The sequence below is a fragment of the Megalobrama amblycephala genome, linkage group LG1 (genome assembly GCF_018812025.1).
Source record: "Megalobrama amblycephala isolate DHTTF-2021 linkage group LG1, ASM1881202v1, whole genome shotgun sequence".
Lineage (NCBI taxonomy): Eukaryota > Metazoa > Chordata > Actinopteri > Cypriniformes > Xenocyprididae > Megalobrama > Megalobrama amblycephala.
Genome location: NC_063044.1, coordinates 12,170,194 through 12,242,282, shown reverse-complemented (window position 1 = coordinate 12,242,282; position 72,089 = coordinate 12,170,194). Strand labels below are relative to the sequence as shown.

Sequence of the window (72,089 nt, the reverse complement as noted above, 5' to 3'; positions counted from 1 at the left end):
CACAACATGCTGATCGATGACATACCCGAGGAACTGGATCTTGCCATGATAGAATGAGCATTTTTTCTGCCTTGAGGAAGAGCTGGTATCTCCGCAGATGCTATAACACGAGGGCTATGTGTTGACGGCGGTCGGTCAGGTTCCGGGAGTATATCAGGATGTCATCAGTATAAATTAGTACAAACTGGTGGAGGTACTCCCAGGACACCTCGTTCATTAAGCATCATCCCCCTCTCAAGGTTGTAGGCGCTGCAGAGGTCCAGCTTGGTGAACACGGCAGCACCTCTGAGCATCTCCAGGGGAGCATCTCCAGGGAAGCAGGGACCTCTTGAAGTGGGCAACGATACTTGACGGTTACATTAATCAGGGCATGGTAATCTGTACAGGATGTCAGACCACCATCTTTCTTCTATACAAAAAAGAAACTGGAAGTGGCAGGAGAGGTAGATGGGCAAATGTTTCCTTGATCCAGAGCCTCCTTGATGTAGTTTTCCATGACCTTCTGTTCAGGGAGAGACAGGGGATACACTCGGGGTACTGACACACCCAGCAGCAGCTCTAAAGCACAATCCCATGGGCGGAAAGGGGGAAGTTGACCAGCTTTCTTGGGGCAGAATACATCTAGGTAGGAGTTATAGCAGGAGGGAATGTCAGTAGGCCCACCACTGGCTAGACTTTCCATGGAGGTGGTACATATGGTTACCTCAGATTTCTTGATTGTTTGCAGACAGGAATTAAAACATTGTGGACTCCATTGAAGGATCTCTCCAGACTGCCTGGACAGGACAGTAAATAAATCATTCTAACCATGGGTGTCATCATAAAGGGGTGAGTTGAAGACGCAGGCAAGGTTCCAATGTTGGATATCAGGGTAGGCTCATTCCATTCGCTGGCAGCCGTTAACGTGCGGAACCGAAGGGCGTAATTGGTAATCGATCGTCTGTCCTGGCGAATGCCAGGATGTGTCGCCAACAGGATGACCAAAAACCTCCTTGAAATGCTGTATAAAATTGTCAATGTTATCTGTTATCGATCCACCCTGATCCCATATCGTGTGGGCACACTGAAGTACTCAACCGATAATAATTTAATGCATTTAACGCAAAAAAAATACGCAAGCATGTGAAATTGCGTAATAACATAATTTACGTCACGCAGTTAGATGATTTTAAAAGTCCATGCTGATTATATCAGAGATGGCAGAGAGAATTATTCATTCCACAGTCTGTTTTGCTTTAAAACACAAATTCCCTGTCAAACTGTGTCATTGTATCTGAAGAGTGTGAGCCCTCCTGCATTGCACTGTTCCTGTCTGAAAGTTTTGATGGATGAGGATTGCAATCAAAGTAAAGATGATTGCGGTGACGTACATTAAGCACACGTGAGTCCGATATATTGATGGGCAAACAAATCATGTACTAGCGCTCTCGATACACTGATCGCACATTGAATTTATGCACAGACGCATTTAAGTACATTCACACTTTCAATACATTCACACTTCAATCTGATGGTTTACTTTGCTGGATATAGGTAATGATGGCAAAATGGAAACAAAATGGTGTTAAAAAGATAAATGGTATGCTTAATTTCACGATAAGTGTGCGATTAGTCACAATTAATCGCGATTAAAAAAATTGACAATAAAAAATTAATATTAGAGCTGTCAATCGATTGAAAAAAATTAACTCAATTAATCAAAAAAAATTTCTATGATTAATCACGATTAATCACAATTAAAAACGTTTTTATAAGTTTTTAATATATTTTGGAATGTAATAATTTCAGAGTTAATCTTCAAATTAAAACAACATAAAGAAATAACATGAAGACAGTATATTTAAATACTTGTTTAATGGCATCTTTTTATGAATGAAGGCCAGTATCTAACAGCCGGATACTAATAGCCTACAGCTACTGATGTCTTGATGAAATTGATTTTTTTCTCCAATTTTAAACATGAATTATAGCCATTCAACATTACAATGTAATTAAAAGCTATAATTTTTTATATTTATTAGGCTTCAAAAATATAACAACTTTTAATTTAAATGAACTTAGAACAATCCTCACATAAACCCATAATAAATGTCATATTTACCTGTGCCTTTCCTACCTGTCAACCTTTGTTCTTTCATTATCTTCAATGACAGACGGCATTAGTGGTTGCTGTCACTTTAAGAGCTGCCGCTGCTGCACATGACGCAGATTTCACACGCGTCCCACTTTCTCACAGCTCTTTACTTTCCTTTTAAGACTTTATTTAACTCATTCAAGGCTGCTCTTATGAGGATACTCGACAAAACGTGTTATTGTTCATTCAAGTGTGACAGAGAACTCGATTCTGGCGCGCGTGTCTTTCTGTGCGTTGTGTGTGTGACAGGACATTCACAGACAGTGTGTTCTCTTTTTCGGCGCATTTAAATGGTTTAAAGCATTTGCATGAATAAGAGCGTGATCATATATTGTAATGCTAGCCAAAGGATGAGAGAAAAAACGGATGCTGCTTTAATATTTTTAATGCTTTAAACTGGAAAAAAAATTAATTGCATCCATTAACATGTTAACGTTGACAGCACTTATATGTGTGTGTATATTATATATATACACCCACACACACGTATACTGTCACGAATCCAGTCAGTTCCGGACCACACTTCCCAGCATCCTCCTTGCCTATCACCTGCACTCACTCCACCAATCACCAATTGCCACATACAGCTGAAGCTCATTATCTGGACTATAAAGGACTCTCACTCACACACACACATTGCGAGGTGTTGTCTACTCTGTAGCATTTTTGAGTGTTATTTACCCGGTCTGTCTGCCTGTTTCTGATCCTGTCTGTTCCCCGTGTATGAATCTCTGCTGCCTGCCCTTTGGACCTTCTGGACTGTTTATTGTTTCCTGGTTTTGTGAATGATATCTGCCTGCCCTGATTCATTGCCTGTTCCTCAACTACGTTTCTGCCTGCTCTCTGCCATACCCGTTTGCCACTGTTTGACCATTGCCTGTCTTACTACGAACTCTGTTTAATAAAGCCTGCAGATGGATCTTACCTTGAGTCCTGCCTCGTTACATATACAATAGCACGTTATTATTTAGATAGATATTTAAATTATCATAATTAGATATCTTTGCAACAAACACAGAGGAGACAAGCATAATTTCTGGCATCTGTAAACCAAATATCATTGCATGTCCTTTGCTTTGTATAATAATAACGTATACAGCTACATATGAAAGAAGCAGCACTCTTTACATGTGCCTGCGCTCATAACCACTGAACATCTGAACACAAACAATTATCAAATGCACATTGTTCTCCAAAATGTGATCAAATGTATATTTCTGCAGGCGCGTGTAAACTGGTTAACTGTGTCTACACAAAGACATTAATTTTCAAGACGAACAGGTTGCCGGCGCCACCACTGCAAAATAGGTAGCTACCCACAAAGTACCGCAGGACAGCAGGTGTTCAGTTAAATTAAGATATACGTCCAAAAAAAAAAAAAAAAAAAAAACTGTAAAGAAATGCTACATACTTTGTGGCGTAATAATCTGTTTGGTTGTAAAATGTAGGCAATTGGGAATTGGCAATTGAAATCAGATGAAATTGATACCTGCGGAATTGTTCACAGGCAGCATACGCAGTTCACCTAATAAAGATCTTCATTGCTAAACAATAGGATGCGTTTGCAGATTTGCTTTTAATTTACTGTAGGTCCATTGCCACTTTATCCAACGCTCCGAGTGAGTAACCACTTCAGACTATTCAGTGCGTGCAGGGAACTGAACTATTCAAACTGATTCGTGAACCAATTTAACCAGTTTTGCCAACTTGTTTGATCACGTCTTTGAACAGAATCGATTCAAAAGAGTAATTCATATGTGAATGGGGCATTGTTCATGGAAAAAAAAGAGACAGTGCGCTTGGAATAAACTACGCATTTCTTAACATGTACAGTATTGCATTAAAATAAAGTAACAAGAAGAACGTCACCCAGCATAGCGAAGTAAAAGTACTGCTTTTTCATTAGAAATGTACTCAAGTTAAAGTAAAAGTATTCAAATTTAAATCTACTCTTAAAAGTACACATTTTCCAAAAAAAAAATACTCAAGTAAATATAACAAAGTAAATGTATTTCGTTACTACACACCTGCGTTGGTAAGCAAAGAGCTAACATGAGCAACTCAGTGGGAAACTGATGAGCCCGCATCTGATTGAGGTGGCATTTAAGTATGAACCCCCTACATTCCTCCGCTGCCCTGGAATACAGTGACAGATTACCCATGGGACTGCCTGGTAACCCAGACAGCAACATAGTGTTGTCCCAGATCCGGCCCACATCTGGTATATGTGGATTTCACATGGGCCAGATGTAGGCCGGATCTGGGACAACACTATGTTGCAGTCTGGGAATGGTGATGATTGGGCTTGCTGACCCTGAAGAATTGTTCACATCCTGCTGCACCAGTTCAGCAAACGTATGGGCCGTACTTGAAGCGTCAGCTCCTGCTGTCCATTGTAGACGGTTCTAGCCTTCTGTAATGAATGGAGAAAGACGAGAGATATCTGAACTCAGGTGCAGGATTTATTTCAACAAAGAAACTGAACACTTCAGTATGAGGCTAGACAAAGACTGAATGGTAAATAGGTCCTTAAAAGCATGAAATGAGTGATTAGATGATCGCTGTCAGGTGTGACAATCAGTTCTCTGGAAAGTGTGAGCGGATGAATGAGTGTGGAGGTAAGCAAGAGCCTGATGCACATGTGACACCCTGTTCATAATGAACTGCATGCTGCATGTTTTTCTTTTTGTCATGTATGACCTTTACCTGTAAATCCTATTTGTGAATCCAGAAATGTATGAAAAACACGTTAATGGAAAATATTCATTCAAATTTAGAAAAATTCTGATTTTTATATAAACAGAGAACAGCCAAATGTTTCTTGTTAAAGCGGTTATTCTCCAATTTGTTGAAACTACTAATTAAAAATTAGAAATTATGATATTAAATGTTAGAAAAATAATAATCAGAGTAAGATCACATTAACGGCACTAGTTAGACTATAAAATGAAGCATTCCACTTAACAGTCACCACTCTAGGACGCTGTAGAAATGTATTAATGCTGAAAAGTAATTAAAAAAAAAATTAAGGTTTGTTCATGCTTGATTTGAGCTGGCATTTGCAACTCAGTGCTAGCACACACAATCATCTCTAAGTCAGAGGGAAAACGAGGACATAAAATCTTAACACAGAGCTCTTATTATTTTTTGACCTATGGTTTTACTGCTCCTTAAACTGGCATAAACTCTTTCATAATTTGCAACAGCAAGAACGTTTTATTTTGACACTTTATTTTGATTAAAATTTAAACAGTTATACATGTCTTTGCATTATATGTCAAAATGGCATTTATTTTATAGGAACATAGCACAAGCACACTTTTTAATTTAAAAATTCACAAAAAGGAAGTTTATGTTTTAAAATATGAAGATGGAGACAAAACAGTTGTGGATTGTGGCAAGCAGGACAAGGCTGAGAGCCTTGAGAACGGTGCGAGGCCGGTAACGTGATTGACATTGAGCACTACCTGCATGCCGCACCGGTCTTGTATCTCACTGAGGAGCTCAGAAGCATAAAAGGAGGAGTGACAACAGTGAAGGACGAGAGAGGACCAGGCCTGGACTTTATGTAATGTTTTGTTTTGTGCTGCAGTCGTCCATAAGGGACATTTTTACTTTCGTTTTGTGTTGGTTTATTTTATATTAAACTTGTTGAACATTCACTGGTTCCCGCCTCCTTCTTTCCTGAACAACATACCTTGTTACAATAATGAACTACACCAAAAGATATTTTGATGGGACGCCTGTGTGAACTTGAAGAGAACTGACTTCATACATCCCTGAAAAATCAACCCGATACCAAGTGGTTAAATATAATTTAAAAAAAAATTGTGGTTCAGAAAAGTGATGGTGACATTAATATTATTTGTTTGCATACTCCATTAAAATTCTCATACAAAATTATTCCTGTGCACACAGAATTATAATATCACTTAATTCTGGGGGACCATACATGACCCCCCAAATAGATGTGACATTTTGAGTCATTTGGCTTACTTGGGGCAAGTTGAATTTTCCGGTTTGTATTTAGTCTTGTCATTATTTACTACTCATAGCAAGTTATATCAGCAAGCATTTCTGAGCACTTCTTTAGATATTAGTGGTTCTATATGAGATCATGAGCAGCCTGAAGGTGTGGTTGTCCTGAGCTTGAGCGAGAGGTGACGTCTCACATGAAAATTCCTCATGACCCAGCTTTTAGCCCCAAGGTGAACTGGCAAACAAGGCCAGCATTTCAGATATTCCCCCACCCACGATTACCCATTAACACCATTAAGTGATCATGTGGTGCCTTGAAAGGGAAAAATCTCAAAAACACAGCAGTCTCAAAGCACATCTTGCTTGTTTGTTTGGCTGTGTGGTTTTGGCCTGTTTGTAGACACTTACAGGCCATATGAGACATTATATATGATGGCTTTATTCTAAAGATAGTGCAATAAATTCATAGATAAATAGATGAGTGATAAAATGAAAATAAAACTAAAGACAATTTATGTTAGTGTTGTGATTTAGTGAAACATTTATTAACCTCAATCCCAAATCCTCTGTTCAGGTCATTTTGACCACTTTTCATGAGACTCAAACAAACAGAGTATAAAGGTTAATGTCACCTTGGGCAATTTGGATCGACAACAAACTTACTAAGGTGACCAAGTAAGTTAGAGAGAGCTGAGATGAAGGTCACTGCCCTAATTTCACTGCCAGAGCCACATAATGGAGCACAGCCCCTTGGTTATGAAGCTGACAGAAGATGATAATGATGTTGAAGCATATATATATATATACATATGAATGAGTTGTCAGCAGAGAGAAATCAAACACTACGTTAGTTCTGGCAGGTCAAATTTGTCAAGCTCACATCAGCTGACTCTCAGCTGATCCACGTCTACCTATAGAAATACGACACCTATCACATAATCCTTCAGTGGATGGCAATTGTGGTGGAGGCAGAGTAGCTGGTGGATGGTGGCTGCTGCAGGATCAATTATTGTGGTCTGTTATTTTGTCACATGTTGTTGCAGGCAAAAGAGAGATTTGAGGTGAGAATCTAAATATCTTCCCTTTTGAAAGGGAACTCATGCTGCGTCTGAATGCTAGGGGAACTTCCTGTGCGGGAACCGGTGTCTGAAACACATATCCAATCTCAGCAATATCATATTGACCGGCAATATCCCATGACGTCATAATGATGAGGCCCAATAGTATAAAAGGGGCGCCCAGATAACATGTCATTCTCTTTTCATCTTCAGGGACAGTCACTGTGATTTTGAAAAAGTAAGACATGTTCCTGGATCAACATATTTTGTTGATCCTGGAACAACATTCCAGTCTGAAAATTTTGTCTTAACCCTATTCCTACCCCTAAATCTAATCCTACCCATAACTTATCCCTAAAATCAGAGGGGAAAGATAGGTGAATAACATTGATGTAGAAGCACCTAACCCTGGTTGCAAGCCTAAACTTGACATAAACAGTAAACTTGTCCCTCAAATCTGATTGGTTGATTGGAATGTTGTTCCAGGATCAACAAAGATGTTGATCCAGGAACATGTCTTACTTCTGCAAAATCACAGTGACCCATTTTCAGCCCTGGAGTTTCATGCCTTAGACCAGCCCACTTTAATTCCAAACTGACTATATTAAATTAATGTAATTAATTAATGTAATTAAAACCTCAGTATATCACTGATATACGTCACTATCATTGAAGTTACGTGCAAATTTGAGCGGTAAAACCCCGATCACAACCCCGTTTTTTTTTCTTGCGCGGGTGCCCCGTGCCGCCCCCGGCAAGATGCCACCCTGGGCCATTGCCCATGACGCCCATCAGTCACTGGTTTTAAGGAAAATTTACTTAGCTTAGTACATTTGGCTGCCTCGACAGTTTCTAGAGAATCCATATTTCAACCCAGTGCCATGACAACACCAGTGCCATGACAAAAACAGACCGGCCCACCAGGAATTCTTCCAGCGCTCCCGATTAGCCAATTCTGGCCTGGAGAAATCTAGGAGATTTGTTAAGTGTGTGGATCTGTGTCCACGTTATCTGACACCCGATGACACACACAAGCTGTGCGTTTTTTGTCTGGGCGAAGAGCACGCACAGGAGGTTCTTGAGGGAGCTTCCTGTGCAAATTGTGAGCCTTTTTCTCTGAAAACACTCAGGTCTCGTCTGGCTCTCTTCTCGAGGGAAGAGAGTGCAGCATCTGTGCCTGGTGGCTCTGGTCCCACTCGTGCTGAGGCAGAGTGGAGACTCAAGTCATGGGGTTCTTAGATGGAGCTCGCCAAACAATTTCAGAGGGGAGTGGATTTAGTATGTGGAGTGGATTTGAGGCCGCTGCTCTGTTGCAGGCTGGCCCACTGCTGGTCTCCTCTCCTGCAAAGTTTGTGATAGGTCCCAGACTTAGGCCTGTTTATACAGTATATTTTTGCTACTAGACTTGCTATAGGGCAGTGGGCCTATAGCAGACCTCCCTTCAGTGTGAGTCCCCACCATGTTGGGCTCCTTGCAGCAAGCATATGCGCTGTCAGGTAGCTTAGCAACCTCCCTGTGTACAGCCCCCATTAAATGGGTTTCTGGTAGCTTTGGGGTATTTTTATCAGATAGTAGGCCTTAGCAGGCCTCTCTGTGGTGAGCCCTCATCAGTGTGGATGTGGTTGCAATAAGATATGCTCCGAATAGTTGGCCTTAGACAGGCCTTCATGTGAGTAGTCACCAGCACTTTGGGTTTTTGTGACAGCTAGCAGATGTTTTTGGCAGGCCCTGATAGGTCTTCCTGTTAGCTAGCCCTCAGTTTCTTGGGGTGTTTTAGCAGCTAGCTAGACTTGCTGTTAGACAAATAGGCCTTAGCAGGCCTCTTGCGAGCGAGTCCCCAATAGTGCGCTAGCAGCAAGACTTGCTGCTCGTCGTGGCCTTAGCAGGCCCCCTGCAGGCGAGTCCCCTCTGGGTATGTAATGCAACGTCTTGCTATCAGGTTGTTGACCTGGAGACGCGCCCCATCAGTGTAGTTGCTGCATTTAGCCGTGTAGAATGGGCTACCAGGTAGCTGGCCCTAGCGGGCCGCCCTGGGGGCTTATCCCCAGCGATATGGGTTCTCTGGTAGATAGTAACTGGCAGCTATTTATGCTTTGGTCAGCTAGCAAGTTTTGCTATTAGGTGGATGTGGATTGTGTCAAAGCAGTTTTACAGTGATAACCGGTATATAATTTTGGCTGCACAGCAGCTCTTAAAGAAAATGGTGTCATTGTCCATCTTAAGTAAATTCAGTATTGATTCATTCAGTTGTAAGAATAAGTGTTAAAATGGAGAAAAAAAAAACTTGGGAGAAACCAGGCTCAGTCAGGGGCCAGTTCTCCTCTGGCCAACAGTGAACAGTGCTTTATTATGATTAAGGCAGCTATCATAAGTCCAATTGGGATCGCAACAGTCAAAGTATTTATTCCAGTTCCATCCAGTTGGGGATTGTATTCATCACACCGGTATGGACAGTTTGTTGAGGAACTGTGCCACTGGCTGTTGTTTCGATGAGGCCTTCACAATGGATGATCTAGTTGACTCAATCTCTGCTGACACTTCAGGGCTGCGTTGTGGTCATGTCAAGGCGTAGGTCCTCGATCTCACCTGGATACGGCCCGGATCCGGCTGACTACGGTAAACCTCAGGATAAACAGAGAGACTAATATTAGCATAGATACCATTCTTCTTCTGATGTAACAAGTACATCTGGTGTTATAGGAAGTCTTCCCGGTTCAGGCTGACCTAATTTATGCAGCCTAACAATCCTTTAATGGATTTGAAAACATAAATTGATAATGTGTTATGTGTATGCAGCGTGGGTATATCGTTCCCCTAGCGTTCAGATGCAGCGCGAGTTCCCTTTCGAAAGGGAACGTCTCAGATTATGCATGTAACCATGGTTCCCTGAGAACAAGGAACGAGACGCTGCATCTCTTTGCCATGCCTCGGGGCCTGTTGACATGACATGTTATCTGGGAGCCCTTTTTATATTATCAGGCCTCACCATTATGACATCATGGGCTGTCACCGGTCAATATGATATTGCCGAGATTGGATATATGTTTCAGACACCGGTTCAGGGGCCGTATTCACAAAACATTTTATCTTACTACTAAGAGTTCTCCTCAATAGCAGTAAAAGTTCTTAGCTAAGAGTTTTCTCTTAAAACCTATTCACAAAGGTGCTGAGACCAACATTTACCAAGGAATAGAGAGAAATCTTAAGTTAAGAGTAAGGGCCGGGTTTGACCTCGTTACTATGGATGATGTCAACACACTTACTAACTATGTTCACAGTGGTTGGCTGATGGGGGAGGAGTCTCTGTCAGTGATTTAATCAAAGAAATATTGTAGAATGAGGTATCTGTCACAAACGTGGCCTCTGTGGCTCTCTCCGATCGCCACCAGAGGGCTCCCTCACCTGAGTACTAACTTTATCATGGACTACATTTCCCATAACCCCGTACCTGATCTGATTACACACACACCTGATCCCCATCACCTAGACTATTTAAGCTCACGCACACATTCACCCATTGTGAAGTCTTGTTTTGCCCCGGTTGACACTACTGAGTGGTTTTCCCTGTTATCTGTATTCTTGTGTATGACCTTGGACTGTTTATCATCGTCGTGTTTGTTTGCTGCCTCCCCTGTTGATTCCCTGCCTGTGATTTGGATTACTCTGCCTTGTCTGCTGCCTGCCCTGACCCTTTGCCTGTCCCCGTTTACAATTCATCTCTGCCTTGGACATTGTAACTGCTGGTGTTTGACCCTTGCCTGTACGACTATAATTGTTTTAATAAAGCTGCACATGGATCCCATCGAGTCTGCCGCCTTGTTACAGTATCATGTTTCCATATTCAAATAAAGATTTTTTTAATAAAAATGTTTCCATATTCAAATGATTTTAAAATGTAGGCTAAGCTTAATTAAATAAATAAAGCCTAATTAAACTAGTATATGTTCAGCTAAGTGCCAGCCTCTTACATGTCTGCGTCTCGAGAGAATGCAGAATTCAAGCGACAAATGATGCAAAGTTTGGGAAGAGTATGTTCAAACGGTCTATCTAATCAGCTCGAGTGGAGGTATACTGTATATACACAGGCGAGAGCCGACTCACCTATAGTTACCTCGACAGTTTTCTGCATCCCTCTACCACCCTGCTCCTCACACTCGGCTGATACGGCAATGGGGGAGAACTGGGCTAAATAAATTCCAAGCTCGGAGCCATCGATCCCCTTGGACAGCATGCCACATACACTTAATAACAGTTTTTTTTTTTTACTCTATTCGATCATTTGTAAGAACTGCGACAGGTTATCAGACATTATTAATTTATTTATTAAAGATTTATTTTTGGCGTCTTATCTTTGATTCAAATCTATAAATCAAAGTATGTATTGCATTTATAAAGAAAAGGTTCATTACCCAAGGCTCTATCACCATTGCCTCAATGATGTTCAGTGTCTTTGGGTGGATTGCTGAGGCGGATTGGCAGCAACATCCATTAGGATTCTTTGTGAGTTGGTCTTAGTGACTTAGGAGTCCTCTTGACTACTCCTAACGTTTCACAGATTTAGGAACTAGTTTTAACGCTAAAATGCTTTGTGAAATACTCTTAGAGCAAAAATGATAAAATCCTAAAATTAGGACTGACACACCCATTATTTTTAAGAGTTTCTCCTAAATCGGCAAGTTAGGACCTGCTTTTAGCCTTAAGATGTTTTGTGAATACGGCCCCTGATGCGGCGTCTTGTTCCCTATTCTCAGGCAACCATGATTACATGTGTAACCTGAGACGTTTTATTAAACAAAACTAAAAACTTGAACAATGCAAACTAGACAAGAAACCCCAAGCCTCCATTTCAAAACGCCTGGTTGAATACTTTCTTTTGGCAAATTAGCCATCTTTTGTTCCTTGGTTTTGCCTTTCAAGCGTCTTCATGTCACACACTTAGAAATTATTTTTCTTGCTGCAGTGTTGCCACTAATGATCCAATATGCCTTACACAATTGGGCAAGAATATAATTTCTTCCACAATGTCCATACCTTTCATGAATGTGGCGAAGTAACAGATAGGAGGTGTGAGATTGTTTTAGAAGAATGATAGTCGCCTTTGACAGTCGTCCTCCTACTTTCAGTAATCCATCTTTTATCACTGGGTCTAGTTTGTAGAGGGTACTCCTTTTTCTTACATTGTGTGGAGTAATTTTTAGCTTTTCAAATTCATTTGGGAAAGCTTGTCTTTGAGTATAGGATACAACTGCTTTCTCTGCTCTCCCAAGATCACCAGTCAGAACTACGATGGAGCAGAGCCGTTGAAAGAGTTTTTTAACGGCTCTCCAATGGAAGAATTTATGTTTGAATTTTGAGTATTCATAAATGTTGTTATTATTATACGAACGAAAGTATGAATGGTTATGGTGATGAGTGAATTTGCATATTTTATTGTATGAATAGGCATGACAAAGTAAAAGTGTTGAAAAGCTGCTGAGGCTCTGACATTTTTTTTTTTACTTTATTTACCTCAGAAGTGTTTACTATGTGGCTGCGCATGGAAAAGAAAGTGCACAAGATGAGACCCAGATGGTGGATTAAGAATACATTTATACAGATAACCAAAATGAGAATTTATTTTCATATGGCATGAGAGGCTACAGCTTCAAATCTGTTAAGAGTCCATTTTAAATTTGAAAGTAAATTATAATATCTATTTATTTGTTATATCATAATCTGCGCAACACCGTCGTTGACTTTCTTTGATGATATTTGTAGTGTGTTCCATATGAGTGATTATTGTCAGTGAAGTCCACTTCAACGGATATACCATGTTCAGGGAGTAGGGAGCAGTGAACACTGCGTAGGGACCCTGTTGAATGGAACGCAGCTTAAACCTGTCTGGAGTTTTCGCGTCGCTTTGCAAAGTACATCACCCCAAAATTATCCTGCCTACTCATTCATATAAAACAATAGAGAGATTTAAATTTTGTAAGACACTTTTTGTCAAGAAACACAGTATGCGTGGAGGCGTGAATCATCATGAGTAATGGGTCATTTACACCTGAGAAGACAAAAGAATCGCATAATGACCTGTAATGACTTGCATATTAATGAGGCCTTTCAGACAGGTAGGCTGTAAAAAAAACGTGGTTCAGCAAAGTCTGCACCGGGAGAGAGCGTCGGGAGATGCATGGTGAGTGAGTGGGTTAAATGCAAATCACGAACACCTGTTTCTCATTCCAATAATTGGCGCGGAGACAGGATAAAACGCCAGGAGAAGCAGGAGTGTGTGAGAGAGAGAGGGACTACTGACTGAGAAAGCTGCTGGACTGATCGGGAGATCTTACTGGAGTGAAGCCCTTCTACGGATGTGGATTATTTGTTGTGCGTTGCACAGACTTTTTGTTGGAACCTTGTTTTATATAATAAAAGCTCAGTCAGTAGTCAAAGCCGACCCTGTCCTCTTCCTTCCCTACGAACTTAAACTGAATCATATTACACTGGTGCCGAAACCCGGGAATGAAGACGGGCTGCCGCTGCCATGCAATCATCGTCCTCCACGCCGTTTGCAGACGTCATTGCATCCCTCGCGGCCCTACATCAGGAGCAACATCAGGCCCTGCTGGATCTGAGAACCGACCAAAAGCGCCGGTTCCAAGCTATCATCCAGACCCAGCAGGAGGACCACGAGAGGTTCAGGTTCGCACGGAGTCCATCGCGCAGCCAGCTGTGCCCACCCACCTGCCCATGAATAAAATGGGACCTCATGATGACCCCAAAGCATTCCTAGACCTTTTTGTGAAATCCATCGAGGCGTGCGGTTGGCCGCGGGACCAATGGTCCATGAGGTTGGTCCCGCTGTTGTCGGGGGAGGCGCAGGTGGCGGCACAGCAGCTGCCAGTGCAGAACCTCCTGGTGTTTGACGACCTTCAGCGGGCCATCATCCAGCGGGTTGGTCGGACCCCAGAGGGGCGTTACTGCTCCCTGGAATTGGGTGAGTCCGGCTGGCCCTTCGTGATGGGACTCGTGCTGCAATCGTGCTGCTCCAATGGCTATTGGCTGAGGGAAGCGACGTGGATCAGGCCGTCGATCGTGTGGTGCTGGAGCAGTTCATCACTCGGCTCCCGAAAAGAACAGCCGAGTGGGTCCAGTACTCCACGTTGCTGGACTCAGCTATCCATCTGGCTGAGGACCACATGGTGGCGTGCCAAGAGGTCGGCGAACCCCTACCATCTACCTCTCTCTCCCTCTCTTCCCCTCTCTCTCTCTAGACCTGTCCCTCTCCTCAGGTCTCGTCCGCCCGGCCCGCCTCAACTGAACAGGGACAGTTCTCTGGACCTAGAGCTCCACCCAGGGGGGTGGGACTGACTGCTGCCAGGCCGGACCCCACTCCTGTTTCTCCCCTTTCTCTGCGCCAATCATTTAACCCACTCTCTGTCACGAGAGCGGCGGGCAGGTCTGGGCCGGCCTGTTGGCGTTGCTGGGACCCGGAGCATTTCGTGGATAGGTGTCCTGTCATGGAGGTTGGGACGATGATCCGGGTCCCGGACGACCCGCAGGCTGCCCCTGGTCAAGCTGGCTGGTACCAAATACCTGTGAGTATCAAGGGGGGGTACCTATCAGGCTTTGGTGGACTCAGGATGTAACCAAACCTCTGTTCATCAAAGTCTGATTTCGTCCGGGGCATTGGATACAAGCCGCATGGTTAGGGTGCGGTGTGTGCACGGGGATGTGGTTAAATATCCTATAGTGCCAGTCATTATTCAATTCAGGGGTCAAAAGCATAGCGTTGAGGTGGCAGTTAATTCGCACCTCCGGCATCCGATAATTCTGGGAACGAATTGGCCAGCATTTAATAAATTATTCTGGAGCAGTCTCAGGACGAGACGTTGAAACATGCGTTTGAAAAGGTCAGTACCATCGACGGTCAGCCACTCCAGCCTGGACGTCCGCTTTCTTATCCATATTTTGCGATCATAAAAGATAGGTTGTATCGAGTGACCCAAGACACTCAGACAAAAGAAGATACAACCCAATTGTTAGTTCCAAAGAGCCGCAGGGAAATGCTTTTCCAAGCGGCTCATTCTAATCCAATGGCTGGGCATTTAGGACAAACAGCAACACTAAATCGCCTCATGACCCGATTCTTTTGGCCGGGCATTCACGAAAACGTGCGCAGGTGATGCGCGTCTTGTCGTGAATGTCAGTTGGTAAATCCACCAGCCACTCCAAAAGCGCCTTTGTGCCCCCTCCCATTAATGCAGGTCCCCTTCGAAAGAATTGGTATGGACCTCATCAGGCCATTAGAGCGATCAACGAGAGGGCATCGCTTTGCATTAGTCATTGTGGATTATGCAATGCGATACCCCGAAGCAGTGGCTCTCCGCAATATTTCCGCTAAGAGTGTTGCGGACGCACTGTTTAGTCTAATCTCCCGAGTGGGGATTCTGAAAGAAATTCTCACTGATCAAGGCATGGCGTTTATGTCACGCACGTTATGCAAACTTTACGAGTTATTGGGCGTTAAATCGATTCGTACCAGCGCCTTTCACCCACAAACGGACGGGCTGGTCGAACATTTTAACTGCACGCTTAAATCCATGATTCGTAAATTCGTTCAAGAGGACGCCAAAAATTGGGATAAGTGGTTAGAACCCCTGTTAATCGCGGTGCGAGAGGTCCCGCAAGCCTCCACTGGGTTTTCCCCCTTCGAGCTTCTCTTTGGACGCCACCCCCGCAGGGTACTGGATGTCCTAAGGGAGACTTGGGAGGACGGACCATCTCAGGCCAAAAACGAAATTCAGTATGTGCTGGACTTGAGAACAAAACTCCTCACTTTGGGGTGGCTATCCATGGAGACTTTGTTACAAGCCCAGCACAAACAGAGCCAGCTGTATGACAGGGAAACTAATTTATGCAAATTTTCACCGGGAGATAAAGTGCTTGTATTGCTCCCCACTTCAAGTTCAAAATTACTTGCAAAGTGGCAAGGACCATTTGAGGTTACACAGCAAATTGCCAAGCTCGATTATGAGGTAATACGTTCCGATAGGAGAGGAGCACGTCAAATTTACCACCTCAATCTCCTTAAAAAATGGAATGAGGCAGAATCAGTGATGTTGGTGATGGTGATTAGCAGAGAGGATGATCTCGGGCCAGAGGCGTATGTCAAAAAACAATCTCTCGCTCTGGCCCCGGGGGGAGATCACCTCTCACCCTCCCAGCTCACTGATTTGACTAAATTACAAGCAGAGTTTGCTGACATGTTTTCTCCCCTACCGTGCCGTACGGACCTCATTCAGCACCACATCGAGACAGAGCCGGGTGTGTTGATTCGCAGCCGGCCATATAGATTGCCTGAACACAAGAAAAAGGTAGTTCAGGCAGAATTAGGGGCAATGCTTAAAATGGGAGTAATAGAAGAAACTAGCAGTAACTGGGCAAGCCCGATAGTTTTGGTTCCCAAAACAGACGGCTCAGTGCGGTTCTGTGTGGATTACTGCAAGGTGAACGCAGTGTCGAAATTCGATGCGTATCCAATGCCACGGGTGGACGAATTGCTTGACCGGCTCGGTACAGCTCGATTTTATTCGACACTGGACTTAACAAAGGGATATTGGCAGATCCCCTTGTCACCACTATCCAAAAAAAAAAGACAGCTTTCACGATGCCATTCGGATTACACCAATTTGTTACACTTCTGTTCAGGCTGTTTGGGGCACCGGCCACCTTTCAGCGTCTCATGGATAAACTTTTGCGGCCCCATGGTGCATATACTGCTGCCTATCTGGATGATGATATTATTATCTTCAGTAATGACTGGCAGCGGCATATGCAGCATTTGAGGGCTGTCCTGAGATCGCTGAGGGGGGCCGGGCTCACGGCCAACCCGAAGAAGTGTGCGATTGGGCGCGTGGAAGTAAGGTATCTGGGCTTCCACTTGGGGCATGGACAGGTGAGTCCCCAAATTGATAAGACAGCAGTGATTGCGACCTGTCCGTGCCCCAGGACCAAAAAGGAGGTTAGACAGTTCCTCTGGCTGGCGGGATATTATAGAAGGTTTGTGCCTAATTATTCAGACCTCACCAGCCCGTTGACTGATCTAACTAAAAAGGAGGCACCAGATACGGTCCAGTGGACGGAGCTGTGCCAACAGGCCTTTACCCAGGTGAAGGCTGCTCTATGTGGCGGGCCATTGCTTCACTCTCCTGATTTTTCTCAGGAGATAGAGGGGGAGGAACGGCCGGTGCTGTACATTAGCCGTAAGCTTTCTAAGAGAGAAGCTAAGTACAGCACCGTGGAGAAAGAGTGTCTTGCTATCAGATGGGCCATCCTCACCCTCCGCTATTATCTCCTGGGACGGGAATTCATCCTCTGTTCGGACCACGCTCCCCTGCAGTGGCTCCACCGCATGAAGGCTTTACAGCCTTTTAAGTTCAAGGTGGTCCACAGACCGGGTGTTCAGATGGCTGTGGCCGATTTCCTCTCCAGAAATGGGGGGGTGGGGGGTGGGCTGCAGGCCGAATGGCTGCCCGGCCTGAGTCGGGCGGTGGGGGTATGTGGAGAGGGGGGGCATGGTTCAGTGAAGTCTGCACCGGGAGAGAGCGTTGGGAGACGCATGGTGAGTGAGTGGGTTAAATGCAAATCACAAACACCTGTTTCTCATTCCAGTAATTGGTGCGGAGACAGGGTAAAATGCCAGGAGAAGCAGAAGTGTGTGTGAGAGAGAGAGGGACTACTGACTAAGAAAGCTGCTGGACTGATCGGGAGATCTTACTGGAGTGAAGCCCTTCTACGGATGTGGATTATTTGTTGTGCGTTGCACAGAGTTTTTGTTGGAATCTTGTTTTATATAATAAAAGCTCAGTCAGTAGTCAAAGCCAACCCTGTCCTCTTTCTTCCCTACGAACTTAAACTGAATCATATTACAGTATTCGGTAACACTTTACTTGAAGGGGTGTGCATAAGACTGACATGACACATTCATAATCATGACATGACACATGTCATGAATATGAAGGAGATTTTATGCATGTTTATGACAACTGTCATTAAGTGTCATTCGCTCAGTTATGTCATTTTTAATGCAAAGTTGACATTATCTGAGATGTCTTTGTTATGACAACTTGACATAAACCGATACATCATAACCTGTCAGTGTCTCTGTTATGACAACTTGACATAAACCGATATATCACAACCTTTCAGTGTCTTTGTCATGACAACTTGATATTACCGGGACAAAGTAACCTGTCATAAATCTGTCATAAACATGACATAGCAGATTAATTATAAAACTACTTAGCTTTATGGGTTAACATTACATTAAACTGTCATATGGTTGGTTTTGACATTGGCTGTCATGAGGCCATTATAACTGTGTCATGAATATTTCTAGCCACTTTTTTTCAGTGGTACAAGTTGAGTTTGTCATTAAAATGTCATAAAGTGTTAATACTCTGTCAAATAATTTTATGACAGCGTCATGAAAATTTTTCATTTCATAATGTTTAAGTTTCCTCTAACAGAAGGTCAGATAATAGACAATCTCAAATGTCTTAAAAAAGATGCATAGGTGTTACAGAAATAAAATCAATCAATCCAATAATAATAATAATTAAAGTTGATACAATTATATTTTATTGCATTTGGAGAGCGATTCACCCAAAATTAAATGAAAACAGTACAATGGTGGGTTAAGCCATGCAGTGTTTGGTCCATATCACTGCAAAAAAAGCTAATTACAGCATCTCACATATTTATATTTTCTTGACATGCTTTTTTAAATCATGGATAAGTCTACCTAAGACACCATCACAATGGCGTACACCTAACCAGTGGTGCCACTCTATCATTTTTAGGTGAGTTTTCAATGACTCAGGAGTACGATTTCTTCTATGACGCCATATTTCCAACTTGTAATTCTGCCATGCACGCTCAATATGCTGAGTATGAGCACCAGTCCCTGGATCAACAAAGTTTTTTTATGGCAGACAGAATACTGACGATATCCATACTGGGAAAGCTGTCTCTTGTAGGCACGCCATTCATCCGAAAGGATTGACGTTCTGGGTCTGATATGTCGTTGAATTTGGCTTATAAGTGTTTGCCTTGTGCGGTCCTTGACAAGTCTCAGAATGGGTCTTTTGGAAATAACGTCTGCCTCTAACATCTCGAAAACCCACTGCCGTTCACGACGCCAAGTGTTGCCACATCGGCCACAATGGTACTAAAAAAAATAAATAAATAAAACAAGATAAATTCTATAATTTTTTTTTTCTTCAATCACTGGAATCCAGTCCTCTTGGAAAGTATATAGATTGATCCTTATCTTGATAATGCAAGTTCAAATGCATTTTTATTTCTTACATTTTTCCATTTTTATAATTTCATTTCCTTACAACAAAATATTGTTTCACTTTAATAATTTTCTGTATAAAAGCTGTCATATAGTACAACATAAAATATTTTGGATTGTATTGCTTTTAAATAGAACATAGATTAGCGGAATACCATCCTACACTGATTTTAATATATTTTGTTTACAGACTTGTCTTAGTATAAATGAATATATATATATATATATATCTTTTCTTTTCCCATTCATCCCATGTTTAAACAGTGCCATTAATTTTCTCCCAATATTTAAACTTCGCTATCTCTAATCATTCAATGTGCCTCATTTATACTAGTCTGTCATGCTTGTGAATTTAAGATCATACTGTTTGTGATGTTGTTGTGGCTCATTTAGTGAACAATACCACCTTTACAATACACATTTTTGCATTGCAATCTCAACAAGACTGATGAGTATGGCACTGCATTAACATGACAAACTGATACATGTGAAGTAAAGTTATAGTTGAGCTGCATACAAATAAACAGCCTACCTTTCGTTTGTGGGCAAACTTGCTCTCGTCAAAAACAACAAATCGATGTCGACCACCAATTCTCATTCCTCTGTTCCTCAGTCCCTTGAGGGCAGCAATGCACACCTTGAAATAAAGAAATAACACATCACAAGTTAACTTGTAACAATGTCTTAGTATGGAATTTGATAAAGTTGAGTGCACCAAATAAGTATGTAGCAATGCTGAATTCAGTTATCTACAGTGTGTTTTGACTTATTAAACACTGAAATCCTATTTTTTTTTTTTTTTTTTTTTTGCTTATTGATTACAGACAACTAATAAGTAATGCAACAACCTTTCTGAGTACATTTGTCATTCTTGTCAGGGTCTTTGAGCTTCCTGCTATGCCCTCAGTGATCATGGCAAGTTGCTTAAACTGCAAACCTTGTGCAAACCTGTAGGGAAGGAAAAATTATTAAAACACCTAATTAGAGTCACTTGAAATTGTAATGTTTGTTGCATTGAAGGCCTGTCCTGCATAATTTCCTGTCAATAAACAGGAAAAAAGCAAACAACCCTTTGCGAAACAAAACTAGCCACCTCTTTATTTTGATTCCAATAGTATAATATGACATTACTGTAAAAACTTTTCTACCTTTGTTGGCACATCAACAACAGGATAGTTTCTGGTGAATTCTAAAAGTGGAGTCTGTGTATTGCAATATGCAGGGCTGAGTTGATGTTGATAAATACACATGTATAATTCACACTACAAATCTGTAATGTATTTAACCAGTCAAATGATAATCATTTTATATTTTAAATGTTACATGAAAGATGAAAAATATTCTTGTTGGCTAATTCTGACACATTTACAGTATTTATTATTTTTGTACACTTTACACATCAAATAAACAAAATAAATAAATACTGTACCTGTACATAAACTCAAGCCATTTCACCAAAGGAATGTGAGAATTGGTGAATATTGAGCCATTGCGCACAGAAAGTGGGGAACTTTTGTGACGCTTACAGACCCTGCAGAAAAAGAAAAAATGCTGAAAAGTGTAACACATGAAAATATCAAATAATATCAAGTTGTGACTGTCCAAAACGTTTTACATAGTAATACTAATTTCAGACTTCCAGGCTTCATCCAGACAGGTCCACTTCAATTATATATATATATATATATATATATACATATATATATGTTATACACATACACACATATAATGTGTGTATATATATATATATATATATATATGTTATACACATACACACATATAATGTGTGTATATATATATATATATATATGATTTATATATATATATATATATATATATATATGATTTATATATGTGTGTATGTGTAGGCCCATGTATGATTCGTATGGTGTATTTGTCTAGTTTCAAATAAGATCTCAAATAGCGATTTCATTTCATTAAATTACAGACAGACAGACTGACTTACCATCAGGGCCGTGCACAGACCTTTTGAGGGGCATGTGCTGAAACTGAAAAAGGCCAATAAATAACACAAAACAAAAGTTTCAAAAAGCTTTATATTTATTCACTATTAACGACAGTTATATAGATAGTATATAGATATACAGGGTTTTGGGGCTTCTTTAAAACTAATTACAACAGCAATCTTCTGTGAGCCATGTGCTTGAAGATCTTTATGACTTCACTGTGATCCACTGGGATGTCCCTCTCAACAAACAGTAATACACACACATTACATTCTGCATGTTAAAATATAAAGAAGCACAGTGACCTGATGAGTCTGTAATGTTTTTTAGTTACTACAACATTACTGTAGTAAAACCATGTTTTACTATGTTTATACAAGTGAAGATGAGCGGGGAGTATACAATAGGCTACTAGATTAAAAAATTATCTAGCGAGCAGATAGATGCATATTAACATCGTAAACATGAAACATACTGTGTGACCATATAAGTTATAATATGATTACGTTAAATTATAATGAATTAAGTGTATCAGCAGATAGCCATCACAAATCAAATAAGAAATTTCTTAGAAATATATTTTACCTAGCTGACGAGGATCACTCAGTCGCTTTGTGTTAAAAGTCAAATGCAGTTACGCCGGGTTTTTGGAGAATTTACAGTTTGAGCGGAACCAAAACGATTTATTAGGTAAAATATATTTGTAAATCAGACAGACAGACGTAAAGGGTGACCGATAGCATTGATTTATTGAAGTAAATAAATAAATAAAATAAAACACCTCCAAAAAAAACTTTTCAGGATACGCCGCTTCTGCATCCATCGAACTATTCTTCTTTTTTTTTCGTGTTATCATAACTTCTAATATTTTTTAGGAGTTTTTGCAATAACCGGGCCATATGTAACTGCTTTCTAAGCCAACAACCCAACCAGTCTCTGTCCTGTAACGTTCCCACATTCAAGTGTCGTTTGGCGGCTTTACGTTTTGGCAGCTATGCGTGCTAAGTGTGTACCTGACTGTGCCGCGTTTATAACTGTCGTAAAACGGAACACACAGACAACATACAATACAACACCAAATGATTACATCAGCAAGACACTATCGACCGTTCTTACATATAATAGTAGCTTTTTAGGTTTTGGGGCTTTGTTTATTTATACATCTTTCTTTTTGTCCACCTGCCCTATTCCCCTTTTCTCACAGGCTTCAGAAAGACTGCTCACATTCCTTCTTCATCTTCACCTTCAACGTCTCCACCCCCCTCCTCTTCATCCTCAGATCCAGCTCCCCATCATCCTCAGAAGAGGAGCAGAAGAAAAAGGAGAAGAAAAAGTCAAAAAAATACACTGACTCACACAGCCGTTCAAGAAGTAAGCACAGGCATTGATTCTCTTCATAATGAGATGGTTTCGTACATTAAAGTTGCCCCTTACTTAACTGTCTTTAATTTTTCATATTTGCATGAAAAGCAGCTGCTAACATGAATTTAAAGGTGATAGAGAGGATTTTTTCGTCGACTGAGAATCCAAAGACTGTTACTGAGTTTTTGAAATGAGCGCATGCGTAAGAACGGCCCCCCCTCATTTCAAAGGAACGCCTCCCAAAACTTGTGCACGAGTAATGGAACACGAGTGTTTACCACCGGCATTCGCTATGTTGTGTTAGTGGATTCATTATGTCGGACTCACCGCAGGTAACTCATAATCTGCAGTTGTTACTCCTGTCTCCTGACAAAAACATTGCATGCAGCGCCTGTGGAGTGTGGAAAGTTACTGGAGCGCGCAGCCGCACTCGTCTCTCAAAAGGAACATCACGGCAGTGATTGACAAGCCAGAGGGCCAAAATCGCGTAAACTATTGGCTGATGTTTTTAAGGCCCTACCTCGTGCACAGATGATGTATATTAATATTATTACTTTCAGTGCACCTAATAAATAGTCTTTTATCAGTTAGTAAAGACAGTTTCAAGTAATATTGCAAAAATGTATAAAACAAAACATCCTCTTTAGCACCTTTAAAGGGATAGTTTACCCCAAAATTTATATTCTTTCATAATTTTTTCTGTCATGTTATTCTAAACCTGTGTGACTTTATTTTTTCTAGATATAAAATATTTTGTGAAATGTTGGTAACTAAAGAGTTTTGGTTGCCATTAACTTCCATATGGACTAAAAACAACAACACTTCTCAAAATATCTTCTTTTGTGTTTCACAGAAAAAAGAAATTCATATAGATTTTGAATGAAATGAGGATGTATGGATAAATGAAAACAAAATGTTTCATTTATCTTGCATGTTTAATAAATAAACATATATTTAGCCTTTAAACAGACAAGAACAGACACTAATTTCCATCCTGATTCAGTGTCATCCTCCACCCAGTCTGTGTTCTTGGTGCTTCCTCCTGTTGTAAAAAAAAAAAAAAAAAAAAAAACTTTGAAAAAATAGTCTGGCAATTGAGGAAAAACTCAAAGTCTGTGATGTCAAAAATTAAAGCCTTTATTGTGTAATTTGAAAGGAGAATGCACAGTGAATCAGCAGGGTTAGTATAATTCCCAAAACTTACACTCCACCCCCTCAAACTCATCACAGAAAACATAAGTTACTCACCATTTTACAGATGCATCTCAGACATACCACTTCTCCTAGAAGCTCCGGGAGTCTCCTGCATTTCGATAGTATGTCCCGGATGCCTGGAATCAAGGGGTGGGATGTCTGGCATCTTAAAGAACATTACCTGAGAATAAACCTACATCTAATACTGCAAGGATGACACTATATGACTTCATAAAATAAGTCAAATCTAGAGAAATGGTGTCTTTTTAATATTTGTATTAATAAGTGCCAATACTCACAATCAATAGTTTTTAAAGCCCTAGTTTATTTATTTGTTTGTGTTTTATTTTTTTGTTCAGTGACCACAACGGCTGGAATCATCCACCGCTACAAGGATGCCCTCAAGAGATTCACTAAGTTTGGATCCATGAAAAAGGCTTTGGCCAAGATTAATGTTGACCGCAACACAATTGCAAGAACAGCTATAATTGCTGAGCTAGCAATCACATATCCCGACACATTTAAGGAGCTGCACCCCACAAACAAAGTAAATGAGAAGATCTCCGAGTTTGCAGAGCACTGCAGGAGGGCTATAACAAAAGAGATGGCTGAAACAATCACAGCAAAGAAAAAAAGTGGACAACTCCTCCCAATAATGTATAAGTACACCTAATTTGTGGACAACTCCTCCCAATAATGTATAAGTACACCTAATTTTTTTTTTTTTCATGAACAAGTTATCTTGTTGTTTTCCCTCAAAAACATTACATATATGTGTTGAGATTATTTTGTAACCCTCTGTTTGAGGGAGCACATTTTTGTTACTTTTTTTCCCATTCTGTTTCAGAAAATGTCAGAACCCTTTTTGTGAGGAAGAACAAATTCTGTTAGTTCACCGTTTTTTTATGTATTGTGCACATACATAAAGTTAAGTATAATCTTTTGACAGGTCTGTTGCATTTTGTTAAGGTATTTAAAATGATTTGACAGTAATATAACTTATAACATTTAATAACAATTGTTCTTGTCCCACGGCAGAAAAAATATTCATGACGCTGTTATAAAATAATTTGATAGAATATTAACACAATGTCATTTTAATGACAAATAAAATTTGTATCACTGTAGTTTAGGTCAGGAAAAACATTCATGATGTCGTCATAAAATAATTTGATAGAATATTAACACTTAATGACACTATGTACATTTTCTATATAGAGGAGTAGTATTTATTCAATATTTATTGTCATCACTATGAGCGCTGGATACTGTGTTTTCAATTCATACTTGCAGCCGGAGGGCGCTCTCAAGTCAAGTCAAGTCACCTTTATTTATATAGCGCTTTTTACAATGCAGATTGTGTCAAAGCAGCTTTATATTGATAACTGGTATACATAATTTGGCTGCACAGCAGCTCTTAAATAATAGTGTCATTGCAGGCAGATCAGAAGCACTGTTGAATAAATGTCAAGAATACTATTGAATATCAAATGTCAAGTGTCCCCAACTAAGCAAGCCAAAGGCGACAGCGGCAAGTAATCCAAACTCCATCAGGTGACATCAGGTGGCAAACAAGTGGCAAATAGGTGTTAAAATGGAGAAAAAAAAACCTTGGGAGAAACCAGGCTTAGTCGGGGGGCCAGTTCTCCTCTAGCGAACAGTGCTTTGTTACAATCAGGTTGCTATCATAAATCTGATAGGATTGCAACAATCAAAGTATTTATTTCAGTTCCATCCAGTTGAGGATCATATTCATCACGCCGGTATGGACGGTCTGTTGAGGAACTGTGCTACTGGCTGTCGTGTCGATGAGGCCTTCACAATGGATGATCCAGTTGACTCGATCTCTGCTGATACTTCAGGGCTGCGTTGTGGTCGTGTCCAGTTGAGGATCGTATTCATCACGCCGGTATGGACGGTCTGTTGAGGAAATGTGGCACTGGCTGTCATGTTGATGATGTCTTCACAAAGGATGATCTAGTTGACTCGATCTCTGCTGATACTTCAGGGCTGCGTTGTGGTCGTGTCAAGGCGCAGGTCCTTGGTCTCAGCTGGCCCAGATCCGGTTGACTACGGTAAACCTCGGGATAAACAGAAAGACTAATATTAGCGTAGATGCCATTCTTTTTCTGATGTAACGAGTACGTCTGGTGTTATAGGAAGTGTTCCCGGTTTCGGCTGACCTAATTTATGCAGCCTAATAATCCTTTAATGGTGTAGCGAAAATTAACTCAAAGGGGAAATATTAACAATTATTCATAACTCATTATGATTATTAATTATGATTAATTATGAATATGCAAATCCGTTAATCAGATTAACTGGACGTAGCTACATTAAAATTAACATTACAATCAGTTAACCTGTTCGTCCAGTGAACGCTCAGTGTTGATTGTTTATTAATTCTAAGAAATGTCAATTTCCAAGTTATGGAAAAATAATATTTCTTATTGTACTGTACTACTCAGAGCACGTAGTCCGGATCTATCACTTAAGAGGCAATTCATTAGCAGACGGAGTCAGAACCAAACGTGTATTGTGCACAATCTTTATTAACTAACTCACAAACACATAACTAAACTAACAAACACATAACATAACATACATAAAGGGTCACACACACACACACACACACACGCAAGTCAGAATGAGTAATGATAGAGTTGAACCGGAAGAGATGCTGTTACTAGAGCTACATGAAATGTCAAAGGCAATCTGGAAAGGAATCATCAGTTTCTTCAGCAATAGCAAGGTAAGTCTTACAAATTAATACTAACTCGCTGTTTAGTGTTAAAATGTACGATACTTGCAAGATGCCCTTAGGCTGAGGAGCATCGGCTCTGCCATCTGAGGAGAGATCTTGGGTGATTCAGTCCGAAGTTATTGCCAGTCTTTTCCATGTTGGATGAGGAGCACATGGCTCGTTTGTAGGCCGAGGCCTACAGGCCTTGTAGGCCTGGCCTAGGCCGGCCGCAAGGAAATCAATTCGGTCGTTCAGAAGCAAGGAGAAAAAAGAGAGGGAGTGGCCCTGTTCAATCGTTTTTAACCTCTGGTCAAAGCCAACCTCTTAGGAATGATGGGGGCCAATGAGGTCGTTGTATTTCCGGGTGACACACACCTCCCCTTGGTGGGGCTTTTATGACCGAGCAAGATTAAACTGGTTGAGCTTTGAAGAAGTACTATTAAAGATCCTTATAACACTTATGTGTTGTGCAGGTATGGACATACCGCATACACAAACATTTAAATCTGCTCGACACGAATGCATAGACACCAAACATGGCATAATTGAAGTTACCGTGCAGGTCATAACATTTAACAATCATCAAACATGTAAATACAATGAGTACAATACAACAACAGTAATAATGGATACCATTTCCTGAGAAGGATTCATTTATAGCACAGTCTGTCTATACATTAATGCCATAGAGCCTGTGTTCTGTGTGGAAAATGCAGGGAAGATGCAGATTTTCTGTGTCTCTACTCTGTTCTCCATGCGGCAACCACATTCCTCAGCGCAATAAACTTGTAACTGAAAACTTCCCGGGGGATGGGGACAGTCAAATCCCGGAGTGAGCTTAAAACTATTGGTTGAACTAACAAATAATTGTGTCTGATTTGTCTCAGTCATTACATAATTCCCCCCTTTTGCTCGTTGTTGTCTCTCTTATGGCAACAGTGAGCGACATTGAAGGTGCAGAAAGATCAGACACATCACTGACACACAAGGCTGGAAGGCTGTGATGGGCCCTGGTTGCATGTGTCTCCTGGAGTGGTGGTCGTTGATGCAGACCGTGGGCAAGCTAAGTTCTCTGAGCTGGTGCTGCAGGAATCAAGGCATCCAGTGCCTTGACGGTGTGTCACCTGTCACCCTAAAGTCAGTTAGTGCGGGCGAGACGTTTGCTGGTGGCAAGGTTCAGGTCTTTGAGCTTGCTCAGCAGGTGTCGAGGTTGCAGGTGCCATGACAGTGTCACCTGTCATTCGGACACCCATGAAGCAGGTGGTTGCAGGAAGAGTTTATGGGATTTGTAGTGTGAAGAGTGTTTCAGACTGACCTAGGGTTGATGACAGAAGCGTTTGTTACCTCTGCTCTCAGTCCAAAGGAGTCTGAAGTTTGCTGTGTCCCTCTGCTCTGGTGGCGGCGCCGACTTGAGCAGGTCTGAGTTGTCTTGTGTGAGTGGTCAGAAGCTTGTGCTTCTGAGTACTTCTCAAGTAAGTACTGTTCATGGGGCTCCTTACTAGCGTTAGAAGCTCCTACAGGTTCGATGCAGGCATGTCCAGTCGCCCTTGTGCTACCTGCTGTTGGAGATCATGCGGTGTCTGCAGGAAGAGGATGTTTCCATCCATGGCTTCTCCCTGTGGTAGGTCTGGTGCCTGGGTCTGTCTGAATTAATCCTTCTCCTTCTGTAGCTTTAGAGGATTTCAGGAAATTGGCTGATGAGGTGTCAAGCAGAAGGCTTTGGCTCCCCTCTCTGTACCTCTGTGCTTGGTTGGGGGAGGTTCTTCTGCTGCAGGCAAGAAGAGTCTCAGTTCTCTTTGGGCCATGTCAAGTTCATCTTTGGTGTTGTCCAGCTGCTGGGTCAGAGCTTCAGTCCCAGGTCTGGACACATCCAGAGGACGTTCACAGGTCCTGATCCTGTCATCTTTGTCCTAGAGTTCAGAATTTGCTATTTTTAACAGTGACTATTTGTGACAGAGTTCTTTTACCAAATCCTCTCTGGCTGCCTTTTCCAGCTGCTCTCGTTGTCAGAGCCTTTGAGGTTTTGTGGATTTTCTTCTGTGCCTCTATTCTGTCAGGGTCTGTCCTGAGCCTCCATCTCTAGCTGGTCTATGTGGCTTTTAGCATGCATTAGCTCCTTGTGAGTCTCTGTGATCTGGAGTTGGAGGGTGTTCACCTCCTGTTTCAAACCAGTGAGGTTGTGGGCCAGGAAGAAGTTGACTTCAGTCAGATCATCGTGATCATACCCCTGGTTTGAGTCATCTGCCTTTACTTCTCTTCCATCTTTGTCCAGTTGCTTTTGGCTCTGATGCTGTAAGGGATCAGCAGCCCTGGTTAGGAGGGTGTTCCTCACCACACCTAGCCAGTCCTTTCGGTCTGCCATCTGGGCAGTTAGGCTGAGCATTTGCAACCTTTAGGCACGCTTGTGGTGAGAGTAAGGGCAAGAGACTACTGCACGATCAAACAGAATTTAGGGCTAAAGGCACAGTGAGCAGCCAGGTGTATAAAGCTAGGTTTAATAAATGACTTAAGATGGTTCTTAATGTCAAATTATTTATCAGAACGTACTGATGGCTCACAACGGGCTCGACCTCTGAACGAATGGAAGAGAGAAAGGGAGAGGAGGAGGAGAGCTTCCCATTGGATTGTGTTCATTAGTGGTGCTCAAAATTATGCCATAGCAATTGTTCAGATTACTTTTGTAACTGGCTCATAAAATTGAAACAACTGTTGTAAATTAACAAAATCAAGAAGGAAAGTATGTCTAGTTGCTTGTGGTTATACTGGGAAATTAAACCACACAAGAAAAAAAAGGAAGATGTAAGTTAATCACAAAGATGAAAGAAATAATACTAGTAAAAATTAATAGCTGACTGCTATTATAATTAAAATCAATAAAAAGATTTAAAGAAGTGACTAAAACAGCAGAATGGGTTTAGATCAGTTCACACTGCACACACACAAGCTGTAGTTAAAGGCTTCACATAAATGATGCTAACCGCTAACTGTAGAAGCTATTAGTTAGCTTAGCCTGAGCGGAAGGGTTGCTAGGTGGGGTTAGCTTAGCCACCTAGCCTGGTTTGTTTACACCATGGCATCACAAGGTGATGAGTTAGCACTTCCTGTGACAAGTCGTTGTCATGGGAACCAATGCACACCACAGCAATTCAAACAGTTCATGAAGACGGTCTGCTCATTTCAAACTAGTTACGTACAGAGTTAAAATGTGACGCTTATACTTTCGGATTTTCAAAAACTTGATATTACATTTAGTAAAATGCAAATATGTTTTGGCATTTGCAAATTTTACTCATGTAAACTCTTCTCTCTACTTTAAACAACGTCTTGTACTTGTTTAAAGGGGAATTACACAGTTTGCTGTAAGTCCAAGCTTGTTTAAGCATATATAGTTAAGTCCGTCTTGTGCAGGTATACTGATATTCCTTTCAGCGAGTGAAACACAGTTTTGGTCAAGAGGTAGCTATGCTTGTAGATGCAGCCAAAGTTTAGATGAATGACATCAATCTTAACTATAAAAGGGGAGCATTACCCAAATCTACATTTATATAACGCTGTACTGAGATTCATTCATCAGAAACAGGTTAAGCAATACTGCAATTGGTATTTCTCCAACCAAAGCAGAATAATCAATTCTGGTACAGTTTACATGCCGCTGAGTTGAGATTCCTTCGTCAACATAGGCTTACGCTCTAATACTGAGATTAGGATTTCTTCGCTAAAATCAGATTAACTTTACGCTGATACCATTTGAACATATGCTAAAATGTCTTAAGACTCTTTCTGTTACGGCAGAGGTGTCACTTCAAGCTATAGTTTTATCTGCATCTAACAAGCCAGCACCATCGATCTACATGCGAATCAACGTTGTCAAACGTCATGTCGGAATTATCAATTATTAAACACACTTGGACGATGGTTTAAGCGAGTGGAGTTAGGCCATGCTGGCTTAACCGGCTCAACCTAGTGTCATATTTCAAAATAGCTCGTCGTGGATAGTCATGAGCATTTGAGATTTACACATTCACACAAGGTTTCCTTCCACTCCTACTGCAGACTCCTGCATTTCTGCGAACACACATTTTCATCTACTTTAAAAGCTTTATGCCCTATGCTGCCTAGGAACCTTTGTAGAAGCTATGGGTAAAGCACTGCGTTTGCAGTTCAAAGTCATTGGGGTCTTGAGAACCCCCTGCTGAGGGGCCTTGTGTGTTACAGGCCTTCTGTGTCAGGTCACATGAGTGGCACTGTGTGAGGGCAGGTTGTGCTGTCCAAAGGGGTGACTAGCTGTTGTAGGAGGCAAAGGTCCTGTTGGTGTCCTCCATTCATTCCAGGTTTGTCTGAGTCGGTGGCAGTAACCTTGGGACTTTCAGATCTGCCCTGCTTGGTGTCGGGGCAGCACTCAATCTGCATTCAGGCTTCTGGGTCTGAGAAATCCTTTATGCAGACTGGCTTCAGCTGCTGATAGTCTAATTGGAGTTTTGCTGGCTGTTAAGTCAAAACTCATAGTGAATCTGGTGGGGTGTGATCCAGAACAGAGAGCCTGTCTTGGTGGATCACACCAGTCAGGGACTTTGGAACGAAAGAGAATGTCTATTATGTTGGCTTTGGTGCTGTGGTCTCCTAAGCTGCAGGCTCTGGCCCCTCCCCCCTTTGTGAAGGGTTGGGGGAGCTCTCGCTGCTGCTGTTCATCAGGTTGCAAGTTCCTTGTGTGGTCCATTCTTAGTTGTTCGGGCTGTTTCAGTTCTTTTCGGACCACAATGTGTTTGTTTCTCACGCTGCTGAATTGTGGAGTCAGTGTTTGACTTTCAGTTCTGCATGCGGGTGGCCTTCAAGGGCCTTAGCTTTAGTGTCTCTTTAAATTCAAACCTTACGTTCCTTACGTTCTTTAACTGGCAAAGTTCAACAGCTGTCAGAGCCTCCTGAGGACTGGTGACCTCCCTCAATTGCTCTGCTCTGTCATGGTTCTTGCATCTGTCCTGTGTCTTCTCATGCTGAGTGGGTTGGTTCTCTGTGGAACTCAGTGACTTGCAGCGTTCGTTCAATTACCTCCTGTTGGAAGCCCGTATGAGCATGGGCTAAGGAGAGGATGAAGCTCTTATTGGCTCAGGTCAGGTGTCACGTGTGTGCTGGTGCTGCCGATCTCGCTGTCCCTTGCTCTGCGGTTGCAGGTTGTTGACTGCTTTAGCTGAAGGGCAACCATCACATTGTTCCGCTGGGTCTCCAGGGGGTCCTGGATGGCAGGGCTGGATGTACTGGGCAGACAGGCACACTTATGGGGACAGGAGAGAAAGAGATAGCACAGGCAAATGCAAGTTCGTACAGCTATGTGGGCCGTATAGGGAGTGACTAGCTGAAGTGGGGGAAGCCAGCATGAGACTAAGGTGTTTAACTATCTTGGATGACAGCTGTAAGCTGTGTTGACTGATGACAGGGCTGGTACACGTCATTAAACTATTACTCAGAGTACAGATGATTCCTTTCCAGAAATTATCACCATAAGGTAAAAGAATAGAACAAACTGGTAGAGGGAGAGAGAGAAAAAAAATGAAATAAGAAAAGGGAAAGGAAGGAAAGAGGTTTTTTTACCCATTTAGTCTTGCTAGGAGATATGGTTAAGCAGGTGTCACTGGTTCAAGTGATGACCTAATCTCTAGACTAACAGAGAAAGACCAGATGCCTTGAGGTCGAAAGGAGAAGAAACAACTGGAAGAGTTTCTAGTCCTTTCCAGAGCCCCAAGTGCACTGGACGGTGGCCGTACTTCATGTACTCAGCACTAAGGAGTGAGGAGGGGGAGCTGAGAGATAGGTGTTAGCGTAGTAATAACCTATAACTCATTATGCCTCATTAAGGAAACAACAGTTTCTAGAATTACTGTAATCCTATAGAAAAAGGGAAGAGGGTGATAGTAGAATAACACAAAAAAAATAAAAATAAAATAAAATAAAAACAGAAGGTCCCTTTAGACCTAGGGAATGTGAATACCCAGGTTGATTTAATTAAATGCTTAGTTTAATTAAATCCAACTTGGCCAAACAGAGATATAGAAAGAAAGTGAAGGAAATAAAATGACACGTAGAGGAGGAATGAAGTTGAACAAAATAAAATTAGAATTTCCTAGTAGATTTAGAAATCTAAAAGGAAAGTTAAACAGACAAAATTGATTTAATTAAATTTTCAAATTTTAACCAAATTCAACTTGGCTGCATAGGGATAGTCAGGTGAACAAAGTATTAGCATGAAGTAGAGATAGGCAACTAAACAAATTGATTTAATTAAATTTTAAATTTAATTTAAATTCAACTTGACTGAATAGAGGTACTCAGACTTGACAACGTGAGTGACGCCACATACGCACACACACGCGCACACATACAAACGGTTTAAACCAGAGATGGGTGCCTTTTGAGGCGTGCCTTGTGAAGCTTTGGAACTCAAATGAATCGTTTGTGTTGCATCAGTGATTCGGAGCGTGTGTCAAACTGCCACAGTCACGTGATTTCAGTAAACAAGGCTTTGTGATGCGTCCTAGCAGTTTCAAAGTGTTTCAATAAGCGCTACAGTTTACTGAAATATCATGTCTTGACAGAAACCTCAGGTTTAAGGATATTAGATGATTCATTGATCACATTTAATTGATAACATTTGTGAATGGTTTATTAAAGATGTCTCATATTCGCTATTCGTATTCATGTGTCTCTAGTATTCACTACGCTCACTGTTCTGACTCGCAAAGGGGCGCTTTGAGCGGTTCGAACAGTGAATCGCTTGTGACGCAATTGATTCATTTGATTCAGAGCTTCACAACGCATTGTGTTCCCATCAGCGGTTCAAATCAAAATCCCTCCTAAAGGGAATCCCAAAGTCTATAAAGTCTTTGGCTTAAATGCTTCATGCTTGCACATGTCTAGGTGCTAGCAGGGTGCTAGCAGCTTTTAGTCGAGGTAAAGGGTTTTAACTCGTAGGGTATACGCGTAGGGTTTCTATAGAGCTAGATTCGGCTACGCGTGATTCGTTGTTTGCACAACAGTCTGTGATGTGGGTGTGCTGCTATCAGACTTTCAGAGGTGTCTGCTCTACACGCTCTGTTGTCATGCGTTGCCAGGAGACCAATGCCAGCCCGCAACACGATCAGAATGGAGCAGAATTCTAACCGCGTTGCAAGCCCGCATTAAGAACTCCAGTGTGGTCACGCATAACTCACAAATCACAACAGCACATCACTTCACAGACAGTGGTGATTGCTAGTTAGCTACGCTAGAATTTACACCACAGGTTCGTTGCGTGTGTTTCATATGTGCGGTCCCGCGCATGAATATGAATACAGTGATGGAACGAACAGTAAAAAGGCCTTTAATCGGTGACTGGGGAGTCTCGCCCAGAACACCATTACAAACGCTGTAGTGAGATTTCTTCGTCACACAGGTAAATTTATAATGCTTAATCTGGAATTCCGTCATCAGAAAAAGGCTTATGCATTTACAGCTGAAAGTGGGGATTTCTTCGCCCAGATTCAGGTTAGTTTATTTGTTCGTGCTGCTAATCTGAGATTCCATCGTCAGAAAGACTTATGCATTTAAAGCTGAAAGTGGGGGTTTCTACGCCCAAATTCAGGTTAATTACTTTCGATACCCTTTTGTACGCGCTACTAATCTGCGATTCCGTCGTCAGAAAAGTTTTACGCTCATTTAGCAACTGAAATTATGATTTCTTCGATAATTTCAGGTTAGCTTCTTCATACAATTTAAACATGCCTTATAGCATCGAGGAACGTTCTGCCGTTCAAGAGAATGTGCATTGAAGCCCCCAGTTTGTGCATGTATAAGATGTTAACAAAAATTATGCCAAAACACATGATTGATTACTGGTCCATCTGCAAACAATTGCTTAAAATGATGCCCGCATTCTCCACCAAATATGTAGCGAAAATTAACTCAAAGGGGAAATATTAATAATTATTCATAACTCATTATGATTATTAATTATGATTAATTATGAATATGCAAATCCGTTAATCAGATTAACTGGACGTAGCTACATTAAAATTAACATTACAATCAGTTAACCTGTTCGTCCAGTGAACGCTCAGTGTTGATTGTTTATTAATTCTAAGAAATGTCAATTTCCAAGTTATGGAAAAATAATATTTCTTATTGTACTGTACTACTCACGTAGTCCGGATCTATCACTTAAGAGGCAATTCATTAGCAGACGGAGTCAGAACCAAACGTGTATTGTGCACAATCTTTATTAACTAACTCACAAACACATAACTAAACTAACAAACACATAACATAACATACATAAAGGGTCACACACACACACACACACACACACACACGCAAGTCAGAATGAGTAATGATAGTGTTGAACCGGAAGAGATGCTGTTACTAGAGCTACATGAAATGTCAAAGGCAATCTGGAAAGGACTCATCAGTTTCTTTTAGCAATAGCAAAGGTAAAGTCTTTACAAATCAATACTAAATCGCTGTTTAGCATTAAAATGTACGATACTTGCAAGATGCCTTTAGGCTGAAGAGCGTCGGATCTGCAGGTTGAGGATAACTCTTGAAGTTATCATCTGAAGTTGTTGCCAGTCTGTTGGGTGATGAGCACATGGCTGGGTGTTGTAGGCCAGGGGCCTACCAGCCTTGCGGCCGGGCCTAGAGAGGCCGCCCGCAAGGAGATTTGTTCGGTCCAGAAGCAAGGAAGAAGAAGAGAGGGAGTGGCACTGTTCGCTGGTTTTTAACCTCTGGTCAAAGTCACACCTCTCAGTTGTTGACCGGACCAATGAAGATGTTGTAATTCTGGGTGGCAATACCCCTCCTGTCAGGGCTTTTACAACCCAGAAAGATTAACAAGCTGAGTTCTTGAATCAGAACTATTAAGTATTCTTTTAATACTGATGTGTTGCACAGGTATGGATGTACCGCATACACAAACATTTAAATCTTCCCGCTACGAACGTATAGACACTAAACATGGCATGATTGAAGTTACCGTGCAGGTTATAACATTTAACAATCATCAAACATGTAAATACAATGAGTACAATACAACATCAGTAATAATGGATACCATTTCCTGAGAAGGAATCATTTATAGCACAGTCTGTCTATACATTAATGCCATAGAGTCTGTGTTCTGTGTGGAAAATGCAGGGAAGATGCAGATTTTCTGTGTCTCTACTCTGTTCTCCATGCGGCAACCACATTCCTCAGCGCAATAAACTTGTAACTGAAAACTTCCCGGGGGATGGGGACAGACTCCAGAGTGAGCTTAAAACTATTGGTTAACTAACCAATAATTGTGTCTGATTTGCCTCAGTCATTACAAAACTCAAGTAACTTGCCAAAGTGGTCCTGTCTGAACTACTTTTCTCTGGTTTTATAATCATTCAAGGAATAGTTAGTGTTTACCTTGTGTTAATGACACTACATAATGATCAAGTCAAGTCACCTTTATTTATATAGCACTTGCAGACAATGCAGATTGTTTCAAAGCAGCTTTACAGTAATAACTGGCAAATAATTTTGGCAGCACAGCAGCTCTATAAGAAAATGGTGTCATTGTCCAGCTTAAGTAAATTCAGTGTTGATTCATTCCTTTGTAAAAAATCAATAGTTATTAATTTAGTTAATTCATCTATACATCGGCTCTGGAGAAAACAGTGATGTCATCGTCCAGCTCAGTTCAGTTTGCATACAATGGTGTCAGTGCAGGCAGATCAAAAACATTGTTGAATATCAAGTGTCCCCAACTAAGCAAGCCAAAAGGCAACAGTAGCAAGGAACACAAACTCTAACAGGTGACAAAATGGAGAAAAAAACCCTTGGGAGAAACCAGGCTCAGTCGGGAGGCCAGTTCTCTTCTGGCCAACAGTGAACAGTGCATGATTGCTCTGCAGCAGCAGCAACCCAGCAAACACATTTATGTTGTGGCAACGTCTGTGACACTTTGCAGTTCTATTATGGCAACATCGCAGTCTACGTGATCGCAACATTGTAACAACGTAGAATTGTAAGACACGACAGGGCTGTAGCAACGTTGTTGTGCAACACTGAGCAACTGTGAGACGACATTCGGACAACTTGTTTTTTAATGACAGATTATAAATATTTCCCATTCTGCGTGTTATATTTTGTTAGGTAATTGTAATGATGGGTCAAACCAGAAAGATTAACAAGCTGAGTTCTTGAATCAGAACTATTAAGTATTCTTTTAATACTGATGTGTTGCACAGGTATGGATGTACCGCATACACAAACATTTAAATCTTCCCGCTACGAACGTATAGACACTAAACATGGCATGATTGAAGTTACCGTGCAGGTCATAACATTTAACAATCATCAAACATGTAAATACAATGAGTACAATACAACATCAGTAATAATGGATACCATTTCCTGAGAAGGAATCATATATAGCACAGTCTGTCTATACATTAATGCCATAGAGTCTGTGTTCTGTGTGGAAAATGCAGGGAAGATGCAGATTTTCTGTGTCTCTACTCTGTTCTCCATGCGGCAACCACATTCCTCAGCGCAATAAACTTGTAACTGAAAACTTCCCGGGGGATGGGGACAGACTCCAGAGTGAGCTTAAAACTATTGGTTAACTAACCAATAATTGTGTCTGATTTGCCTCAGTCATTACACAGCTTTACGGTTGTTTGATTATTACTGATGACATAGCGGGAGATATAAAAAGCTGCATCCAGACTAATGCACAGATCTCTTTTGAAATATGTTTCTGTCCTGTCTGTTTAATGATTAATGACATAACTGACTGTGTTTATATTATTTTCACGTCATAAAAGCATTTTGAGAAGAAGTACATTTAAGCACTAGTCGCACACAGCTGCATGTGCAACACAAAGCGCACCTGAGAATTTGAATTCGAAAGCAGCCTTCTGTCAGTGAATTTCATATTTTTAATATAGAAGTCCACGGCATTCCAAACAATATAAATGATGGCTTCGTAGAACATTTGTGCGGAAAATAGGCCTATCGGTGGGCGAGACCACCAACTGCAAGAGTAACATCAAGCAAAACATGCGTTTCTCTCAGATCTCTCATACCCTGTGCAATGAATCCTGCAAATGTAATGTGTTTTCCGAACTTTTCAAGCTTAACGCTCAACTTCAGTAGGAATTACTTGAAAACGCTCACTCTCCTCCGTGCCAGTGGACACGCACCAAGCAGATACAGCGCACATCTGTGGTTCAGCTCAGAATAGTTGCATCAATGCATCGATTTTTTTTTTTTTTCTCCCAGCCCTATTGGCTATATCAGGGGTAGGCAAGTTCAGTCCTAGAGAGCCGCTGTCCTGCTGAGTTTAGCTCCAACCTTAATAAAACACCTAAACAAGCTCATCAAGCTCTTCAGGATTACTAAGGCTATAGGCAGCTGAAGGTTTTTTTTCAGGGATGGAGCTAAACTCTGCAGGACAGCGTCTCTCTAGGACCAAACTTGCCTACCCCTGGCCTATATGCACGCTTGTTTTGTTGCTGTTGTGTTTTTGAGTAGGCCGTTTGTGCTCTATTAATTTGGACTGTTACAATGTTCTCCGTGTTTGATTACTAATGCCTGTGTAGTAAGGCATTGGACATGGTAGGGGACAAAAAGTTAAACCTTCATCCTCGACTTTGTATCATCATTCGTAGTGTTAAAAGTTGTAAAGAGTACAAAATTGAACAAAACAATATAAATATATAATTAGAATTCATGAATATTTAACAGCATCCACAGTATAGCAAAATCTATATCATAGCACAACATAATACCAGTAGTCACTTTCATACTGGTATAGCGCCCACCCCGTTGCAGTTTCTGCATGTGAAACACTGGTAGTATGACAGCACACGCGTCACTTGCAACCTCAAATTGCGTTCTTCTTCTGCTCTGCTCCTGTGTGAACTGGGCTTAAGAATGATTGTCAGAGATATGGCCAACCGGTTGCCCTGTTGGTTACTATATTGTATATCTTTCCATTACATTAACGCTTGCTGTTGTTGTAGATTATCACAGTATTTGGTGACAGAAGAAGGTTGTGCTGCTCTGGTATCAGCTCTGAGTTCAAACCCTTCACACCTGAGAGAGCTGGATCTGAGCTACAATCACCCAGGAGAATCAGCACTGAAGCTGCTTTCTGAAGCACTCAACCATCTGGACAAACTCATGTATGTTGATCAGGAACCACCATCATGTCTGCTGTGTACAGGAAAATGGTTGCATTTAATTGTTTTTGTGGTTTTCAAGAGACGTTTCCTTGGTTCTCGCAAAAAAAAGTGCATAGAAAGCCCAACTTGCTTAAATATATAAAACGTTTATGTACAGTACACAAGAGTAAATACAAACTAGAGTTTTTTGTTAGTTGGCAACAGCACAGCAGCTCCAGACAATCATTGACACTCAAACCTTTTTGGAGATATGCATCCTTCATATCTCCAAAAAGTCTTTAGTTTTATCATATTTATAAAAGATACATATGCTGTACCAAGTATTTCCGCAAGCAGCCAAGCACCTGGAGGCGTGACATGTGAACGGAGATAGAGTGATGAGCTGTCACAAGCACGCGCAGCTTTTGAGTAGAGATCGGCTGCAAGCTATCAATGGTCAGCTAAACAGATGTATTTAAACTCACACAATACACCATCGAATTATCCCTGGATAACTTTTGAATCACTATTATGAATATAGCGAATAGTGAATGATGAATAACGGATTTATGAATTCACTACATTTGTGTTGTTTACATTATATGCACTTAGGCGCCTATTGCCAACAAAACAGACATTTGAAGCAGTTTTACTCACTACCTGCGGTTTCCGACTCATGACTGGGATCATTATTGCTGTGACCACTCCATCTTTTAGTTTCAACCGATCTGTAAATCTAGCATGGAACTGGGCCTTGTATATAAAACCATAAGTGCCTGAGGGTTCGAGCAGCCTCGGAAAAACATGAGATATTCTCCATTAATTTTAACTAGGGATGCACCAATACCAGTATTGGTATTGGCCCGATACTAAACTCATGTACTTGTACTCATACTCGTAAAAACACCCCCGATACCAAAGGCCGATACTTCACGTGACATAACTGACAGAATTTTCCATGCACAGAGACACCGGCAGCAGAAACAATGACAGCATCAGAGGTGAGACTTCAAAAAGACTTCAAAATGAATGATGACAACACACACATTGCAAACTGCATGTTTTCAATCACAATTCGCTATCAATTAGTGAAGGCAGGATAGGCGGGATAGGTGGAATCGCGCTGAATGACACAGACCAGAAGTGCTCTCTCTCTCGCACATGCTCTCTCTCTTTCTTGTGCGCGATCAGTTCTCCTTGCGCCTGAATTGTCAAATGCACACATAGTCGTCAAAATGTCTATCGTGTGGAGTATCTTGCGTAAATACAGTCAGTTATGGCTTAAGTATACGTAAACATTTGGGTGAAAACAGGATATGTGTCAGTATCCATGGATTCGGTCTTAAAGGGACCGTAGCCTATATTTGTCATTAATGTTAATAAAACAACAAAATATGTTAAATAAATGTATACATGGAAAATAAACCTACTGTATCTTAAAAACAAGTTTATTTAATTTGTATCTCTATAGTATTTTTTATATTGTTTGTAATTTGTTTGTAAATGTCTTTTTATATAACAACTTATATATATTTATATTTGTATTGGTAATTATGCCCTTTGAAGGTTATTGGACACTGTGAAATTTTGTTCTTTAAGTTTGTGACAAGCACATAAAAATTATTACTTTTTTCATTAGAGTAATAATAAAGAAGCTGTCCTACATTCATTAGTCTCACTGTGTTGTGCTTGGGAAAACAGCAACATCAAAAAGAGAGAGAGAAATTAATAAATGTATAGGCATCGGTATCGGCGAGTACTAGAAAAAAATGTATCGGTACTTGTACTCGGTGCTTAAAAAATGGTATTGTTGAATCCCTAATTTTAACCAATAAAAAAGTGATTGCAGCTATCAGTTTTTATGGTTATTTTAATAACAAATGTCAAGAGCGCATTAATTTATTGCGGGAGCACAAAAATCTCAGCTCTACTTAACACTGGGATCTTTGGGAAGCAAGGTTATCTTTCCCTCACAACCAAAAACACACTTCTTTGGTGACATTGTTGATTTCGTGAAGTCCCGTGACCTGTGCAGCGCTGCCGACGACTTCTGTAAACCCGAACGTGTGTTAATGAGTGTGCTCTTGCTCTCTCGCTCTGGTCGATGACGTGTATGTGTGCGCTTTTCTGGGAAAAGTGCCCGTACGAGGAATTCTGCCCCCGTTTACATCACTCAGGCCCATACTCGAAAAAAAGACCCCAAATCCTGTAAGGATTTGGAAGACAATTTTTGGCACAGATATATTCGTCATTCGTCCAACTCGTGTTTTGAAACTTTGGCCATGTTTAGCATGAGAATCCAAATCTTTAACAGTGTAAATAAGTCAGAATACATGAAATAGCATTCCCCCACCCCCTTTAACACAGGTCTTAAAGCTCTTGCCTAGTCATAAACCTTCATTCCATTGATATTTTTTTGAGCTCTTTTATATTGTGTCTCATCTCTCTTTCCGTATCTCTCTCTCTGTTTTTCTTCAAATCTCTCCTCGACCGTCATACACCCCAAACACTGATTTGTTACATGTTTGTTGTTGGTGTCGGCTCAACTAACTTCCAAACAGTGTTAAAGGAAACCACCTTTAAAGATTTCTTGTCTTTATTTACCAGCATGTTTTGGATTGTGCTGCAACTACACTTAAGTAGTCTGTTCCTGAAATTTTTTTTCTTATCAAAGTCAAAATTATTATATTCCAGCATTGACCAATAGTATCCAGCTGCAGACCCGCAGCACCAGCAGTTTCAGAACCGCAGCCACAGAAAGGAAGTGAGGGGTGGGGCTTAACAGTCATATTTGCGCAACCCATACGTGTCATTTTCTTTTGTTAAATATAAGTTGTTTTTATGGATTTTGATCGGATCGATGTCTATAATATTTAACAACAATACTTTTGAATAAAGTCACTTTTCTTTTCATATAATATGCATAAGATATCATGATGTACAAAGAGCAAATATTTAAAACAGCCTGTTGGTCATGCTTAATGTCAATGAATGGATACAAACACAGTAGTTTATACTTCGAGGATATAGGCTACAACCATACGGCATATTTATTTTAAAAAATATTAATTAATTTGTGTTGTAAAGTGTTTCCCGTTTGACTATATGTGATAGTATTATATCCTCCACATGAGAAGATTTAATGTTAATGGATACAAACACTTTAGTTAATTGTTTACTTCAAAGATACTACAACTATACAAGTTTTTTGTATTAATTCAAACATATATTAATAAATATGTAACATGTAGTGTTTCCCATTAGACTGCATATTGTATTATTTCCTTCGTTCAAACTGTTACAAATAATACTTAGATTATGTATCCTATAGGCTATTTAATGTCAAATAAAAATAACCATTAAAAAAAGCCTTGAACAAGTGAACCGTGTTTCTCTGTATGAAAAAAAATAGGATATTTAAAAAACATTTCTAAAATAATAGGTTTAAAACATATTTAAACTGCTCATAATAAAATAAAAACAAGCAAACAACAAATAATCATCTTAAAACACTTAAAAATTATAAACCCATATCATGGCATTTATGCAGAAAAACCTGTCTTTTCATCCCTGAAAATGAAATGAATACGTTTTATTAATTAATACTATTTATTTAATATTAACACAATAAATATCTTTGACAAATGCAAAAAAAAAAAAAAAAATCTTTAATGATAAAATGTGAATGACGTGAACAGATTCAATAGCCTATAGCATAAAAACACTTAATATAAATATATAAATATAATTTCGTTCACCACATCATGACAGAAATATCATACACTCACTGTATACACCTTCTGTTGTTAAATGTCTCATTGGCTTAAATGCATGTTTCGTGTGTTCAAGGATTTGCAATGATTAAATACATGTAGGCCTATATTTTGACATTAAATGTCCATACCTCCGTGTCTTTATACGATTTGTCACAAGTTCACAACATGAACATACGGAAATATCACATACAGTCAAGGGAGAGATTCTACTATATCTATGGTTACACATTTATTAATATATTTTCAAAATTATATGGTTAAAAGTATTTGTTCACAGTTTATACAAATTAGTTCATGCCTTATGGACTAACAAATCATAGTTTGTATTATCAATTAACATGGTAATTAAAAATCCTCATTGTACATCATGATATCTTACGCATATATGAACAGTAAAGTGACCGTATTTAAAAGTGTTGTTGTTAAATATTGTAGACATCGATCCGATCAAAATCCATGTAAAAACAACTTATATTTAACAAAAGAAAATGACACGTATGGGTAGCGCAAATGTGACTGTTAAGCCCCGCCCCTCACTTCCGTTCTGTTGCTGTGGTTCCCATTCAGTCAGTCACGTTCGACGTTACGTCGATACTGACGTAATGGGGTCTCGCTAGGGAGCCCAATCACCTCCAAGGATACAAAACAAGCCAATGGGAATTGGCCTGTGAGATTTACATGCTGGGCCCCTCCCCCGGCATCTGGGTATAAATAGGGCTGGCATACTCACCTTCATTCATATTTTTGCTGAGGAGCCGAGATAGATATAAAGGGAGATAATCAAAATTCCCTTGCCTCTTCACTATATATCCTTTTTGAATGATTGACATGAGTGATTATAATAAGAGTGATAATCAATAATCAATATGTAACCTCTTTTATTATTAAACGGATTTGAGTGAATTGTTTTATATACATCCATAGAATGATCATGTGGCTGTTGAAATGTTCTTTTCAGAAGTTCTGCTGATGTCTGTGTCTTTGTCTGTCCATTTGGAGACACTCTCACCAAGGTCACCCTAGTATCTGGACTACGTGACTTTTTCTCATTTTACAGTGTTATCCTGTCTCTATGTCCTTCTCTAAAGAATAAAGATGAATATTATATGTAATTCTCTACAGAACTGGAACATGTTATCTTATGTTTTGAGAAACCTTCCTGTTTACAGTCTAGAGCCTGGGCTGATTTCAACCTTGGAGAAGATGTGAAGCTGTGTATCTGTGTATGTGTGCTAATAATCTGTGCAGGTCTGGACAATTGGTAGTTCGAGCTGGAGACAGAGAGACGCCATCTCACGACCTTAAAGGGACATCCAGTCCCTAAATCTAGGGGTCCTTCGTCAGATTCTTGACGCCTGGAGATACGCTTCTGACTATCTGAAAACTTCTAATCTTGTCTATCTTCTCTTAACCAATCAGAATCCTTTTTACCTTAGTAATGACGTAGTTAGTAGTCTCTGTTAGAGTATAATTGTTGTGGAAATGTGAATGTATGCAGAGCGGCCTACGAACTCCTTGTGAGACCTGAAGCTGACTTCTGCTGATGAAACTGCAAACTGTTTTTCAGTAAAATTTCTTCGATTGATTGCATCTCTGACTCCTGGTCTTTCATTCAACATATCTGGTCTAGGGTCCTAAAACTGTTCGTTCCCCACCGCTCAGCGGTGACTCAAAGCTATGGCAGGGAAAGTAACGTCTCCGTTCCCTTCTTCTGGGAACGGGGGTTACAGTAGTAACCTAGACGTTCCCATTCAGTCAGTCACGTTTGACATTAATTCGATACTGACGTAATGGGGTCCCGTGGAAAGCGCCATAGCACCTGAACCACGTTACAAGTGTTAGGGAGGCAGATGCTGGCATGCTGAGGCGTGCCAATGCAAGTGCGGCCCATACTCGCAACCCTCCAGCGCCCAGAGTAAGCCCAGGAATGTCTTCCATACCGGTGGGATGGAGAGGACAGGGCGTTACCGTGGAGAAGTCGAAGCTGCTGTTCCTACCCACGGGGAAGAGTGCTTCAGAACTCAATCCCACGTTTTTCAGCAACGACAAAAACGCCAGGAAAGCGTTCCCTGAGGAGGGGAAAGCTACGGAGACCACACCTTGCCCGAAGGGAGGTAATGTGTGGAAAACACATATGGACTGGTCTGAGAACAGTAACGCATATGGAAGATCTCTGATCTCTGAGGAACGACTAGCAATCAGAGATAGGGCAAAACGAAGCCACCCGGGGAAAGACACGGGTTTACCAACAGGGAAACCTTACCGTGGACAAACACATATGGGATTACCCGAGGGGAATCACAGCATATGGGCATCTAGTCCAGTACAAGGGCAGACCAGCTGGGCATACACACGAGTACTGGACCTAGCGCCGGACGCCTCTGCCGCGTCTGGCTGCCGCAGGATGCAGGAGGAACTCCCGAGGGAAATGGCACAGCAAGCGAACACCCATGGCTATCTACGAGTAGAAAGCACACGGGTGGACACCGGTTCCACTCGGAGATTATAATACCTCGCGAATGTGTTCGGTGTCGCCCAGCCTGCAGCTCTGCAGATGTCTGCAACAGAGGCGCCGTGCACCAACGCCCAGGAAGAAGCAACACCCCGAGTGGAGTGAGCTCGCAACCCGAGGGGGCACGGCTCGCCTTGGGACTGGTACGCCAAGGCGATGGCATCCACTATCCAGTGGGCCAACCTCTGTTTGGAGACAGCCTTTCCCTTCTGCTGACCTCCAAAACAGACAAAGAGCTGCTCAGAGCTTCTGAAGCTCTGCGTGCAGTCCACGTAAATGCGCAGAGCACGAACGGGACACAGCAACGCAAGGGCTGGGTCTGCCTCCTCCGGGGGCAGTGCTTGCAGGTTCACCACCTGGTCCCGGAAGGGAGTGGTGGGAACCTTGGGCACATATCCAGGCCGGGGTCTCAAGATCACGTGAGAGTAGTCCGGCCCGAATTCCAGGCACAAATCGCTGACCGAAAATGCTTGCAGGTCCCCAACCCTCTTGAAGGAGGCGAGCGCGGTCAGGAGCACTGTCTTGAGAGACAGATGTTTCAGCTCAGCTGACTCAAGGGGCTCGAAGGGAGCTCTCCGGAGGCCCGAGAGGGCAACAGAGAGGTCCCAGGAGGGAATGAGGCAAGGCCTAGGGGGATTTAACCTCCTGGCGCCTCTGAGGAACCTGATGATCAGGTCGTGCTTTCCTAGTGACTTGCCATCAAGCACATCGTGATGCGCTGCGATGGCGGCCACATAGACCTTCAGGGTGGAAGGGGACAGCCTCCGTTCCAACCCCTCTTGAAGGAAGGAAAGCACAACACCGACCGGGCATTTCCGGGGGTCTTCCCGGTGGGAAGAACACCACTCAACGAACAGACTCCACTTCATGGCATAAGCGCGCCTCGTAGAGGGGGCTCTGGCCGAAGTGATGGTGTCAACTACCGCGGGCGGTAGGCCACTCAAGTCTGCCACACGTGGAGGTTCCAGAGATCAGGACGTGGGTGCCATATGGTGCCCTGCCCCTGAGAAAGGGGGATGCGCCAGGGATGGGCTGTCGCGAGGAGCATGAGTTCCGGGAACCAGGTCCGGTTGGGCCAGTATGGCGCAACTAGCAAGACCTGCTCCTCGTCCTCCCTGACCTTGCACAGTGTCTGTGCAAGGAGGCTCACTGGGGGAAACGCATATTTGCGTAGGCCCCGGGGCCAGCTGTGTGCCAGTGCGTCCGTGCCGAGGGTCCCCTCGGTCAGCGAATAAAACAACTGGCAATGGGCGGATTCCTGAGAGGCGAACAGGTCCACCTGTGCCTCCCCGAACCGGCTCCATATCAGCTGGACCGCCTGGGGGTGGAGTCTCCATTCCCCCGGGAGCGTGAGCTGTCGTGAGAGCGCGTCGGCCGCACGATTGAGCTCGCCTGGGATGTAGGAGGCGCGCAGCGACCTGAGTCGGCGCTGACTCCACAGGAGGAGATGGCGGGCGAGTTGCGACATGCGACGGGAGTGTAGACCACCCTGGTGGTTGATGTACGCTACAGTCGATGTGTTGTCCGTCCGGACCAGTACATGCTTGCCCTGCAACAGCGGTCGAAACCGGCACAGAGCAAGGAGTACTGCCAGCAACTCGAGGCAGTTGATATGCCAATGGCGATGGGGTCCTGTCCAGGAGCCCGACGCCGACTGGCCACTGCATATGGCACCCCAGCCGGTGGTGGAGGCATCTGTTGTGACAACAACATGCCTGGACACTTGTACTAGGGGTACACCGGCCCGCAGAAAAGCAAGGTCCGACCACGGGCTGAACGTCCGGAGTGAGCCGCGGTGCCATGCCCACCTCGGGACTCGGTCGTGAAGCCAGTGCTGAAGCGGTCTCATATGGAGCAATCCGAGCGGCGTGACTGCGGCTGCGGATGCCATATGCCCCAGGAGCCTCTGAAATTGTTTCAGTGGGACCGCTATTTTACGCGAGAACGAATTCAGGCAGTTCAGCACCGACTGTGCACGCTTGTTGGTGAGACGTGCTGTCATGTTGACCGAGTCCAGCTCCACACCGAGAAAAGAGATGCTCTGCACGGGGTAGAGCTTGCTCTTTTCCCAGTTGACCCGAAGCCCCAACTGGCTGAGGTGACTGAGCACCAGGTCCCTGTGTTCGCACAACTGCTCTCGGGACTGGGCCAGAATGAGCCAGTCGTCGAGGTAGTTGAGGATGCGAACGCCCACTTCCCTGAGCGGGGCAAGGACTTTGGTAAAGACGCGAGGAGACAGGGACAGCCCGAAGGGTAGGATCTTGTACTGATATGCCCGCCCCTCGAACGCAAAGCATAGGAACGGTCTGTGTCGAGGCAGGATCGAGACATGAAAGTACGCGTCCTTCAGGTCTATTGCTGCAAACCAATCCTGGGCATGAACGCACGTGAGAATGCGTTTCACCGTGAGCATCTTGAACAGGTGCTTGTGAAGGGCCCGATTCAAGACACGCAGATCGAGGATTGGTCGTAACCCCCCACCTTTCTTGGGTACTATGAAGTAAGGGCTGTAAAACCCAGACTTCATCTCGGCTTGAGGGACAGGCTCTATTGCGTCCTTCGCCAAAAGAACCGCAATCTCCGCCCCCAGGACAGAGGCGTTGGGACCTGTCACCGAGGTGAACAGAACGCCACTGAACCTGGGGGGACGCCTGGCGAACTGAATCGCGTAGCCGAGTCTGATTGTCCGAATGAGCCAACGGGACGGGTTGGGAAGGCGTAGCCACGCCCCCAAACTGGAGATGTCTCGCATTGACAAGTTAAAGCTGTCATTGGTGTTTGCAGCATAAAATTTGACTGGAAGGGTAAAATTTTCATTTTTGTTTGTTTTTTTGGCTTTGTGTTGTTAGATCTAGTATTCTGCATTCTTTAAATCAGACTGCAGAAAGATTACATTTAATCAATATTTTAAAAAATAGCATGAGAGAGAGAGAGAGAGATTTTGCATGTGTATATTATTTGCATCTTAGCACCATCTCACTACTAATAGTAAAGCTGTGAGTGTAATTTCTTCATAAATGGTGATGTTACCACCTAATTGCTGAGAAATATAAAGTAGCTTTTCAACCATTTTATTAATGAAAGTTGGGGGTTACCATGGGCAACAAGTTTCTGTGCTCCTGAATGTTTCAGTGTGTGTGAGTGACTGTCTGTGTATGTGTGCTTCTGGAACTGCCTGGTGACTGACTGGAACTACCTGAACATTAAATGGATTTAACACACACCTTCCAGCCAATTAGAGTTGAATATTCGGACAGACCATGGTATAAAGTTCTAAGTTGGCCAGTTATTTTCTTAAGTCATTTAGCTCTGTTTAATTGTAGTTTGAGAAGCAGCTTTTATGAGCCACAGGAGACAAAATATTTAATGACAGCATTAAACCTAAACTTGTAAGAAGATGTCAGTAAAATGGTAGTCAGTAGAGTAAACACATTTAGTATGCAGGTTACTGGAGTGTTGAAGTACAAATCAAAATATACAAACACTGAATACAAATAAATGTAATCATTAACAAAGTAACTTTGACTAAGAAACAAAACTAACAGAAAACAACCAAAGGATACAACCAAATAATAATTAAAAAGACCACTTAATGCATAGTACAAATGGTAACTATCACTCATTACAATTGCCTGACAGGTGAACCACTAATGTTTGATGTAGCTTGTGGAAAACTATTTTTGGTGCAGGTCAGGAATCAACTGGCATTGATGGACTGCGGTGTGAACTTTTTTTTTTTTTTAATTATACCGTTAATTCTAAACTATTGAATTCCTCTATCCATGGCGACACATCAAGCTTGTCATGTGACACTTCACAGTCACAATGGTGCTGTATGACTGATGTATTCCTTTTATTAACTTTTTAACAAGATGTGAAAATATATATTATTCTAATTCTCCAATATGAGTAAGTACATGGATTTTGTGTTTTAAAAATATGATTTATCATGACAATCATATCGTGCTTTCACACATACAGCCCTTTCTGGAAAATGACTGGTAAATTACCTTATAGAGATCATGTATGAGATGAAAATTTGTATTATAACTGATAAATTGCCGTTTTGATGCTCTGTGTGAGCAAAGCAAGCATGTATGAGGTCAGGAATCACTGACGTAAGAAGTCTACAAAGATTTTTAATTACTTTGTGCTGTCTATATTAAACAAAAGCAAAAATGTGATAACAGTCCCTTACTCCCATCACATTTAGAAATCACAAAAATTTGGTCAAACTGGACAGATTCTCTGTTCTGGGCAGATGAAAAAAATGGTGCAGCATTTAAAGGTCATTTCCGATGACTGACATTACAAAATGTATTGGTATTTTGGTGCTGATGTGTGAATGGCATCTAAACAATAAAAATACGGAAAGCCAATGCTTGTGTGAACAGCAATTTCAAAGTCAGTCCAACAGTTTTACAGTAATTTGAGTTCAATTTATGAAGTGGCTTTTGTGTGAACAAAGCGAGAGATTAACACATGTAAGCATGTAGAGGTCAGGAAACACAATCATACATTTCTGACAAAAATGACATCATTACTCCTCACTGTTTGCAGTAACAGCTGTGTCACACTTAACGTGTTTTTGTGTTGCACTGCTTCTTCATTATTTTTCTATGTAATCGTGCTAGTCGGATGTTCTTAGCTGTTGTGTCGTGTCTCACTGCTTTTTCAGCATTATTTGCATGAGCTTCGGCTCTGCAGTTAAATACTGTTGTCTTGCATTCTTAAAAGTAAACTTTATATTAATCTGGACAATGTGTGATTGACACAAACAAAACACATCAAATTATGTTCGGAACGCTGTAAAAAAAAATGCCTGCAATTTACAGGAATAAAGAGTATTATTTACAATAAATGACTGTAGTCAGAACTGTACCAATGACTGAATTAACAGCAGAATGATGCTGAGCAGAACAAACATTGGATTTCTGAAATACTTATATTGCTCTCTGTTGTTTCGCTTGTGCACCTCATACGTCAAACTCCAGGATTCCCCCTGTTGAAAACCTTATTGATGATGAATACTATACATACATATACATGCAAGCAGATGAGCCCAGAATATGAATGCAACACGCAAGGTTCATGTACACAGATAACATATTTTTGTTCCAAGAACGTTTTCTAAACATTCTGTTTTGGTGATGGGAATGATGAAAATGAGAATGAGCTTGTCTGTAAGATTACTTATACCTACAGTTTAACACGTTTTTCACCATATTTTAATTTAAACGGGATATATTATGCCCCTTTTCACAAGATGTAATATAAGTCTCTGGTGTTCCCAAAATGTGTCTGTGAAGTTTCAGCTCAAAATCCCCCACAGATCATTTAGTATAGCTTGTCAAATTTGCCCCTATATGGGGGTGAGCAAAAATGTGCCGTTTTTGTGTGTGTCCCTTTAAATACAAATGAGCTGCTGCTCCCCGCCCCCCTTCCAGAAGATAGCAGAATCCTTTACACTTTTAGCATACTTTTAAGCTTATACTTAAGCTTTGCATAATCTGTCAATAAAACAGCCTTACATGTTGCAACTTTTCGAATGCATCTGGACGTTTCTGAATGGTTAGTGGTTAAATGTATGTAGTTGTTGTGGTGTTACATTGATTCAACTCATCGACTTGCATGTGCTGTCATATTAATCTATAAATTCTTGTATAGGTGCTCGTGTGGGAACTGTAGTAGGATGCTCACAGAGCCAGATAATATATGCTACATGGAGACTATGGTAACTTTAGCCACATTAGCCGTACAGCATTCTAGAAAGCTTATTCAATGAATAATTAGCGTCGCACACCTGTAGGTGATAGATAGGTGCGTAAGAAAGAAGACTGGTAAAGTCAAAATATGAAAAAACAAAAAAAATGAATCCCGCACACTATCAACTTGCAAAACAATAAAAAAGACACTTTATTAGCAACGTTTCGATCGTAAGAACTTCATCAGGCATAAACATTGTATTCAAACTCCATTGTATTTAAAACATCATGAATCACAAAGAATTATCAATATCCAATCAAGATCAGTGATTAAATATTCATTAACACCACATCACATTATTAACTCAACAATTATATAATAAAATAGAATATATATATATAATAAATATAAAGGAGTATTATTAATGATATCATATATCTAATGATCATATTTCATAACATCACATTAAACAATGCTTCATCATTCATATCCATAGGTGATAAAGTCTGAAGAGTAAAAATCCAGAACAATTCACGTCTCTGTAAGAGCAATTCAATATCGCCCCCTCTAGGTGGCACACTCACTTTTTTTTTTTATTATATAATTGTTGAGTTAATAATGTGATGTGGTGTTAATGAATATTTAATCACTGATCTTGATTGGATATTGATAATTCTTTGTGATTCATGATGTTTTAAATACAATGGAGTTTGAATACAATGTTTATGCCTGATGAAGATCTTACGATCGAAACATTGCTAATAAAGTGTCTTTTTATTGTTTTGCAAGTTGATAGTATGCGGGATTCATTTTTTTTTATTTTTTTTGTTTTTTCAGAAAGCTTATTCAAAAAAGGAAATTTGCAAACATTCACAAAATATGAAGTGCCTTTCTTACTTGTTCTGGATATGAAGTTAGAGCAGTATTGGTATTGACCCATCCTTCAGAACAACTTTTTTGCAAATCCAATGTTGTACTGACCCTCTTTGGTGAAACAGTCATGTGTAAAAATTATTTGCCCAGATATATCAAAACATAAACAAACGCACTCTGTCCGAGGTGAAGGTCAAGAAAGATAAATCTAAATGTATATGAAAGATTTGACTGCACACTCACTTGCAGAAAGTTTTATTGGTCAATAAAACTTTCTGCAAGTGAGTGTGCAGTCAAATGTTTCATATAGCCTACATTGCGGAAATATAGAACATTTTACCAACATTCTCCGGCACACTTCCTTCAAAAATGAAATTCAACCAAGGTGTCCTCAGTGGCTCTGATGAGAACATTTGAAATGTTTTTTTTTTGGCACAGACATTGTAATCTTCAAGCTAGCGGATACAGTGAGTAAACAGAAATGGCAGTCTCTGTTTCTCACTCAGGGTGTGTCTGTGCTAAAAGGGCAGATCATCACTAGTCATGGGCAGGGTTTCCCTACTCTTACGTAGGAGTGGGGGAAATATAAAACAGCATGTTCTGAGAGATTGAAAATGATTAATGGGGATTATTAAAAAAAAAAAAGGAGTGGGTGGATTTTTACCATTATAGGCTGGTAATTTACACACACTGTGGACACACATCTGTGATCAAACACCTTATAAAAGTGAATTTCGCGTAAAATACCTTCTTTAAGATATGTCATAATAGAAAAAAATGTGAAATCAAATTGAATGATTTTAGTTTATTAACCTATTTGTTTTAATAAAAGCAAAGATGTCTGAAATGTACATCTAATTAATGGAAATATTACATAATAATTCAAAAATAAGTCAAAAAATACCATAGACAATTTTTTTTGTCAACTTTCTTTGGGAACAGCAGCAACTTCTTTTCTATCAGAACCATCATTAACTTCTTGAGCAATTTGAGCTTTAGCAGCTCGTCTGTTGGATCTGACCACACGGGCCAGCCTTCCATACCGGAGGCGATTCGTTTTTCTGTCCCTGGCCCACTTGGAAGAGGTGGGCCAGAGCACGTTCAGTTGCACTCAAGCACGGCATGCAGTGTGAACGATAACCGCGCTGGAGCATGGAACATCTTCTACCTTTGTGTGTGTACTGTCATCATTACGACTGCAAATATCTTCATTACTACTTGGACAGTACACTTTTCAATTAATACATAGTTCAGTCATGAAACTCTAGATGGTCAGGCTGATGGGTCTTAATGCAAGCTGATGATAATTACAGCATTAACTACTGGCACAAGCTGATTGGTTCATGTCACATCTGCAGCCAATGAGCTTGTTGCTCACACATTTAAATGGCTGGTTACATTCACTATAGCAGTTTGCAGTGCACTTCAGAGTTCCTCTAAAACCCTCGCCCGTCCCCAGCTCCACCTGTTTAGATCTGCTATGGGTTATTGATATATGCTATTTGTGCAGAAGCACTGTGTCTTACTCACAGCAGAATATCAGCGTATGTATTAGCAGTAGCAAGTTCCTGTACTTAGACTAATAATCTACAACAGTAGAAATTCAGCAGCAGTGTAGCAGATCTATTCCACCAATATATTAACATTGCCATATCCATTACCATGCTAACAATCTTTAGAGAGTTGTCATGATTGAAATGTAATTAATTCGATTGTATCAAAGACTATAGAATAACACAAGACATGTCACTCCTGTTGTTTTGAATGGGAGAAAGTGTAACGCACAATATGGAGGAATAAGTACCGCCTTCAAAATAAGAGCCAGTCGCCGACTGGTAAAGTCATCCCGTCACTGCAGCGGCCGTTAGAAGCACTGGTTTCTATAGAAACAGTCAGACCCGCGCCTCCGAAATGAGGCACAAGAGACGCGCATTAGCTTGATCCAGCCTTTTTTTGTCATGATTTGAGCATTTGGGAAAAAAAAATTATGAGACAGTTGTTGTCAGAATTCATTGGTGATTTCAAATATGAAATTTAATCGAAAGCTTGGCAAATAGCTTTGGAGAATTTGATGTTTCCCCATTCAAAGAGATAGGAGCTGCACTTGAATGCCCGAGAGGCGTTTCAAAGATGGCTGCCGAGTGAAATGACTTTTCTTAAAGGGACTTTCATTGTATTTAGGTTTATAGAGGGTCTGGATCTCACCTTATTGATGAACAGGAATTGTAGTTTGTGAGTAAAGCTGTAAATTCCTCCGTTAACGTCAGCTACTTTTGCAATAATCCTCTGATATGTGCAAGTGAAAATTGCTGCTATAAATGATAAATATATTTGGCAGTATCTTAGTGAAAGTGCATTTCTTCCTGTTTTCTTCCATACAAAAATATATACGTTGTATATGACGTAAGTGTGCTCCTGCCTGGAACATTAAGTGCAGTGTGTGTGCGAGCCTGATCGCTGTATACTGTATACTAAAAAAAAAAAAAAACAGAAGACAGTTGGCACAGATACTGAAGATTGCACAGCCAGTAGAATTTGAACAGTTTGTCTACAGCTCAAGTCAGGCTTTCAACATCGAGGGGAAAGGCAAAAGAATATACTTTGCAACAGTTACGCAATGGACTTCATGTCCTGGAGAACCGATTGAAACCTGAGATGACCTCAGAGACACTTTCATGCCCTTCACACTGGTACCAATGAAATGAATAAGCCATTTCTCAGCATCAGAACATTGTGGCATTCTAAAACATTTTAACAATGTGGTAAAACAAGTTAGGATCATGCTAGCAACATGTTAATTTATGTTTTACCACATTGTTAACAAGAATTAGCATTTTGTTAACATGATCCTAACTTGTTTTAACACATCGCTAACATGAATTAGCATGTTGCTAGCATGATCCTAACTTGTTTTAACACATCGCTAACATGAATTAGCATGTTGTTAGCAAGATCCTAACTTGTTTTACCACATCGCTAACAAAAATTAGCATGTTGCTTGCATGATCCTAACTTGTTTTACCACATCGCTAACATGAATTAGCCTTTTGCTAGCATTATCCTAACTTGTTTTACCACATCGTTAACAAAAATTACCATGTTGCTTGCATGATCCTAACTTGTTTTAACACATCGCTAACATGAATTAGCATGTTGTTAGCAAGATCCTAACTTGTTTTACTACATCGCTAACAAAAATTAGCATGTTGCTAGCAAGATCCTAACTTGTTTTACCACATCGCTAACATGAATTAGCCTGTTGCTAGCATTATCCTAACTTGTTTTACCACGTCGCTAACAAAAATTAGAATGTTGCTAGCATGATCCTAACTTGTTTTAACACATCGTTAACATGAATTAGAATGTTGCTAGCATGATGCTAACTTGTTTTACCACATCGCTAACATGAATTAGCATTTTGCTAGCATGATCCTAACTTGTTTTACCACATCGCTAACAAGAATTAACATGTTGTTAACATGATTCTAACTTGTTTTACTACATCGCTAACAAAAATTAGCATTTTGCTAGCAAGATCCTAACTTGTTTTACCACATCACTAACAAGAATTAGCATGTTGTTAGCATGATCCTAACTTGTTTTACCACATCGCTAACATGAATTAGCATGTTACTAGCATGATCCTAACTTGTTTTACCACATCGGTAACAAGAATTAACATGTTGCTAGCATGATCCTAACTTGTTTTACCACATCGCTAAAAAAAATTAGCATGTTGCTAGCATGAGCCTAAGTTGTTTTACCACATCGCTAACAAGAATTAACATGTTGTTAACATGATCCTAACTTGTTTTACCACATCGCTAACAAAAATGAGCATGTTGCTAGCATGATCCTGATTTGTTTTACCACATCGCTAACATGAATTAGCATGCTACAATGTTCTGATGCTGAGAAATGGCTTATTCATTTCATCCCACAGTTGCTAGGGTGTTCTGTGTGGTTATTAGGCGGTTGCTAGGGTGTTCTGAGAGTTTGTTAGGGAGTTGCTAGGTGGTTGCTAGGGTGTTCTGAGTGGCTGCTAGGTGGTTGCTAGTATATTTTAGGTGTTTGCTAGGGCATTACTAGGCAGTTGCTAAGATGTTCCAGGTGGTTGCTAGAGTGTTGCTTTGTGGTTGGTAAGGCATTTTTAGATGGTTTCTAGGGTGTCTTTAATGGTTTCTAGGGTGTTACTAGGCAGATGCTTAGGTATTCTGGATGGTTGCTAGGGAAGTACTAGGTGTTTGTTAGGGTATCCTGGGTGGTTGCTATGTGTCCCAGTTAGTTGCTATGTATTTTCTAATACACTTTTCATGTTCCTACACGGTTGCTAGGGTAATCTGTATGGTTGCTATGGTGAGCGAAGCTCTCATCAGGTTTATAGACTGGTTGTTCACCCGAATCAATAGAGCCAATCCTCATTTGGCTTATTAATGCTGCTGTACGGTTGCTAGGGTGCTCTGAATGGTTGCTATGTCAACTGTTAGGTCTTAAAAAGATAAATTTCTCTGTGTTTGTGAAATACAGACTTTAATAGACACTCTCTCTCTCTCTCTCTCTCTCTCTCTGTGTGTGTGTGTGTGTGTGTGTGTGTGTGTGTGTGTGTGTTTCTAGAGTGGATCACGGAGGAGAGTTCAGGATGACACCAGGATTACACAAATGTAAGTTGTCAATCTCACAGTTTGAGTGTTTGTTGTTGTAAATGTTGCTCTTCTTCAATCTTTCTGCTCAGAGTTTCTCTTGACAATCTTTATAATAATATAATATTATTGATAATATAATATAATATATCTTTGTAAATGTTGTTCTTGTGTTCAGACGCCTGTGATCTCACACTGGATCCAAACACAGTGAACCCTGAACTCGTTCTGTCTGAGGAGAACAGGAAGGTGACGCGTGTGGGACAGTATCAGTCGTATCCTGATCATCCAGAGAGATTTGATGTGTGGGAACAGGTTCTGTGTGGAGAGACTCTGACTGGACGCTGTTACTGGGAGGCTGAATGGAGTGGAGATGCTGAAATATCAGTGGCTTATAAAGGAATCAAGAGGAAAGGAGGGAGTGACTGTGTGTTTGGACTGAATGAGAAGTCCTGGAGTCTGATCTGCTCTGATCACAGATTCACTGTCCGTCACAATAAGAAGGAAACTGTCGTATCTTCTTCTTCAGTCAGTAAGAGAGCAGGAATGTTTGTGGACGTGTCGGCCGGCACTCTGTCCTTCTACAGCGTCTCTGACACACACACACTCACACACTTACACACATTCACACACACATTCACTGATCAACCCCTCTGTGCTGGATTTATGGTTTATTATTCAGACTCTTCAGTGTCTCTGTGTCACATTAAACAACACTGACTGACACACACTGTAAAAAAATAATTATGCATAATTATACTAATTATGTGTTACACAGTTGATCTATTTTCATTAATGCTGAACGTTTGTCTCTCTGTGCTGTCGTTCATTTCAGTGTTTTTACATGTTTTGTTGTTTTAATGTTCAATTAGAGAGTTTGGATTGAATCTAATACAGAGGAACTGTTGAACAGAAAAGTAAATGAGTCTGTGACAAATAATAATATATAACATATAGAAAGATTATGTAATATAGAAAACACTCGTATTACTATGAATGGGAGAAAGTTCAAACAAAAGAGCCAATCAGTGATTGATAAAGTCATCGCATCACTGAAGCTGCTGGAAGCTCTGGTTGCTATAGTTGCTATAGTCAGTGTTTTTGCTGATCAGCCTGAAAAATAAAGTTTTTTAACACTATTTGAGCAGAAGAAAACACATTAATGATGCAGTTGTTGTCAGATTTCATTGGTGATTTCAAATATGACATTTAATCATTATCTTAGTCAACAGCTTTGGAGAATTTTGATTGGTTTCCTCATTCAGAGATATCAGGAGCTGCAGTCACATGACTGAAATAGAGGTGAATCAAAGATGGCCGCCGGGTGAAATGACTTTAGTTTTCTTCATGATAAATCACAACTTTGATCGCTTCACACAACGGTTCTGTGTATCACTGCAACACCCTAGCAACCACCCCTAGCAACATAATCATGTTTGTTCTTTTTTGAATAAAAACATGAACTAAAAGTCTAAAATGTTTAAAGTAAATGTTGATTTGTAATAAATGTGATAACTTCTCCCGCTCTATAAATCGCTGCTGTAACTGCAGAAACGAGAGTAATAATGATGTTTATCAGCGATGATGACGGTCCATCAGTTCACAGTCAAACAGCTCTATTGAGGCTCCAAACATACAGAAGTGCCCAAAGAGATTGAATTAAACCATCAACATATGAGGAGAAACAAACACTGAACTTACGTCATGTATTTTCTGACAAATTAATGCTACATGTACAGCTTTATTCTTTTCTCTTTTTTTTTTCTTTTTTTTATGTGAAGCACTTTAAATTACCATTGTGTGTGTGTGTGTGTGTATATATATGACAGCCTGCATGGCCAATTTGATGTTTCATTGAGTTATCATAAATAAATCAATTGACTCCAAGCACAATATATGCAATATATTACAAAATCTTTTTTTATATAATATATGGATAATATATAATATTTGGATAAAGGGTTGAAGATGTCAATTTTCCCAGGCCAGACTTCACTTCACTTCCACTTCTGTACAGCAGTTCATTGAGCTTCCAGCTGATCTTCAGACCACTTTAATGAGGATTTCAGGCTTCTCTGAAGTTGTTGGAGCCGTTGATGAAGAAGCTCATGTTCACTTCATCGCTTCAACTGTAAATGAAGAGAATCAAACTGATTCAACAGCATCACCTTATTCATGATCATTTTACACAATGCAAAGCTATTTTTAAATATATATATATAATTATTAAGTGTCTTAATTGAATGATTGTATTATAATCACATGAAATGACTGGTGTCGTGCTGCTGTGACTCACTATTGGCTGATTCAGAGGTTGAGGGCGTTTTGGGTTGATATCATTGTAGTTCTCAGATCACAGCACTTAAAATCACCCGAAGTCAATCATTGAATCCCTTAAAACTCATCTTTGATCATCAAAATGACATATTTATATGTTTTTTTTTCCCTTGAAAAAAAATTCTTCATGCCTTAAAATAGCTTGAATGTAACTCTACACCATTGCCTCATTTCGTAAACACAGTTCTACAAATATGTAATTTAGCCCCACCAATGTTCAAATTGATATCTTTCAATTATACTGTAATGCTGAATGGCTATAATCATGACTAAAATTGAGAAAAAATCTAGAAGACATCAGTAGCAGTATTGTTATCGGTGATACTGACCTTCTTTCATAAAAAGATGACATTGAACAAATGTTTCAAACATAGACTGTCTTTTATGTTGTTGTTTTTTTACATTCATTTAATTAAATTTGAAATTATCACAATATGGGATAAATGTGATTAATTAGTTATTTTTTTAATCGGTTGACAGCACTATTAGATACTTATTTGTTTGAAGTCCTGCTTATTAAAGTTACGTTCATCTTAATTACAGTAGTGAATATCAGATCAGATCATCAGCATTTATATTACAAATATCACAATGATTTTTCTGAAATATGAACACAGATTTATGCTTTGTAAGGCTTGCGCATACAACTGAATTCATCATGTACAGTTATTCACTGAGGTTATGTAATTATATTGTCTTTGCCTATATAATGTTGTTTTTATTTGTACAGTAACTGTAAAGGATTCAACAGTGTTTTCGTGTATTTTGAAGTAGTGAAAAAAAAACAGTTAAACTTTTCACATGCATGTTGAGCTGTTAATAAAAATTAAGTTGAAAGAATGTTTCAGGATCATAATAACCTTTAGATGACATTCTGTTAACATTAAGAAAACTGGACATTTTAATGTTTCCATAACCAAAACACAATCTTTGGAAAACATTTTTATCTGTGATGCATGTCATATTTCAGTAGTTCTGGCAGACAAACATGCAAAAGCTGTTACTCAAAATTATTATTAATAAATAAATAAATAAATAAATAAAGACTGATTACCAGCCAGTACCACAGTATTTCTGACACATGTTGCCAAGCAGCAGATTTGCGTCTCAATTCACAGTAAATGATCTTCATCACTGCATGTGCAGCGAGTTTATCATGCAGTTTTGAATATTCTTGTATATCCAATTTAAGTTTCATACATTTTGTTCTTGCATTTATGTTAAGTTTGTAGCAATTTTATTCTGCAGTACACAAAGGAAGATATTTGGAAAAATGTCAGTAACCACAACAGATCTCGCTCCCCATTGACTGCCGTATAGGAAAAAAAATACAAACATTCTTCTAAATATCTTCCTTTGTGTTCAGCAGAACAAAGAAATATATACAGGTTTGGAACAACTTGAGAGGAGTAAATGATGACAGAATTTTCATTTTTGGGTGAACTATCCCTTTAAACTGGACAATGACAATCATTTTCATCTAGAGCTGCTGTACAGCCAAAATGATGTTCCCTCGATCACTGTAAAGCTGTTTTGATACAATCTGCATTGTAAAAAGTGTTATATACAGATGTGGACAAAATTGTTGGTACCCTTGATAAATATGTTGAAGATGACTGTAAAAAAAATAAATCTGCATTGTTTATCCTTTTGATCTTTAATTCATAAAATTGGCAAAAATCTAAGCTTTCATTGAAGGAAGAGAATTGAAAGTGGGGGGGGGGGAAATCATATTATGAAATAATCAAATTCAGAATCAGATTCCAGCTCCATGTTGGTGCTTCTTCTCTTCAGTTCACTCCACTCATTTTCTTTAGGGTTCAGGTCAGGGGACTGGGACGACCATAGCAGAAGCTTCATTTTGTGCTCAGTGACACATTTTTGTGTTGGTTTTGATGTTTGTTTTGGATCATTGTCCTGATGGAAGATCCAACCATGGCCCATTATTGGACTTCTAGCAGAAACGGTCAGGTTTTGATTTTTTATCTGTTGGTATTTGATAGAATCCATGATACCATGTATCCAACAAGATGTCCAGGACCTCCAGCAGAAAAATAGGCCCATAACATTAAAGATCCAGCTGTATATTTAACCGTGGGCATGGGGTACTTTGTATCCATGTGTGCACCAAACCCATCTGGTGGGTTTGCTGCCAAAAAGCTCTTTTTTTTTTGTTTCATCTGACCATAGAAGCCGGTCCCGTTTGATGTTCCAGTCTTGTCTGACAACTGAATATGCTGGAGATTGATTCTGGATGAGAGCAGAGGATTTTCCTTGAAACTCTCCCTAAACAACTTGCGGGGATGTAGGTGCTGTTTGATAATTTTTTTAGGCTTTCTGAGATTCAAGGCTCAACTAATCTATGCAATTCTCCAGCTGTGATCCTTGGAGAGTCTTTGGCCACTCAAACTCTCCTCCTCACCACGCATTAGGACGGTTTAGACACTCGTCCTCTTCCAGGCAGATTTGTAACATCTTTAGTTAACTGGAACTTCTTAATTATTGCCCTGATAGTGGAAATGGGGATTTTCAATGCTTTAGCTATTTTCTTACAGCCACTTTCTATTTTGTGAAGCTCAACAATCTTTTGCTGCACATCAGAACTATATTCTTTGGTTTTTCTCATTGTGATGAATGATTAAGGGAATTTGGCCTTTGTGTTTCCTCATGTTTATACTCCTGTGAAACAGGAAGTCATGGCTGGACAATTTCATGTTCATGATCACCCCGGTGAGCTAAAAAAATTTAAATATGAATGGGAATATACTTCAGAGATATTTTACTCATAAAAAATCATCTAGGGGTGCCAATAATTGTGGCCAACGTGTTTTGGAGAAAAACATTTATTTCATAATGTGAGTTTCCCTCCACTTTCATTTTTCTTCCTTCAATGAAAGGTTAGATTTTTGCTAATTTTATGAATTAAAGATCAAAAGGATAAACAATGCAGATTTATTTTTAGTCATCTTTGATCATATTCATCAAGGGTACCAACAATTTTGTCCATGTTTGTATATAAAGGTGACTTGACAAAATAAAACACTCTTTGAATGCATAATTGTATTGCATTACGTTATTTTAAACCCCAAATCTTTTACTAAAAACATTCTTCATTGACATTTATTCAGTTATCTGTAATATGTCATTATAAAAACTAAATCAGTAGTTTCAGTGTAGCTGCTACTTCTTGATAGTAACTTTTAGTGAATTTTTTTGTTACTTATTTTTTTATTCATTATTTTATTCAAAATGACCCGATGAGAGGATGCATGAGCCTGTGTTTTCACGCAGTGTTTCAAAAGCGCCATCAGTACATTTCAAAATGTCAATTATTAGCCTTATTTCACATGTACAATGTTGCATCAAATCACTGGTTGTTGTTTTTAATGGAAAGAGTTTCCCATTTACTCCATAGTGTGACAACATGCCCCATTACAAGGTCAGTGTTTGTTTTTAATAATGAGCTATTTTTCCCCGTGCAAAAACAGTGAAAATGAGACTTTACATTTGGGTTAATTTCTCTATAGAAATTAAAGTTCTGGACTCGTCTCATATCTGGAGTCTGTCAGACCTCAGGTGTGAATAAAGGAGAAATGAATGAATGTTCAGCTGATGTTTGTCTCTCTACTGGAATCACATACAGGGGGGTATTCCAGAAAGCAGGTTATGTGACATACCTGGGTATGTTTAAGAGTAAGTAAGCGGATAACCTCAACTTTCGGTTCCAAAAATGGAGGTAACTTTTAGGGTATGTAAGTAACCATAGCAACTTGCTCTCTCAAGGGTTAGTTAGTTTAAGAGGAATTCAGATGCATGTTATATTATCAATATGGTTATATTAATGTATCTAAATTTGTTATATAGTTACAGTTATATACACAATGTTATATTATACAATATATAAATGTTTATTCAATTATAATATATGAATTTATTTTATTGTCATCTCACACATGGATCTGCTTTTTATCCTTTATAACAGGACATTTTCTATGCTATAATTTCTATAATAAAATACATATCATATATGTGATATCTTATTAAATAATTAGCATCAAACAATATTAAGAATAAAAAATGATTGCATAACCACCCAATAGGTGGTACTGTGCACCAATTAGGTTATGTAAATCGCCATATAATAAAAGAAGAAGAATGAAGTAGAATGGCGCGCTTTTTCTTAGCGTCTGTTTCCATGGTGAATCATCGATTCGTCGCTCTGTTGAGAATGTCTTGTGTGTTAACCGGGAACATACTCTGGGTTGGCTGAATTTACTCCCGGACGCATTTTTGGAACCAGCATACCTCGAGTAAGCAAGGTTTGGGTTAATCAACCAAGAGTTCAGGGTATATGTGACCGTAAGTTAACCCTGCTTTCTGGAATACACCCCAGATCAAGTTCAGCAGAAGGAAAATCAAACACAAGTGTTGCTGGAGGAGAAAGAGGACAACTATCCATGTGTTCAGATTTGATATTAGTCACTGTTTTGACAAGTTGTCTGAATAACTGAATATTCTTATTGCTTTTTGATATCTGAATATTAATTTTGTCTGTGTATTACATTGTGGGTTCTTCTTAATAGCAAAATAAGTTAAAGAGAAATGCTGTAAAGTTGACATTAGGAAAGCCAAAGCTGATGAAATGTTAAAGTAAATTGTTCAGGAAAGGGTTGTTCAGAACATACATTTCAGAATTTTCTTCTTTTTTACAATGTGAATTAATGTCATTTAACCCTAAAAATGGCAAGACCATAAAGAGACATCAGAAAATTAATTTATAGCTATTTTCCATCTTATTGGGACACACATAATACAACTTGATCATTTTTTTTTTTTTTTCAAAATATGGCTTTTAATTTTGATTTTAATGTTTGTATCCCACAGAATATGTTGCCAGTTTAGAGGTATAAATTGACTGAAAACAGATTTGTTTGGCAATGCCCTTTACCACATTTTAAACAATTTCAAAACATTTTATTCTCTAATAACTTATGATAAACAATATTTACGAATAAGTGATAAACAATACTGTATTTACAGTTTTAGAGTTAAGTAAAACACTAAATATATGAGAAAGAGACATCTTACAAACACTGTATAACCCCAATATACTGGAATATTTTCATGTTTTTCACTTGTTTACAGTTATTAACATTTCCTCTTGTGCAAAAGTAATACATTTTGAAGCAAATGCTGACATTTCACTGAAACGTACAGTGTGAACTCAGTTTAAACCAGTCCATTGACATCTAATTATCCCCTCAAAAACACAATGCTGATGAAACAGAGTCAGATCAATCAATTCAGCCTTTATTTCAAATTCACCTCATTTACAAATACAAATATTACATTGTTAATTTAACATTTCATAGAGAGAAAACACAGAAGAGCAGCAGATTATCACATTAAATCTCTTTCATCTGTAAAGTGCATCAAAGTTGAAGAAACTCAACATGTACAAATGGAAACTGAACTCGATTTTACTTCAACATGTTTGCTTTGGGATCTTGAATTATTACACATCACATTTATTTAAGTTTAACATCATAATTGTGTTCCTGTAACTAAAGTACAGAGTCAGTTTGACCTGAATCAAAGATCAAGTTAAAATCACACGGCCTACAGAGGTTCATGTCCTTCATCACATGACTCTTCACTTCAGTCTCTTACTGTGGTCTGTTTGACAGCTCTATTGCTTCAACATTAACTCAATGTCTTGTGATAAAGAGCGAACATTACAATGTGTATTACTGACAGAAGGTTGTGGCAGGAACTGTGCCAAACGTCTCTTCTGACGCAGCGTTACCTGCTCTTCACAGGTAGAACGTGCAGCCGAACACAGTGCTGGACGTGACTCTCCCGAAACTTTCAGAGCCGACGAGAAGCAAAGTCTTGAAAAGTGAGGCACAAACTGAGACGGTCTTTGCAGTCGTAGCAGCGGCGGGACGGTGTATGGAGAGGGGAGTCTGGGATTCAGAGTTGGGCTCTAGACGTTTGTCCTCGTCCTGCTTCAACTTCTCTCCAGCGTCACTCTTTAGTTTCCCCGTATCAGACGGGGCGTTCACCTTCTGCTGCGCACCACCGTTGTGTTGGAGTTCATTTCGGGCAGCAGTGAAGCGTGTCATTAGCGATGTGCGTATGGATGTGGGACATACAGGGGAAGGGCACAATATGTGACTAGTGAACAAAGCGTCAGCAGGAGACGGTTCTGCCTTTGGGATCCTGCTCTTGTTGGAGGTTCCTCCTCGAGGTATCAGCAGTCTTTCAGCAGGTGTCTTCACCAGACAGGAATCCTTCTTATAATGTCCTGTGAGGGACGAGACGCTCTCCGCCCCTTGCTGATGTGATGCGTTACTCGTTTCTGGTAGCGCAACTGAAGCGTTATAACTGCAAACTGTCTTTGTATTCAAACTAGAACGGCTTTTCCTAGTGTTTGGTGAAGCCGTCGCATCTCGACGCACGTTCACTGCTGAATCTGTGCTGTAACACTGAGCTTGTTCAGTTTCCTCAGTGTTGACATCATTCTTCCTCAGGGAAAGTCCTGTAAGTGGCGAGCCTCTGGTGACTCCTCTGGGACTGAGAACATGGAGGTTTGAGTTAGGGTGCCGTTGGCGGTCAGATTTCATGTTTCTCTGGATGTACGGAGTGTGTCTGTGACTGCGGCGGCTCCCCGTGTGACTGAAGCTACTCTGTAGCGCGAGCTCCAGGTCACATGAGTCCCAATCCGCTTCTGGTGCCACACGTCGTCCCAAGGAACGGAGCTTTTGCACATTCTCACGCTCACGTGCCAAACGCCGCTGCTCCCGCAGCTTCCTCTCTGCGTTTTCCTGTTAGGACAGACATTTGATCAAGTCTCAGTTTATTAGCAGGCAGTTCACTTTCAAAAGACAAACGCAACAACTGAATCAGTCCCAGAACAAAAAGAGTTTTACCATCTTTGACAATGAATGCAAGGAAGAATGAATTTATATGCATCAATAGATTCATCAAAATGGACATTTTCAACCGATTCAGAGAAATTCATTTTGGAGATTCTATTGAAACGTCTGTCTTAAAGGGTTAGTGCACCCAAAAATGAAAATCCTGGTTTACACTTTATTTCAATGGTCCACTTTAGACACACTATATGAACTATAAAGTAACTTTGAAACTACTATTACTGAGTAATACTCCAATTACTGACAGTTGACATGGTTGTTAAGTTACTAATAGTTATTAGAATGTCTAAAGTAAAGCACTACCAAATCCAGTCAAAATTCATAATATAATATAATATAATATAATATAATATAATATAATATAATATAATATAATATAATAAAATAAATCTTTAATGTTCCAAAATGGACTTGTTCTCCTGTGGAACAACAAGGACGAGCAAATGTCAGGATTTTGATTTTACATAAAAAAAAAAAAAAAAAAAATTTAAAAAAAGACACCGGTTCATAAAACACTCATAACTTAATTAACTTCTCATTAATGAGCAAATACACAAAAGTTTTAAAGTTTTGAATGTAACCTGTTTTTACCATGTTATTACTTCATTTAGCCTTTTAAACTTGATTTGGCAGTTTCTGTTTAAAGAGACAGTGCATCAACATCAGTGTTGAACTCACCCGTGCGGCTCTCTGGAAGCGATGGCAGAAGCCATGGAAGATCAGACAGGCCTCCTCCAGTTTGAAGGTCTTGTCATCTTCACAGAAGAACTCCACTAGAGTTTTGCTGCTCTTCTGTAAGCTTTCCAGCTCATCCTGAGCTTCCTTCAGCCTCACCTCCGCAACCTGAAGGAAGAAGAGATGGACTCACACGCTGAACAGGAACATGAGCATTTGTGAACATGATCTGGACAGACACGCACCTCTAGAAATGCTCTGGTCTGCAGCTGGATTTCAGCATCTACCTGAGCTCTGACTCTGAGCTCTGAGACTCGGCTTTGTAGTCGAGAAAGATCCTCCACCACAGACTCTTCTGACAACCTGACCACAAAAACAATCCCATCATTCGCTCTCTAACATGATCTACGTGCACGACTTGTGTTTGTGTAAAGCTGATGAAAATGATGTCACAACAAAGAAAGCCTCTTTTTAAACCATATATCTTTCTACATTAAATATAAAATATCATTTAATTTTTTTTATTTTGGGGTGAACTATGACCGACAGGCTTCATGACATTCATCCACTGATATTCTTCTAGACTGATCTAAGAAAGTTTAAAAGCTCTCAGAAGGTTTGTTTGTATCCTGACCTTGAAGCTGGACCGACGTGACTCAAGCGGCTGGGAAACATCAGCAAGTCTTTGTCCTTCTTCACAGCCTCCTGTAGGAAGAAGAGAAAAAAGAAATCACTCCTGATGAATTTGCTCTAGAATTCTGTCCAGATGATTCCATCCCATCATCATGACATCATCTTGTAGTTCTGAAGTGGAATGATGAAAGTGAGGCTCTTGTGACATCACAACACTTACCATGGCAACAAAATGGAGGAGGTTCACGCCTGGTTTGTTGGCTTTGGTGTCGGTCAGTTTGAGCAGAGAGGTAATCCTGAATCCAGCAGCATTCCCAGCGTAACCTCCCTGAGAGCACAAGAGACTCAGACTGACTTCATACAAGGAAAGACAAGCTTATCAAAAGCGGCAGAAGAAAGACTCACAGCGTTCATGTAGTTTCCCGTCTTGAGCACCAGTCGCAGGATGTAGTGAAGCTCGGGGCAGCTCAGCAGCTCTGCACAAACACCACATGAGCGTCAAGAACTGATGAACCGACACAATCAAAGACTCTCACACAAATATCAAAACTCCAGAAAAACAATAGCACAAGATCTGATACTTTGTGGTAGGGCTGCTCGATCATGGCAAAAATCATAAATCACAAATTATTTTGGTCAATACTGAAATCACGATTTTTTTAAGACAATTATTAGTGGGTGATATACTCAAAGTCTTATTTCATGATACGAGTCATTTTAAATATCAGTGAAATTTCACAATTATCAACAACTAATGCAAGCAAAAGGTCCTCAAAAAACAGAAGACAAGGAAACAGTCAGCAATACAATAAGAACAAAAGACACTAATAAAACTGACAAATAAATACAAGAGAACAAAAATATAAATGAAATAAACTGTGCTTTAGTTTTTCAAGAAGATGTACTAACAATGTATTCAGATAAGTAATAGCCTACAACAGAAAAATAACACTGCTGTATACATTAAATATAGACTAAACCTTATTAAACCGAGAAAAGTTATTCATTCAAGAGCAGTGAGTGATTTCATCTTTGTTGACAGACTGCAGCAGGTTTATTAGGCTGCTGTCACTTTAAGAGCTGCACGGATCCAAATGTACTGTTACACACACGTTTTCTTTCTTAAATTTTTACATTAATTTAAGACAAAACTGACTGTTTACGAAGATACTCAACAAAACGGCATTTCTACATTTGTGCGTGTAGGCTATTTGATCTTTTAGACACGAATCTGAAGCCCACAGTATACTTTGCTCAGAGCACACACACAGAAAGATGCCCAGAGAACAGCGTCTCTTTCACGGCTTAATGCGCCTTTAACACTGTTTAGCTGCTGTCACTTTAAGAGCTGTAAGGATACAGTATACTGTTACACACACGTATTTTTTCTCAAATGTTTACATTAATTTAAGACATAACTGACTGTGTGTACAAGGATTTTGCACCTTTAACACCGTTTGGTTTAGCAACAGAAGACAGAACACACTTATTCTGCTGATTTGTACGTCAAGTTTGGCTCAGAAAGGAACAAAATCGTGCCGCTTTGAACAGAATGTGACAGCAGCACAATAATAGTTCTACAGAGATTATCTTGTTTTCATAATCATTGGAAGCCAAAATCAAAATTGAAAAATCAATTACAATTAAAACCGCACAGCCCTACTTTGTGGCTCACATGTGAGCTTGATTTAGGAGGCGAGCTGAAGCTTTCAGAGCTGCAACAGCTCCAAACCAATCCATTGAGAGGAAGTTGTGTGACTATTTACTGTACCTTGAGCCGCTTCCAGCAGACATCTGGCCGTCACACAGAGAGAGCTCACCACAGGGTCAAACTCCTGCTGGAGGATCATGATGTCCAGACGCATGCGAAAGCTAGAGATGAGGATTGATCAGCGCTCAGTGAAAGAAACCATGATGTGTTTCTACTGGATCATTCAGTCCTGAACTCTTACCTGGGTAACTCCACCAGCAAGAGAACCAAGAGATCCGGCTCGGCCAGTAAACTACGGTCACCGCTGAACTTTTTCAGCCTGGCCTCCTGGGCAAAAGCAAACACAGTGACTTTTAATATCCAGCACTCTTCTATAGAGAGGTAGTGATGTGACTGGAGATCATGTGGAGTAACATCAGCTTCACGTCTAATTCTCTCTAATGTAAGGAAGGACAGATGTGTGTTTCTGTGAAGTGTGTCAGAGCCTCGATACCTCTTCATTATCAGGCAGTAGCTTACAGAGTTCAGCCAGTTTCTCCGCTCCGTAACGCTCTCCGGCTCCTCGTCTCACATCCTCCACAATCTCCCGAGCAGCACTGAAGGAAGAGGAAACACATGACGGAGGAATACGGATGAGTGAAGGGATCTACTTTTATCCCAACAGCCTCCAGAACAGCAAGTGAAGTAACTGACAAACTAAAGCAACGGATCAGTTTGTAAAAAAAAAATAAAATGAAGGTAAAGTGTTTAATTACAGTGAAGTCTGTAGGGCAAGTGAGCTGAAATAGCAGAAATATTAAACTTACATTTTCAACTGCCGCAGAAATATCCCAACATTCAAGCTGCGCTTTGAGTCAAGCAGCGTAACCTGCAAAAGAAAAAGATCATGAGCTCATAAATATAAACTGTGACTTAAATAATCCATACTTGAGCACTTTTATCTTAAATCGGCTTTATTTACAATGAACACCATGACTAACTAATACTCGAAATACAGTTAATTATCATACAGCTCTAACAAACAGGTAAACAATAACAAAAACGCGTATTGTGGCAATGAAAGGCCTTTGAATGAGCTTGAAAGATCGTCCACAGCACTGCAGTGTTTTAGCTTTGTGCGGAGAGATGCAATATGAACTTGCTCTTACTTTGTCCACACTGGTGTCCTGTGAAGACCTGCTGCGCCTCAAACTACGCCGAAAGCCGTCGGCCTGGTCTGGCTTGCCGCCCTCTTTTTGCCCAAAGAGCTCGTTCAGAGAGTTGAGGTCGATGGAGAGGTCACCGTCCTCATCCAGAGAGCCGGTCCACACACTCTCACGGCCCTCCACGCGCTCTCTGGGGATCTGCTCCCAGTTGAGCTTGCGAAGAGGGTTTTTGTGGCCCGAGTCAAAGCCACCGCTGACTGGAGGAGGAGGAGGAGGAGGAGGAGGAGGAGGAGCTGGGATGGAGATGCTGGGCATGACTGAACTGAATAAAACAAAAAATGTCGTCACTATTAAATCAAACCATCACCACATTTATATGCTGAAAATATAAAAAAATTACTACACAATTAGGAAGCAGCATAATTTCTTATCATAGATTCTTATAAATTTTTTAACATTGATGATGAGAAATGATTTGAGCATAAATCAGCATATTAGAATGATTTCTGAAGGATCATGTGACACTGAAGACTGGAGAAATGATGCTGATGCTTTGATCACAGGAATAAATTACATTTTAAAACAGCAAGGCCCATTTCAAATTGTAAAGTACTATGAAACTGTACTTTTAAATCAAATAAATGCCTTGGTGAACATAAGAGACTTCTTTCAAAAGCATTTTAAAAATCTTCATAATGTTTAATGAAGTTATAAACAATATAAGCTTATTGAACACAATGTTGGAAAGTGTAGGAGAGACTGGGATGATCGAGGCCTCGTCAGGGAACTACAGGCCACAACACCACAAACACAGACCTGCTGCTAATGGATTTTGAGCAAGTTTCTGAAACTGTCCCCAACATTGGAAATGAAAACCGGTATAAAGAAAAAAAAAAATAATTAATTAATATAAACAACACAAATGGTTGTAAATACACAAACACAAAAGGTTTCCTTCTCCAGTACAAATGAGAAATTACAAACGTTATTTCCTAAACATGAACATATTGCGCAATTTGTATCAGCCTGTGAACAAATTAAAATGGCAAAAGAATACTTACGATTACGATGATACAAAAGTAACACGAAATACATGCGGTAATAAGGTGAGTTAAGTGTACAGGTAAAGGATGCATATAGTAAATAAAACAGTACGTTACTGGTACTTACATCGTATTTCGTGATCGCGGATGCAAATGAAATTACAACACTAAAGTTGTAGAAGAAATTTCCGTCGACTGTATGAAATTCACACGCGTATATCCAGAACAAATCACTGCCAAACTGAATGCCGGGGAACCAAACATGAACTTCAGGTAAACTAGCAAGCTAATTTAAGTGTTCGTACACTCCCATGCGCATGCGCAAAACCAGGCGCGTTTACCAATAAGGTGAAGGCTCTTGAATATTAATTACGTAGCATGACGTTCGGCAGGTGCATTACTAGCGTCAGCAAATGGAATTGACTCTTCGCGGGGAGTTTGATTGACAGGCGATCGAACCAATCACAACGCCGAATCCTTCGTTTTGTCCGACAAAGCAAAGCAGTCAAATGGACTTGACCTTGAAAAATGGTGTGTACTGACATCTTTCCGCGGTTGAAACAACATTCCTTCTGATGTTCATTCACGTTTATTAGACGCTATAAATTATTTAGTAGGTGGATCTGTTCTCCCATTAAGATCATTTTTATTACCACACTGGCAGATCATTTTACTTAGGTAAAATGTTCTTAATTTATATTCCCCCAAGGAAACAATTTAATTTTCTTATATAGAAAATGCATCCTGTTTTAAGAATTTTTAGATATATACTTGACTTACCCCACTTTCTCTGGTTTGACATACCTCCCACTCTGAAATGGAAAACCCAGAGTTTTCAGGCCATTTCAAGTTTGATTTTGACGTGACATAAAGCAGTAATATCTAAGTGACAGCTGTTTACTTACTTTTTAACTAGTCTTCCATTAATGCCATCATTGTCTTCATTCAGGGCGATTTGACAAAAATGTGCACGGAAACAAGAAGTGGGATTTATCGCACTTAAAGGTGCAATATGTAATATTTTTGCAGTAAAATATCTAAAAACCAGTAGGCCAGTATTATATATTTTGTTCACTTGAGTACTTACAATATCCCAAATGTTTCTAACAATTTGTAAATCATGAGAAAATTGCAATTTTAACCAAGGCTCTGGGATGTGTGAG

The 72,089-nt window shown here is 40.3% G+C and overlaps 2 protein-coding genes across 2 annotated transcripts; one reads left to right on the top strand and one right to left on the bottom strand.

Moving 5' to 3' along the window:
• The first annotated feature begins 38,800 nt into the window (after positions 1-38,800).
• Positions 38,801-58,196, top strand: LOC125263475 (stonustoxin subunit beta-like). Its single transcript, XM_048182469.1, has 3 exons — positions 38,801-38,958; positions 56,419-56,465; positions 56,623-58,196. Exons 2-3 carry the CDS (start codon positions 56,444-56,446, stop codon positions 57,162-57,164), a joined length of 564 nt encoding a protein of 187 aa, XP_048038426.1. The 5' UTR covers positions 38,801-38,958; positions 56,419-56,443; the 3' UTR covers positions 57,165-58,196.
• Positions 58,197-63,871: 5,675 nt separating this feature from the next.
• Positions 63,872-71,360, bottom strand: LOC125263173 (FH2 domain-containing protein 1-like). Its single transcript, XM_048182096.1, has 12 exons — positions 71,054-71,360; positions 69,887-70,205; positions 69,545-69,606; positions 69,232-69,334; positions 68,980-69,065; positions 68,799-68,899; positions 67,433-67,503; positions 67,248-67,355; positions 67,029-67,099; positions 66,640-66,757; positions 66,398-66,562; positions 63,872-65,608 (listed from the first exon to the last, which is right to left on the bottom strand). The coding sequence occupies exons 2-12, from the start codon at positions 70,196-70,198 to the stop codon at positions 64,595-64,597; spliced, it is 2,211 nt and encodes a 736-aa protein (XP_048038053.1). The 5' UTR covers positions 70,199-70,205; positions 71,054-71,360; the 3' UTR covers positions 63,872-64,594.
• Between the last annotated feature and the right edge of the window lie 729 nt (positions 71,361-72,089).

Coding starts and splice junctions, on each gene's coding strand:
- LOC125263475 (XM_048182469.1), top strand. CDS start 56,444: ATGACACCAGGATTACACAAAT. Junction 56,466..56,622: donor GACACCAGGATTACACAAAT/GTAAGTTGTCAA, acceptor TCTTGTGTTCAG/ACGCCTGTGATCTCACACTG.
- LOC125263173 (XM_048182096.1), bottom strand. CDS start 70,198: ATGCCCAGCATCTCCATCCCAGCTCCTCCTCCTCCTCCTCCTCCTCCT. Junction 67,504..68,798: donor TCTGCTGGAAGCGGCTCAAG/GTACAGTAAATA, acceptor GTGTTTGTGCAG/AGCTGCTGAGCTGCCCCGAG. Junction 66,758..67,028: donor CACGTCGGTCCAGCTTCAAG/GTCAGGATACAA, acceptor TTTTGTGGTCAG/GTTGTCAGAAGAGTCTGTGG.